We start from the raw sequence: 72,089 nt of genomic DNA on the forward strand, positions 1-72,089 counted from the left end.
CAATCCTTTGTTGCAGCTGGAGAGCCTGCGCTCTGAGAGGAAACGGCTCTGGTTCCCTTAGGGCAAAGGACTGGTGGCCAAGATCTGTTCTTGGTCTTTGCTTTTTAGCACAGTTTGACTCTCATATGTCAGGGTTTCTCAGGTGGCATCAGCAGTAAAGAATCTGCCTGCAGGAGACGCAAGGGATTTGGGTTCAATCCCTGGGTCAGGAAGATCCCCTGGAGTAGGAAATGGCAACCTGCTCCAGTATTCTTGCCTGGAAAACTCCATGGACAGAGGAGCCTGGTGGGCTACAGTCCATGAGGCCACAAGAGTTGGATATGACTGTCCAACAGTCACACCCCAGCTGTTTTCTTTGTGTTTATTCTGCTCGGAGTCCACTAAGGTTCTTGACTCTGTGGGTTGGTATCACTAATCAACTGAAGAGATTTCTCAACCATTATTTCTTCAAATTTTTCCTGTGCTCCACTCTCTTCTCCTTGGATTTTAATTACATGTACAGTGTTTGGCTACTGTTGCTATTGTCTTGCAGAACTCAGATTCCATGGCTTTTAAACCTCCTTCCCTCCCTCTACTTAATTTTGAATTATTTCAATGGGCTTGTCTACAAACTTCACTAACATGTTTTTTTCTCTGCTGTGTCCAGACAGCTAAGTTCATTGAATGATTCTCATATCTGTCATGTATTTTTTAACATTTCTAAAACCTCCGGTTCTCTGTGGATTTTGCCCATCTACTTGTGCAATGTCCATTTTCTACCCACTAGAGCCCTTAACATTTATTACTTATTATAGTTATGTAAAGTTCCTGTCTGATAAGCCCAACATCTAGGCCATCTCTGGGTTTGCTTTTATTGACCATTTCTTTTTTCAGCCCTAGCTCATATTTTCTTACTTCTTTGAATGTGTCTTAACTTTTGATATTAGACAAGACATTGTACGTAAGAGATAAATGGAGAGGAAAGGTAATAATATTTGTTTCCAGAAAAGCGTGTTTCAATTATTCAACATGGCTCTAAGGGCCTGAATTCCTCTAAGCTGTGTGTGAGTTAGTCACTCAGTTGTGTCTGACTTTTTGTGACCCCATGGACTATAAGCTGCCAGGCTCTTCTATCCATGGACTTTTCCAGGCAAGAATACTTGAGTGAGTTGCCATTCCCTTCTCCAGGAGATCTTCCCGACTCAGGGATCGAACCCGGGTCTCTTGCGTTGCAGGTAGATTCTTTACCGTTTGTGCTACTGTCTAATCTGGAGTTGAGCTGAGTGTGGACTTTGTTTCAGGTTTGCTAGATTCAGGTTACTAGCTTCAAACGTTTAGAGAGAAGAGCTAGCACTTTCCCTTCAGCAGGGCATGGGACCCTACAGTTTTCTTGTTCTGTAGCTAAGTTACCCAGCTTGATAAATCATGGGAGATCTCTCTCTGCTCTATAGGCTAGCTGCTAGCTTTGGGGGCCCATGGGAAGTTCTCTCTGCTTTTCATCTATGATTCTCAATCAGGAACTCAGGAGGTCTCTCTGCAGCCTACCCTCAGGCTTTGGAAGCCTATGCAGTACTCTCAGTAAGGGACTGGTGTCAGCGGTCTGACATGCCTTAGCCGTAGGAAGCTGCCAGCCAGTGCCTTGCACTGAATGAAACCTCCAGAAGTTTCTCTCAGCTCTCCTTGCCTGCTCCCAGGCCTTGGCTCAGCACCAGTGTGTATTCAGTGAAAGCCCATGGGATAGAGTTGACAGGACTGTGAAGACTTGATCTGTGGATAAGGCTCCTTGCGATTCCAAGCTGTCATGACAACCCACGTGGTGCATTAATATAATGGGATGCAACTAAAGACGCATCAAGGAAATACTGCACAGACTTTTCAGATAATAGGAGATAATAGGAGTAAGAAGAGGGAAGACTTACTTTATGAGAGTAGCTTAACTTTGATACTAAAGTCTGACACGGGCAACACAGGAAAGGAAACTCACGTGCAAATCAAAGTGAGTAACATGTAAAAAGAATCATCCATCATCGCCAAGAAGGGTTTATATAAAAGATGAAGATATTTTTTAGAATTATTTATGTATTTATTTTTGACTATCCTGGGTCTTCATTGCTGCATGCAGGCTTTCGCTAGTTGTGGCAAGCAGGGCTTACTCTTCTTGCAGTGCACGGGCTTCTCATCGCTGTGGCTTCTCTTGTTGCAGAGCGTGCGCTCTAGGATGCCGGGGCTTCACTAGCTGTGGCTCGTGGGCTTAGGAGTTGTGGTTCCCGGGCTCTAGAGCACAGGCTCAATAGTTGTGGCACATGGGCTCAGTTGCTCTGCAGCATGTGGAATCTTCCCAGACTAGGGATCAAACCCATGCCTTCTGCATTGGCAAGTGGATTCCTTCCCACTGAACCACCAAGGAAGCCCAAAAATGCAGATTTAACATTAGAAAACCAATAAATGGAATTAATTTACAAGTGAAATGAATTCTATAATCAACTCAACATATCCAGAAAAATGTACCTGATAAAATTCATTTCCATTTATGATTAAAAATTCCCAGCAATTGTGAATAGAAGGAAAATTATTTGCAGACAACCCAAGAACCTTCCATAAACCTCAGATATAATGATGAGTTATTGGAAGTTGCCCTTTGAGTTCAAGAAAAGAAAAGGATGTTCATTACTACTTTTTCAATTCAGCATTTTAGTAGTGTTCCTAGGCAGAGGGTTACAGCAAGAGAAAGGCACAAATGTTTGATGACTGGAAAGGAAGAAATAAAACTGGCCTAATTCACATATTATGGTTGTGTTTGCACATGAAACAATGTAAATCAGAAATACAATATTAGAGTCAGTAAGAGAGTTTAGCAAGGTAGTTCTACATAAAATCAGTACACAAATTTCAATTGTATTTCTGTAAAGTAGCAAATTCTTAAAATTATGATTTATGATAGCATCAAACAAAGTCAATTATCCATAAATAAATCAGACTAGGGATATACAAAATCTTTAGAGGAAAAGAAAATAAAAAATTTCAGAGACATTTATTGATTTAAATGGGCTTCCTAGGTTGCACAGTGTAAAGAATCTGCCTGCCAATACAGGGAATGCAGGAGACTTGGGTTCAATCCCTTGGTTGGGAAGATCCCCTGGAGTAGGAAATGGTAATCCACTCCAGTATTCTTGCCTGAAGAATTCCATGGACAGAGGAGCCTGGTGGGCTACAGCCCATAGGGTTGCAGAAGAGTTGGACATGACTGAGGCGATTTAGCATGTAGCATGCTGTTTAAAGTGAGTTAGTTCAAAAGCATTTGACACGGATATAGTCTTACAGGACTGTTCTAACCAATAGTTTCTATTTCTCTGTAAATCTAGAGTTAATGAAAGTGAGGTATAACATGTGTTGTTGAGAAATCATTGCACAACAAAGGAGATCTTAACTCATTCAAATTAGTGGGTTATTTTTACAGTTTATTTTATACTTAGAGTTAATAAATGTGTGAAAGCAGCCAGGAGATCAGAATGATGAAACTGGTGCTGCCACTTGTGTGACCTTGTGTGTGACACTCAGACACTAGGCCTCATCTCTGTTTGAAAAGTGAGGTTGGAGTAGAAATCTCTCAGACCTATCTAGTGTTAAATGTGTAATATTCTTTGAAACGATGGCTAACTGTGGTGAAGTAAAGAAGCAGCAAGGTGTTTCAGAACTGGAAGGGATTATGCTGCTGCTGCTGCTAAGTCGCTTCAGTCGTGTCCGACTCTGTGCGACCCCACAGACGGCAGCCCACCAGGCTCCCCCGTCCCTGGGATTCTCCAGGCAAGAACACTGGAGTGGGTTGCCATTTCCTTCTCCAATGTGTGAAAGTGAAAGTGAAGTCACTCAGTCGTGTCCCACTCTTCGTGACTCCATGGACTGCAACCTACCAGGCTCCTCCATCCACAGGATTTTCCAGGCAAGAGTACTGGAGTGGGTTGCCTTTGCCTCCTCCGGGAAGGGATTATACAGACCTGCTATTATTTAATGTGCTGTCCTTCCTGTGCCTCTTAACATCCCTGTCCTTTTTGACCAGTGCCATTTGTAAACTGAGAAATGCACCTTAGTTATAATTGCATGATTAATTATACATTTGGTCTCTTCCAAGTGAAATGGCAGGAGTTACTCCTTCCATCTACAGCTCAGTATTTTGCTCCTTAAACATTGAAAACAAAGGCTTAACCATACATCCTTTAGAACAGTATTGCTTAATCATTTTTGGGTTGTGAATTCCTTTAAAAATCTAATAGAGAAGTTTAGACTCCCTACCTAGAAAAATGCACACGTAGAATTTAGAATACATTTTCATCTGACAGTTACCCATGGCTAAAATCTGCTGCCTTATCCTCAGTACCTATATTAAAATTTGTTGTTTTACATTCTTGCCTTTCCTGACAAAATACCATTAATGACAAGTGATGTTTTAAGGATTAGTAATTATGTAAGAAAACCCCCTGGCTCAGTATCTGGCTTGTTGTCAAAGTTCAATAAATAAGAGCCCATACTGTTGCTACCATTTATGTTATTATTATGGTATCATTACTACTCCTGCTTACTAAGGGTCTATATTTTTGTAATATTTTCTTTGGTGACTCGAGTATAAATATACAACTTTTCTATTCTTTTTTTTTCCATTTATTTTTATTAGTTGGAGGCTAATTACTTTACAATATTGTAGTGGTTTTTGTCATACATTGCCATGAATCAGCCATGGATTTACATGTATTCCCCATACCGATCCCCCCTCCCACCTCCCTCCCCATCCCATCCCTCTGGGTCTTCCCAGTGCACCAGGCCCGAGCACTTGTCTCATGCATCCAACCTGGGCTGGTGATCTGTTTCACCCTAGATAATATACATGTTTCGATGCTGTTCTCTCGAAACATCCCACCCTCGCCTTCTCCCACAGAATCCAAAAGTCTGTTCTGTACATCTGTGTCTCTTTTTCTGTTTTGCATATAGGGTTATCATTACCATCTTTCTACAACTTTTCTATTCTTAAATTAAGAGTAATTGAAATTTTGGGGCTTCCCTAATTTGAAGCTTAATGTTGGGAGAGAAGAAAATTTTTATGAGTAGTCTTTTAAGAGTCTTATTAGTGCTGTCACCTAATTCATGTTGCAGTTAAATAAAATTAGTTTTTGTTCAATGTTAAGTAGAAAAATCTCCAAAAAAAAAAAAAAAAGAAAAATCTCCAATTTGATTCTTTTGTTTTACTTTGCTTTTGTCATGCTGGCTTTATGATCACCAGAAAGCAAAACCGGGAAAGGGAGAGTTAGTCCTTCAAATAAAATTAATGACACTGGATTTGGAAAGTACCAAGAGGCCATTATGTTTTGCAGTATGCCCTGTGGACAAAAATATCTTTAGCAACAATAATTACAGTCTATAGAAATAGTCATACATTTTTTGTCCCCTGCAATTCAGACATGAGATAGTTATTGTCTTGATTTTATTAATGCAAATAAGTCAATAGAATGGCCTCATCCTACTTAGGAGATAATGTGAGGGGAGATTTATTAATTTCATAAATCTAAAGAGCTTTAATGAAAACTTTTTGAAGAGCTTCTAATAACTGACATTTATGCCTTATATTAAATAAAATAATTCTGGAAGACAAAATCTTGAAATACTTTGTGATTATCTTTTCCTTTCATTTCATGCCTTCCTTCCCTTCTTTACCATTTCCTAGGTGTAGTCCTTCACTATCCCTTATTATGGTCTTGGCAGTTGTCTTCTGTTGATTTTCTTAGATTTTTTTTTCTGGCATTGACTTTTCAATATATAGAGCAGTTCCTGCCATTCCTTTCTTTGGCAGCCTTTGGTAGCTGCATATTGCCAACTAGATTTCATGCACCTTACTCAGCATTGCCAGAGGATACCTACTCTGGCCAGCATGTGTCCTTCAGCCTTCACTTTTTATTGTATCTCTTCTTTGCACTTCAGTAATAGTCAGATTACTTGTTTCAAAATGCTCAACTTCACAACTTCAACTTCACTTTCTGTTTTGACCTGAATTCAGTGTGGATAACACATTAGATTTCTTAAAAAATTAATTTGTTGCATTCCAAGAGACTTCCTTTCCCCCTTTTGTCCATGTCAGTTAAAGCATTACATGTTTGCTAATATCATTTTCTCAGAAGGGCATACCAGTACAGTTATATTAAAAAAAAAAAAAAAAAAACACACACACCAAAAAAACCCACTTTTCACACTTGGGAAATGGATCATGGGAAATATATTTGGTAGTAAACTACTTTGCTTCCGGGATTCTTTAATTGCTTTTCCAATAACTTCATTCCTCTGAATACACCTGCAATGAGGCCGTATATCTAGAAGCTGACTACATTAGCTCTTCTTGAATTGTGTCTAACTTGTGACAAAATACAACGATCAGGAAGATTTATCAAATGTTTAGAAAGAAAAGTCAAAATTACTAACCTGCCTTTTTGACATCTCTTTTAGCCTACTCTTGAGCTTCACAGATGATACTTTTGATCCAGAACTTGTAGCAACAATAGGTAAGCCCATGTTTAAACATTTAGTAGAAATGTCAAATATTTTCTTGCCTTCAGGATGTTTTATCTAAGTCCTCCTACCCATCCTCTCACTACCCCACTGCTTCTGTGTCTGTCAAAATCTTACTTGTCTTTCAAGTGTTACCTTTGGTAGTCATTCAGCTTCCAAAGTGTTTGTATGCTGCCAAATAAAAGACATCCCACAGCACAGGAATGTGTATACAGATAACCATAACATCTTCAGTGTTAACACAGGACCATGAGACAACAGCAAAGGAAGTTGTATCTTTGCTTGGTGAGATCTACAAAGTCTTTGGAAACTGAATGACTACCAAAGGTAACACTTGAAAGACAAATAAGATTTTGACAGACGTGGAAGCAGTGTGGCACTGTCCTAAGAGATGGGTATGGTGATCAATAACACAGGCTTGGTGTCTGTCATAAGGGACCCAGCAGTGTCACCCACAGGAGAGTGTGTTGATTTTGTAGTTTTAGCATTTCATATAGTATCTGACATGTATTCTGGCAACATATTTATTGATATTAGTTATTAAAGACTGTGCACATTGAGGGGGGATCGGGATGGGGAATACGTGTAACTCTATGGCTGATTCATATCAATGTATGACAAAACCCACTGAAATGTTGTGAAGTAATTAGACTCCAACTAATTAAAAAAAAAAAAGACTGTGCACATAAATGCCTTTTAAAAATTGAAGTTTAGATTGCCTGAAAGTGGTTTGCCACACCAGTTTATTAGAGTATATGAGAAGATAGAGCTAGATAATTTGGTATCATATGTTTAGGGAGTAGATGACAATGTAAAGGTGCAACAGAGAAATTGCAGTAGTAGAAAGAGCTGAGTCAGAGCAGTATGAGTGTCTCAGCTCTGCCTTGAATGTTGTCACCTTGAGCAAGTCATTAACTTCCTTGTCCTCATCTGTAAGTTGGGAGTAATTTGCGTGAGAATATATTTTTCTTCCAGCTCTAAAATTTCATGATCTGATGAGTAGAATGTAGTAAAGATCTGATCTTGTATTACTATTAGGTAAAGTGTCTTAATCAGATTCCCAAAATGTTCACATTTATCACATTATGCTTTAGCATTCTCTCCACATACACATACACAGTATTCCTGCTTTTTTTGAATTGTTCGAGAGAAAATTACATTCAGTATCTTCAGTGTCTTAAAGTACTTTAATGTATATTTCCTTGATAAGCATGGATACAGTTCTCCCAGATAGATTTTATCAGTTGTCCCACTAATATCTTATATACCAAATAAAAGAATTGTTTCTGGTTCAGAGTCCAGTCCAGGATCCTACATTGAATTTTGCTGTCATTTTTCCTTAGTCTCTTTTAATTTGTACAGTTCTTCATTCATTTTTCTGTCTCTTTGTGGCCTTGGCATTTTTGAAGAGCACGTGCAGGCCAGTTGTTCTGTAGAATATCCTTCCATTGCAGCTGTCCATGTGTCCTCGTGGTTAGATTCAGGTTGTGTGTTTGGGGCAGGAATTCCTCAACAGTGCTTCTCAGAGTGTGGTGCGTATTGGTGCCGTTGGTGGTGATTGGACGCGGTTACTCAGATGAAGTGCACCGTGTCTCTTTCTGTCCGCTGTCATCCCAAAACTCTAGTGGTTGTTGAACTGTGGTTTTTCAAATTCCATCTTTCCATTTACATTTCTTACTTAGAATTCTGCAAGGAAGAGCTTTGGACATGAGTCTGAGCAAACTCCGAGAGACAGTGGAGGACAGAGAAGCCTGACGGGCTAGAGTCCATGAGTCACAAAGAGTCGGACAGGACTTAGTGACTAAACAACAACAGAGGAAAGGCTCTTCTTCGTTTCTCTCAATATGATCTCATGGTGCCTCTAAACTTAATAACTTATATCAGGCCTTACTTCGCTTTTGTATGACATATTCGCATTGACAGATTTACTGTTATGTATGAAAACGGAATCATTTCAAATACTACTAGGTCAAAATCTGTTCAATTTGGTTTTGGTATATTATTTGCTTCTTTAAAAAATGAGCTATTAGTAAAACTTGATTTTACTCAGAACATCCCTGGTATTGGATAAGCAAAGAGTAGAGAATAGTAAGTGTCAGGTAAATAAACTTGCCTAGAGTTAAATTTTCACTAAGGCAATGGTCCTGCATATAATATAAACTTGTTGCTTAGTCTCTAAGTCATGTCTGACTCTTTGAGACCCCATGGATGTAGCCCGTCATGCTCCTCTATGCATGGGATTCCCCAGGCAAGAATATCGGTATGTTGCCATTCCTTCTCCAGGGGCTCTTCCTGACCCAGGGATCAAACCCTTGTCTCCTGCATTGGCAGGCGGATTCTTTACCGCTGAGCCAACAGGGAAGCTCATAATATAAACTGTCTTCATTTCAAACCCAAATGTCATGGGTCTTGCAGATTGTCAGATGATTTGTTGTCTTTATTACCAAAAAGGTTCTGCTTTAAAAACAAATGCTAAGATTGTAGTATACTGAGAGAACACTCATAATTTGTTCCCCCAGTCAACCCTGGGTCTTGAAAGGAATCTTTTACATTTTGGCATCAGATAATTTTCTGCCATAGGTTATAACCAATACACACAAGAGATTTTGAAATAAAAATAATTATCTCAATTGTTAATGGCCGTATGAAAATTAGTATTTTATGGAAAATTAGGGTTTTGCCTCACTGTGTAATAGTAAGTAAAGCACGCCTTTGTCTTCCAGGAGTACAATGAGAAATTCAAGTTTCAATCATATATAAAATACTGTATTAAGGTTAATTATTTGATTTTGGGTTTGAAGGTGGTACTATTAAGTTGGCATTTTCTTCTGCATTCTGGCAATTGGCTAATAACAACAAAGACAGAGAAAAACTAAAATACAAACCCCATTGTCTAAGCCACAAAACAGGGGAATGGCTGCCTGAAGCAGCAGAGACCAGGCAGGCTGCCTGTGGGAGAAAGTGGACGATGCCATGGCTGCAGAGCTTGGAGCCAGCAGGAGATGCTTCATGAAGTTGAGAGGCCCACCTTGAGGTGAAAAACCTGTTAGTCTTTGTAAAAGCAGGATGGCTTCTCAAGCTAATGGCAGGAGTTTCCCTGCCTCTGGTTTGATTTTGAGAAGGTGGGAAGTGAAACCAAACAGGGAGTCACAGAGACAAGGGGAGGAGAGGCCTTTGGCAAGTGTCAAAACCCTCTATCTCCTCTGGATGCTGAGAAGTAAATAGCTAACTGATTCTCACGTAAAACCCTGAATCAAAATAGAATTTTGCTGGTGCAGAACTGATCCACTATGGCCTTCTGCATTAGCTTCCTGCAGACAGCTTGTCCAGGAAAACATCACCACTTTCAGTGATGACTTGGCAAAAAGAATCCAGCTCAAGGCTGCTACTGCCATTCAAGAATCGAAAAAGGAGAAAGGAATGGAAAAACAAAGGGCAGGTGAAGAATACTCGTCAAAAAACAATATTGCTATAAAGAAGATGAAAAAAATGACCAAACATTTTGCCATGAATTTAAGACCCTTAATGGAAATATGTATTGGTGAGAGCACAAAGAGTGGTATGAAGTGAGGGACGAGACAGTGTGACTACATGAGAAAGTGCAGTGTGAGCTAAGTGAAAGAAAAATAAGATAAGAAAATAAAACTATTGCTGAAGTGAAGATGAAACTGGAAGGCTCACAAGGGACAGTAGAGACTGTGGAAAACACAGTAAAGAAAAATGAGCTAGAAATGGATGAGTGGCTAGAATTTACCAAAATGAGTAAGAATGTTAAAACAAATTAGAGTGAGAAAACATGGGAATCACAAAAGAAGTTTGTTATATAGCCTGTTTTCATCTTGAAGAAGAAATATAATGAAACAGTCAATACTTAATGATATAATCCAAGGTAATATTTCTGACATAAAAATAAACACACACACAGAGAAAACTGTAAGAATATTTTGACCATGTTTTTGTTTGTAACATGGGAGTGATTTGGGGGGAAAAATTAGATTTTTCTTTTTTCTGTGGTCAGGCCATAAGATGATGCTTAATCACATCTTTACCTGAAGTATTTAATCAGCTGCATTAGATACAGTTGGTTGAATTTGAGCATGGATATTAGATCTAATCTGAGTAAACAGCCAAAATTTTCTTCATGTATTCTGTTTGTGTTTTTTTAAATTCACCCTTTCTAAAGAAACCTTTGAATGCAAAAAGAGTGCTTTAAGTAAAACTTTTCAAATAAAGAGAAAATTTAGAACTGGTTCTCTACTTAAGACAGGTTCACAAGCTATTTCTTAATTTATAAGAATTATAACTGTTACAAATGCAGAAAATATTTTGGGGGAGTTGATGCATTTTAGCTTAAGTTAGACAAATTTTGGTTGTTGTTGGTGGACTTAGGTCAGTGATTCTTATCACTCCTTTAGTAAGTTTTTAAGATACCCATTTTGGTTTCTAAGGGCGGATAGAAGATCTCCTCCATCCAACGTTACTTTATCATTTGGGCTTACCTAACAGAAAGATAACTTAATGAAAATAGAAAGTAGCTAATACATCCTGTTTAATGCCATAACATAACCTTGTTAAAATACTTGGAAATGTGAGATAACCTAAAGAAAAACAGAACTATTCTATTTCACATAATTTCATTCAGGTAAACGTTTTAAATGGAGGAAAGCTATAAATATGGCTCTGGCATTTATTTATTTAGAATGATGACAAATGGTGTTCATCATATGTAAATTGTTTCTTTTTTCCTGTCTACTTACAGGCTTTATTAGAAAAGGTTGTGATTTTTTTTCATGTGCTTTTCAGCGCTGACTGATGGTTGATAGACCTTTTTATACTGAAATGTCCTTGCTTTCCTAGGTAAGCCTTTACTCATTTGTTTGATGTATTTCTGGATTTGGTATATTGCTTTGGGTGGTGTAGTCATTTTCACAACATTGATTCTTCCAGTCCACGAACATGGTATGTCTCTGCACTTGTGTCACCTTTGCTTTCTTTCATCCAGTATATTTTTCTGCATTCAGGTCTTTCAGAACTGATTCATGCCATCAGTACCTTATTTTGATTTTATTTTTTTAACTTGTTGCTCAGACTAACCATATATCTCTTTGGGTGAACTACCATACTACATATGTTTCCTGGTTTCATTTTTGGACAGTTAGAATTTTCTTCTTGACTTTTTTCTTTTGGTTTGAGTCATGAGGAATCCCTTCCTTAACCCCTTATTTCTGGTTGCTGTGGATAAGTTTGTGATTGAATCAACTAATGCTTTTTTTTTTTTTTTTCTTAACAAGTTTGGGATTTTGTGTCACAGTAGACAGACTTTTTTCTTTCTGAGATTAAAATTATCTACTTTTTTACACTTAAATATTGAGCCATCTGGAAACTTATTTTAAAGTAATGTAAAAAGGTTGTGAATCAATGATACTGAATGCTTGCTTCAAACAAAAATGGTGCACCCTTTTCATAATATGGAATTTAATTGAAATATGGCTGCCCAATCAAGGACCTTATTTTCTAAGTCCTTTAGCTTACATGTGTGGCCATGTGACCAGTAGTCACTAGAAGATGTAGATGAGAGTGATGTATGCCACCTGTAGGCCAAGACTTTTAAGAAGTTCTCTGTCCCATTTGCCATCTAAACACAGGCAACAGAAGAGGCAGTTGGATTCTGACACCAGATGTTTGGCAGGAACCCAGGTCCCTGAATTACCAGGGTCAAGATAGCCACTCACTGACCCCGAATATCAACAGTGACTGTTACACAAGCGAGAATTAGACTCTCATTGTGGTAAGCCACTACAAAGTTGGGGTTTACTTATTGAAGTGGCCAGTATGGCTTCACCAATACAGAACCCAAAGAGAAGCTAACATCCCCTGAGCACCTGTGTCTGAGCACACTTCATTGTATTCAGTGAGCACTCTGCCCACTGTCAAGGAACAGGAGATGTTAGTTACGTAATATTTGTAAAGGATCAGGAAGGGGGGGTGATTTATCAGTGGGTGACTTTCACAATTAACTACATGTTAAAGTGAAAATTCTATTCAGTGCACCTGCGTCATCCACTTCACTAAACTAGACCATGAAAAAATCTGAACGTAAAAAGCAAAGGTATATCGAACCAATCCAGCCTTATTTTCATTTATCTCTTAATATAATACTTCATTTAAAACAAGGCATCCAGTACAAACTTAAAATAGGTGGTATACCAGGATGATGGTAGGAAACAATTTTGGCTTCTGGAGACAATTCACAGTTGCGCAGGAAATTTATCAGTGACCTCTGTTAAGCAAAATAGGCTTCATCTGTAAATATGAATGGCTAACCCAAGATTACATCTGGAGGAATACATGAAAGGAGGACATGAGCTAATAAAATACCTAAAGTTATTGAACAACAAATATCTGGCAATTAAGTTGAGGTTGAATTAAAAATATTCAAGGATTATAGCACACAGTTGTTCCTCTTAGCTGCCCAGTAACAGGCAGAGTTTACAAATACTTGATGCTTTGTGGAACTACTTTGAAAATCAAGCTGCTGCCCTGCAAAGTTATTGAGCTAATTTGTAAAACTGTCACCAGTTTCTAAATAGAGTCCTCTAGTCTTTTTTGTTGCAATTTGTTGAAAATCAGTTGTGATTCTTTAATCAAAATGTTCAATGAAGGGAACACCATAGAAACATAAAGTTTTGAGGACTTTAGCAAAATAGAATCCTTGAAAACATGGTACATAAACAGGAAGTAATTGAATTTGTCAATTCAAAAGTGAGGGACAAAATGACAAAATCAATTAAGAAGAGTTCAGTGTACCTGATTGAACTTATATAACTGTGGTTTGACTCTTTTTTATTTCTTCTAGGTCTTTATTAAACAATTCTTGCATCTTTTCAATCTTTGTCTCCAGGCTATTTATCTGTAACTCCATTTTGCTTTCAAGATTTTGGATCATTTTTATTATCATTATTCTAAATTCTTTTTCAGGTAGATTCCCTAGCTCCTCCTCTTTTGTTTGGCTTGGTGGGCTTTTTTCATGTTCCTTTACCTGTTGGGTATTTCTCTGCCTTTTCATCTTGTTTAGATTGCTGTGTCTGGAGTGGGCTTTCTGTATTCTGAACGTCTGTGGTTCCTTTTTATTGTGGAGGTTTTACCCAGTGGGTGGGGTTGGACGGTTGGTTTGTCAAGGTTTCCTGGTTAGGGAAGCTTGTGTCGGTGTTCTGGTGCGTGGATCTTGATTTCTTCTCTCTGGAGAGCAATGGAGTGCCCAGTAATGAGTTTTGAGATGGGTCTATGTGTTAGGTGTGACCTTGGGCAGTCTGTATGTTGATGTTCAGGGCTATGTTCCTACGTTGCTGGAGAATTTGCATGGTATGTCTTGCTCTAAAACTTATTGGCTCTTGGGTAGTGGTTGGTTTCAGTGTAGGTATGGAGGCTTTTGTACGGTCACTTATTACTTAAAGATCCATGTAGTCAGGAGTTTTCTGGTGTTCTCAGGTTTTGGGCTTAAGCCTCCTGCCTCTGGATTTCATTTTATTCTTCCTGTATTCTCAGGACTTCTCCAACCATACAGCACTGATAATAAAACTTCTAGGTTAATGGTGAAAAGTTTCTCCCCTGTTAGGGACACCCAGAGAGGTTCACAGAGTTACATGAAGAAGAGAAGAGGGAGGAGGGAGATAGAGTTGAGCAGGAGGAGAAAAGGGGGGACTCAAGAGGAGAGAGACAGATCTACAAAGTTGTTTGATCCCAGAGTGTTCTCCGTAGCCCAGACACCCACAAAGATTCACAGAATTGGATTGGGAAGAGAAGGGGAAAGGAGGAAATAGAGGTGTTCTGAGGTAGAAAACAGAGAGTCAAGATTGGGAGAGAATAATCAACACACTCCTGAATAAAAATGGGAGCTGAATATTGGATTCTTAAATGTTCACAATTTATATCATATACTGAAAAACAAAAATTAAAAATCTAGAGTAGAGGTTAGACTCTTAAAAATACTATATTAAAAACAAAAACCAAAACATACAAAAAAAATTTTAGAAATATATATGAAGTTTGGTTTAAAAATAGGGCTTCTCTTTTTTTTTTCCCCTGTAAGGTTATAGTGTATTGAAAATGAAAATTAAGGAGTAGTAAGAGGAGTACTAGAGGACTTTAAAAGAAATAAGAGAAAAAGAAAAATAGAAAATAGAAGAGAAGAAGAAAAAAGAAAAGAAAAAAAAAGAGAAAAAAAAGAGAAAAAAAATTGTTTTACCTAATTAAAAAAATCGTAAAAATCTATGAAAACGAAAGTTAAGGAGTAATGGGGGAGTAATAGGGAATTTTAAAGGAAAATAAAAGAGAAAAAAGAAAAAAGGAAAAACAAATTTGTTTTTCTTACTTAAAAAAAAAAAGAAAAAGAAAAAAGAAAAAATATATCTAGGAATTTCTCTGGAGCTGTTGCGGTCAGTGTGGGTTCGGCTCAGTTTCAGATATCTCCTCGTTCCAGCTTACACTTTTCCATATCTACAGGCCCTTCCGGTGAAGTCGGTGTTTTCTTCAGGGATTTTAATCTGTTGCACCGGTCCCTTCTGAAGCGGTTCCCTTTGTTTATTTGGCTTCTGTTGCCGGTTTCTTCCGCGCCTAATTTCCGCCCTGAGACAGGCGGGCGGAGGTGGATTCTTATTCAGGTAGCTAGTTCCGTCGCGCTGCGGGGAGGGGCCGGCAATGCGGGGAGGGGCTAGCACTGGGGGAGGGGCTGGCGCTATTTTCTCCGTCTGGGCTGCTTTGTATGCAGCGCGCCCCACGCTGCGCGCGGTTCCAGCCCTCGGGTGATTCACAAAAGCGCGGAACACAAAGCTGCACCTGCGTTTTGTCCCTACGCCGCCCGAGTGGCTCAGGCAGCCAGGGGCTTGACGGGCGCTCTCTCCCCGGGTGTGGCGCGTCTTCTGCCCTGCGCGATCCCAGTCTCAGTTTCCGCCCCCGCCAGTCGGGTGCGTGCGCTTTCTGCCCTCCGAGTCCCCAGCCCCAATCCCCGTCCGCACCGGCCGGGCACGTGTACCGTGTCTAGCCACGACCCTCCCGGCGGATGTCGACCATCCAGAATCTCGGGAGGTCTTTTATTAGAAGGTGAAGGCCTGTTTGCAGTGTGGTAGGGGATGTGGTCCTTGGGGCCAAGCCTGCCCCCTTCCCCTCCCCCCTGCCTCCTGCCTCCGGCGGGGCTGGGCCGGTCCGCAGCCTGCGAGCTCTTCTCAGGACTTTCTCGGTCCCTTTGTTCTGCGAACGGCCGGCAGTGTGTTCGGGCCGGTTAATTTTCTCTCTCTTTTGCTCTCCCACAGTTCAAGCTGGGAACCCGCAAAAGCTCCCTCCGATTGTCCTCAGGGCACTCAGGCCCTGGACCCTACCCCAAGCAATGCCGCCCACTGCTCTCCGTTCCGCCCCCACTTGCTGGTGGCGGATGCGGGCGTCTGGGGTACTTTTCTGCTGGGAGTTGCTTTTAGGCTCGTAATCTGTGGGTTTTATTTATTCTATCCCTCCCAGCCAGATTCAAACTCCGAGATTCAAACACTTCCCCCAGGCCCGCCAGTGCGAGGGTTTCCCGGTGTCTGGAAACGTCCTCTATTAAGACCCTTCCCGGGATGGATGTCCGTCCTTAGCTCTTTTGACTCACTTTTTATCTTTTATATTTTGTCCTACCTCCTTTCAGAGACAATGGGCTGCTTTTCTGGGCGCCTGATGCTCTCAGCTAGCGATCAGAAGTTGTTTTGTGAAGTTTGCTCTGCGTTCAGTTATTCTTTTGATGAATTTCTAGAAGAAAAAGTGGTCTCCCCGTCCTACTCCTCCACCATCTTATAACTGTGGTTTGTAATTTCACATATTGTGAGAAGAATTTTTGAATGAGCTTCCATTTGTAGGGTAAGTTACATTCTATAATGAATAGAATGAAATTGAAAAGCCCTGTTTTTGTGACATCCCTATTTTGTTTGGCGAAGTATTCAAGATAATTAGAAACAGAGACAACACTGTTGAGAAGTTTTGTGTTATAAAATATTTGTCTAAGAATGAGTTTTAATGAAATGAAAATGATAATATGATGAAAATATTGGGACTAAAATATTTAAACATTTCCACACATAAAAGCATAATCATGTACACTCACTGTGAATTTTCCTGAGCTTACCAGGAATCTCAACATATGTAGAAAGAGTTAATTTTTTCAAAAAAAATATGGGCTACAGAGAAGAGCTTTTTGGAAGTGTCAATAAATTTCAATTTATTAATGATAAAATGCAATCTTGGGGACTATTACAACTGAATTACAACTATGACAACTGAAAATAATGATAGCATATTTGTAATTAAGGTCACTGAATGAAAGGGGAGAGACAATGTGGCAGAAAAAAACATTTGAAGAAATAAAGGTTAAAATATTTCCAAATATGATGGAAAATATCAAGCAACAGGTCCTAAGCGCTTAAAGATATTTAAGAAGATTGAATAGAAAAAAACACCACATATAATCTCATCATAGTCAAATTGCTGAAAGCCAGTAGTAAAAAGAATATGAAATGAATATAGAGGGAAAAAAGGCATATACCATAGAAAAGATCAATATGAAAGAGAAAACTGAGTTCTAATCAGCATTGCATCAAGAAGACAATGCAATGACATTTTTAAAGTGTTGAAGGAAAAAATTCTTCTCAACCTAGAGCTCTATATCTGTTTAAACTATTCTTCAAAAATGAAGGGAAAATAAAGGTATTGTTTAATTCATGGTCAAAGAAGAAATCACAAGGGAAATAGGAGCTTATTTTGGAATGAATGATAACGAACATCCCTCATAAAAATTTTTTGTGGATACAGTTAAAACAGTAGCTAGAAGGAAATTGATAGCACTAAAAGTTTTCTTAGAAGGGAATAAATGTGACTTATCCTACCACCTTAAAAAACTAGAAAATGTAGAGAAAGTTAAACTCAAAGAAAACTGGAAAGAATAAAGAGTAGAAATCAATCAATTAGCAAATAGAGAAACAAGAGAGAAAATAGAGCCAAAAGCTGGTTCTTGAAGGAATTTAATAAAATTGATAATACCTTAAGTAATAAAAGGTATCTAATACAAATTCCCAATATAAAAAATTGCACTGGGAGCTTCCTTAGAGACATTTAAATGATAAAACACTTAAATGATAAGACATTTAAGTCACCAGGACTTCCCTGGTGACGCATCAGTAAAGAATTGGCCTGCCGAAGAAGTGACTCAGATTCAATCCCAGGGTCAGAAAGATACTCTGGAGAAGGAAACAGCAACCCACTCCAGAATTCTTGCCTGGGAAATCCCATGGACAGAGGAGTCTGGTGGGCTACAGTCCATGGGGTCACAAAGAGTCTGACATGACTAAACAACAAGAAAATAATCAATTAGCCAATTAGCAGAATGGGTAAATTCCATATAAAACTAACATACCAAAATTGACCCAAGAAGAAAAAGAACATCTTAACGGTCTTCTCTTTGTTAAAGAAAGGGAATCTGAAATAAAAATTCTTCTTAGAAAAACTCCATGCCCAAAGACTTCACTAGTGAACTCCACCAAACATTTGACAAGAAATGAAAAATGATGCCAACCATACATCATCTATTTCAGAAAACTGAAGAAGAGAAATATTTACTGGCTTGTTTCCTGAGGGCAGTATAACTCTGATATCAAGACCCGAGAAAGGCATTACAAAAAAGGGAATTGTAACTAACATGCCTCATGAACATAGGAACAAATATCACTGACAAAATATTAACAAAAACAGCAATATGTGAAAATAACAATGTGCTATGACCAAATGTGAATTATTCTAGGAATGCAAGGTTAGTATAAAGTGGTTCCATGTAAGCTGATTTGACTTAAAAAATCATTCAGTATAAGTTGTCACATTCCATAGACTAAAATAGAAAAATAGACATGATAATCTCAGTTGACAGACAGAAATTTGACAAAATTTAATACTCATTCATGTTAAAACATCCCAGAAAACTAGAAGTAGAAAGGAGCTTCCACAATCTGACAGAAGATGGCTATGAAAAACTTCCAGGTAGTCATTCTATTTGATGAAATATTGATTCCATTCCTTACAAAGTTGACAACAAGGCAACGGTGTGTCTATGTTTTCCTACATTTTCCTGGACGTTTTAAACCAGTGCTTAAGTAAGAGATAAAGTTTATGTAGGAAGAAATAAAATGGTCTTTATGCGACCTTTACATAATTACATAGATAAAAACTACTAAAAAAACCACAAAAATCTACATGAATTAATAAATGAACCTAAAAAGATTACATGGTATAAGGTAGGTATACAAAAACCAACTGTATTTTTATATACTAGTGAAAAAAAATGAAAAAGGAGTTTAAAATATTTACTATGCTAAAAAATTAATACACTTAGGAAGTAAATCCATGTATATCTATATGATACTTCTGAGCGACATTAAATAAGATAATAAGTAAGAGATAAACCATGTTCACAGATTGGAAGATTCCATATTGCTAATACATCTATTTTCCCCAAATTGATCTGTAGACTCACCATAACCCAATTCTGATCCCAGAAGCATTTTTTTTTTTTGGTAAATGGACAAGTGATTCTAAAATTAGTATCTAAATGCAAAGAACCTATAATAGCCAAAATAACTTGGAAAAGAGGGGAAATGCTGGATAACTTACCTAATCTAATTTCCATAATTAATATAAAGCTTCAAGAATCAGCTCAGTATGGTATGCACTCTATTACAGAAAAACAGATCAATGCACAAAAATAGAGCCACACATAAACTGTCACTTTGTTCTCTGACAGAGGTGCCAAGTTAGTCCATTTGGTGAAAGGACAGTCTTTTCACTAAAAATGCTGGGACAACTGGATAACTATAATGGGAAGAAAATGAACCTCTATCCATACTTCCCAACAAACATAGATCTATGAATCATAGATATAAATGTAACAACAAAACTATTAGCTTTGAGAAGAAAATATAGATGATTTTTTGGAATCTTGGATTAGGCAAAGATTTCTCAGGAAACACTAACCATAAAAAAAAAAAAGATAAATTTGATTCCAAAACTTTAAAAACTTTTGTTCGTCAAAATACACCATTAAGAAAATGCATAGAAAAACCCCAGACTAGGAGAATAAACAATAGTCAGCTGCACTTTTACATAATAATGCATATGAGAAATACAATGAAAATAATATTCTATTTTAGAGTACAATACATAAAAATTTGAATTCCAGGCCTAAACTACTAATTATGAAATAGAAGGACAAATAATTGGAAAACTATGCTTGATTGTATAGACTATAATAAAGATGACAACACTTCCTAATTTAGTAGATATTTTAATGTAAGACAAATTAATTTTTCTTTTTTCTTCCAAGGAGCAAGCATCTTTTTTTTTTTTTTTTTTTTTTTAATTATTTTATTAGTTGGAGGCCAATCACTTTACAACATTTCAGTGGGTTTTGTCATACATTGACATGAATCAGCCATATAGTTACACGTATTCCCCATCCCGATCCCCCCTCCCACCTCCCTCCCCACCCGGCTCCTCAGGGTCCTCCCAGCCCACCAGGCCCGAGCACCTGACTCATGTATCCCACCTGGGCTGGTGGTCCGTTTCACCATAGATAATATACATGCTGTTCTTTCAAAACATCCCACCCTCCCCTTCTCCCACAGAGTTCAAAAGTCTGTTCTGTACTTCTGTGTCTCTTTTTCTGTTTTGCATATAGGGTTATCGCCACCATCTATCTAAATTCCGTATATATGTGTTAGTATACTGTAATGTTCTTTATCTTTCTGGCTTACTTCACTCTGTATAATGGGCTCCAGTTTCATCCATCTTATTAGAACTGATTCAAATGAATTCTTTTTAACGGCTGAGTAATATTCCATGGTGTATATGTACCACAGCTTCCTTATCCATTCATCTGCTGATGGGCATCTGGGTTGCTTCCATGTCCTGGCTATTATAAACAGTGCTGCGATGAACATTGGGGTGCACGTGTCTCTTTCAGATTTGGATTCTTCAGTGTGTATGCCCAGAAGTGGTATTGCTGGGTCATATGGCAGTTCTATTTCCAGTTTTTTAAGAAATCTCCACACTGTTTTCCATAGTGGCTGTACTAGTTTGCATTCCCACCAACAGTGTAAGAGGGTTCCCTTTTCTCCACACCCTCTCCAGCATTTATTGCTTGTAGACTTTTGGATAGCAGCCATCCTGACTGGCGTGTAATGGTACCTCATTGTGGTTTTGATTTGCATTTCTCTGATGATGAGTGATGTTGAGCATCTTTTCATGTGTTTGTTAGCCATCTGTATGTCTTCTTTGGAGAAATGTCTGTTTAGTTCTTTGGCCCATTTTTTGATTGGGTCGTTTATTTTTCTGGAATTGAGCTTCAGGAGTTGCTTGTATATTTTTGAGATTAATCCTTTGTCTGTTTCCTCATTTGTTATTATTTTCTCCCAATCTGAGGGCTGTCTTTTCACCTTACTTATAGTTTCCTTTGTTGTGCAAAAGCTTTTAATTTTCATTAGGTCCCATTTGTTTATTTTTGCTTTTATTTCCAATATTCTGGGAGGTGGGTCATAGAAGATCTTGCTGTGATTTATGTCGGAGAGTGTTTTGCCTATGTTCTCCTCTAGGAGTTTTATAGTTTCTGGTCTTACATTTAGATCTTTAATCCATTTTGAGTTTATTTTTGTGTATGGTGTTAGGAAGTGTTCTAGTTTCATTCTTTTACAAGTGGTTGACCAGTTTTCCCAGCACCACTTGTTAAAGAGATTGTCTTTTTTCCATTGTATATCCTTGCCTCCTTTGTCAAAGATGAGGTGTCCATAGGTTCGTGGATTTATCTCTGGGCTTTCTATCCTGTTCCATTGATCTATATTTCTGTCTTTGTGCCAGTACCATACTGTCTTGATGACTGTGGCTTTGTAGTAGAGTCTGAAGTCAGGCAGGTTGATTCCTCCAGTTCCATTCTTCTTTCTCAAGATTACTTTGGCTATTCGAGGTTTTTTGTATTTCCATACAAATTGTGAAATTATTTGTTCTAGTTCTGTGAAAAATACCGTTGGTAGCTTGATAGGGATTGCATTGAATCTATAGATTGCTTTGGGTAGAATAGCCATTTTGACAATATTGATTCTTCCAATCCATGAACACGGTATGTTTCTCCAACTGTTTGTGTCCTCTTTGATTTCTTTCATCAGTGTTTTATAGTTTTCTATGTATAGGTCTTTTGTTTCCTTAGGTAGATATACTCCTAAGTATTTTATTCTTTTTGTTGCAATGGTGAATGGTATTGTTTCCTTAATTTCTCTTTCTGTTTTTTCATTGTTAGTGTATAGGAATGCAAGGGATTTCTGTGTGTTAATTTTATATCCTGCAACTTTACTATATTCATTAATTAGCTCTAGTAATTTTCTGGTAGAGTCTTTAGGGTTTTCTACGTAGAGGATCATGTCATCTGCAAACAGCGAGAGTTTCACTTCTTCTTTTCCTATCTGGATTCCTTTTACGTCTTTTTCTGCTCTGATTGCTGTGGCCAAAACTTCCAACACTATGTTGAATAGTAGTGGTGAGAGTGGGCATCCTTGTCTTGTTCCTGATTTCAGAGGAAATGCTTTCAATTTTTCACCATTGAGGGTGATGGAGCAAGCATCTTTTAATTTCATGGCTGCAGTCACCATCTGCAGTGATTTTGGAGTAAAAAAAAATAAAGTTTCTCACTATTTCCACTGTTTCCCCATCTATTTGCCTTGAAATAATGGGACCAGATGCCATGATCTTAGTTTTCTGAATGTTGAGTTTTAAAGCCAACTTTTTCACTCTCCTCTTTCATTTTCATCAAGAGGCTATTTAGTTCTTCTTCACTTTCTACCATAAACGTGGTGTCATCTGCATATCTGAGGTTATTGATATTTCTCCCGGCAATCTTGATTCCAGCTTGTGTTTTATCCAGCCCAGCATTTCTCTTGATGTGCTCTGCATATAAGTTAAATAAGCAGGGTGTTAAATAACATTTTTAAACAGTATTTATAAGCCAAGGAAGTATGCCTTGGCTTTTAGTTTATTGACTATTCTTAATTGCGCATTTTCATCATATTGGATTGGGCCAATAAGGAATTCTATAATTGGTTTGTTAGTGGCTATTCAAACTCACTTTCAAAAAAAAGGTTAAGAATACTCGATAAAAATTAGACCATGAGCAGCTCCAAATAACATCACAAGAAACATAGTCTTAGAAAATATCCTGAAGACCTATGCTTCATATCCCTTTGTCACACAGGGTAGCCTAGCAGATACAATGCTTCAGTGGCTTTTCAGTTTACTGAGGGCTCTGAACTGGAAACAGATGCATAGGAAATGTGACCAGAAAAATCAAAAGAAAACACTATACAAATGACAAGATTAATCATGGCTATGCAATTTAGATTGACATTCCAGAAGGCCATAAAACCCATGAGGCCCACAATCACCGAAGCAATAGCAAAAGTTACCCACAAAAACACAGGGGATGAGGAATTAACAATAAGGAAACAATGAACATAGCTGTTGATGCAACAGTCTCATTTTGAACAGTGTTTTCTAATATTGCAGAATACTGACCAAAATATATGAATGCCCGGTTGTATACCATTAGGGGAACTTCACACTTTTCCGTCATGTCTCAGAACTGGAGTAACATCAGCTTCTTATTGGTTGAAAAAGACATACCCATGGTTTGAATGAAGTCCTCGGAGCAAATGACTTCCTGTGATGATGTAATATTAATATCATACACAAAAAGTGGAAATTCCATTTAAAAGTGGGAATATTGCTTAGAAAAGCTGTCTTATTTAAATCTTGACAGAGTTTTTCTATACATATTATATATTCTCGTAACCAAAACTCTGTAAGACTTTCATCTACATTCTCACCATTTTCAAAATCTGCCAGACATTTTTCCAGTTTTTGCCTAGTATCTTTATCCCAGTAGTCAAGAGTCTGTACAAAGTGCAGAGTTATTATAGAACAAGGAGTGATGAATTGTCTTATGGACTCAGAGGCAACCAGAGAAGGCGTCAGAGAAAGCAGTATCCAAACACTGACTCCGCAAGATCAATGAGACCTTGAGAGACGGGCAAGGTCCGTCTCTGGGATAACCATAACCCTGGGACTATAACTTGGAAACTGTTCTTCTACATTAAAATATGGTGTGATGTAAGAGTCATCACTTGCCAAATTTCAGAGATCTAAAGCTTCCTGCACTCAGAAACACCCATATATACTACTTACGATGTACAAAATGTATAGGAGCGCTACAAAAGTCTTGCACTGGGTGCTTGTGAGAAAAGGACCAAAGTAGTCTCTAAAGAATAGATTCACTGGATGGATATCAGCTTTATGTTCATGTTGGAGAGAATCACGTGGGAGGCAGCAGGACTATTTAATGAGGAAGACTTTTGGGCGGTTGTTTCCAGCTTCTTCAACCAGGTTAGATAGACTACTTCTCTTTTCCCATCCAGGGCCATAAACGCTCCAAAACAGGTGATGTTATAAAAATAACAAGAGCAGGGTTGCTCCTGTATAGATGCAAAAGTATTATATAGACCTGAAAGAGCTCACAGTTCCTGCATAGAAGGCCAGGACATCGGTGATGGTGGTGATTGTCATGGATACTGCCACTTTTGCATAGACATCAGACATCCGCTTGCTTATGCTATCCATGAGGCTAGTCTTCTGCCAGGCAGAAATCATGGTAAGCATGCCATCAACCCCAACACCTGTTAGAGAAAGAAACAAAGTATTCACACCTTTTTAGCATCTGTTAAAAATTAACCAGATCAACTCAAACCATTTTCTTTGCCCATCTCTCAAGGTCTCATTGATCTTGCGGAGTCTGTGTTTGAATACAGCTTTCTCTGACACCTTCTCTGGTTGCCTCTGAGTCCACAAGGCAACTCATCATTCCTTGCTCTGTAATAACTCTGCGCTTTGTACACACTCCTATTTGTACACATAGCGCAGTACACTCTACTCCTAGTCATCATTCAGGGTGTTCAATGAAGAGTCAGGAAACCTGGCTGACTGGGTATTAGGTGAAGCAGGATTAGCAATATATCTCTGATTCCATCAGAACATTTGAGAGACCATTTTCTCTTATAAACCATTTTACTCTAAGGCACTAATATTGAGGTAACATTTTGTTGTTTAAAATATGAGTTGGATTTATCTGTTCTCCAGTTAGCATCTAGCTATCAATGTGGAATGATTTTAAAGGCACCCCATAGTTTATACACACACAGATATATACATACATGTAGTTTTCCTGTTAGTCTTTTTCTGATACCGAGAATGCTATTATTATTCAAACTTTACTTGCCCAGGTTAAAGCATTATATCAGTACAATGTAGGTACTCTTGAGATCAGAAATATGTACCAAAGTAAACCTTAAGGTTCTTTACATATTAAGTGAATACTAAAGCAACCAGTCTCTTCCACAGTGATGTTTCCTGATTGATTTGTAATAAAGAGGACTGGAGAACATTTGAAGACTCTGAAATTGTCACGGAAGGTTAGGAGAGGAGGACTACAGAGAAGAAAGGGGATTGCAAAGGAGAGCCTAAGCATGTTGCAGATAAATTTCTCTTCCCTCAAGCTTCCTACCTCTTTCACTCCTGTACACCTCCGTTTCTGTGTGCATTGATACAAAATCAATACTTGGTACTGAAAAGTGAAAAGAAAGTGAAGTCACTCAGTCGTGTCTGACTCTTTGTGACCCCATGGACTATAGCCTGCACCAGGCTTTTCCGTCCATGGGATTTTCCAGTACCGAAGTGGGTGGCTATTTCTTTCTCCAGGAGATCTTCCTGACCCAGGGATCGAACCTAGGTCTCCCGCATTGCAGGCAGACACTTTACCCTCTGAGCTACCAGGGAAGCTTGGAACTGAAATGCTGATTGATTTTAATATCAACCTTGGGAGATCTTCTCCATGGATTACATGGGGAGGTACTGGGAATTGCACTTTGCCTCTAATTCCGATGTTCTGTGTGTATGATCTGGGAGAAGTGACACAGGCTTATGTAGTCTGAAACAAACTGCATCCTGACACGCCCCCTGCTGCCAGCTTTGTGGATTTCACTTGCATTCAGCTGGACGAAGGGCAAGAATCCAAACTACTAAGGAGCACAAATAAACTGATTGATACGGAACAGGTATTTAAAAACCGGTTTTATTATTTATGGAACTTGGTTCAGAAATTGTCCTCACACATTTCTTGAGCTACTGAAATCACAGCCCCCCCCCCCCACACACATGCACCCCTACACTCACATGTCTATGTATATACAGAAAATATGAAGATGGTTGATATGAAGTCAGTTGTCTACACTTGAGTTGTTGATGGCTGTGGGAACATTAAATAAGCGTGAGTGTGTACTAGGAAGGTATACATCCTGTGTACAGTTCCTTCCCTATATCCCCTAGGCAACCAATTATTAATTCTTTAGATCTGTTTACTTTCCAAAATATAAACATATTTACCTTTTTACACTTATTGTAAAATAAACCCTGAAAATACAGGAAAATACAAAGAAAAATTTTAAACAACTGCAATTCCACCTGTCAGGGATAATCCTTGCTAATATTTTAAGTGTTATCTGTCCAGAATTTGCTATACAGATATACATGCATATTTGTATATTGCTCAATTTTAAACATCTTGTTTCATAACCAGCATTTTTCATTTAACACTTTATAGCTACCTTTTTTAAAAGACTGAATAGGATTCCAAAACTTTAATGTGCTCTGGGCTGACCAATCCCATGTTGAAATAGGATTAGCTTGTTTTTGAACACCAAGAACCACCAAACTATTTTTCACAACTATTATACACCATTTTATATCCCACTGGCAATGTATAAGTTTTTATGTTTATAGATGTTATATCTTTTTGATTAATTGGCCCTTTTACAAATATATAATGTCATTCTCTCTTTTTTAACAGTTTTTTAAATAGTCTGTGTTGTCTGTTATCAGTACAGGCACTCCTAGTCTCTTTTGGTTGCTATTCATATGGAGTATGCTTTTCAGTCCTCTTAACTTTCAGTCTATTTATGTCTTTGTATCTAAAGTGAATCTCTTGTAAATAGCATATAGTTGAATCATACTGTTTTATCCATTCTAACAATATCTGCCTTCTGATTGGAAAGTTTAATCTGTTTAGATTTAAAATAATTGCTGACAAGGAAGGACTTAATTATTTTGGTATTTATATTCTGTATATATTATAGCCTGTTATCTTCATTTCATCCATTTATGCCTTTTTTGTGGCCAATCCCAGGCCCCAACAGTGAAAGCGCCAAGGAGTCCCAACTATTGGACCACCAGGGAACTCCTGATTTATGCTTTCTTTAACGTGTAGTTAGTGAGCTGTTTTAATTGGTCATTTTGCTGCCGGTGATGCCCAAGTCAGCCTGAGCTCTGGAATCACATGAAGACATTTTTGGACACGTGGATTCTGCAATTTCTCTACAAACTGTAGATCAGAGTCTGCAGAACTGTGTTTCAGGACTGCAGGAATCTAAAATTCTAAGACTGGCCTAGGTCATTTTGAAAAACTGCTTAACCAAAGTCCTTCTTGGGGACTAAAAAATCTCCAAGTGTATTCACTAGTGTTCTATATTCACATCTTTCCTTCCATTGCCTATTGAACATTAAAATAAAGGTCATTTAGAGAGAGTCAACACAGCCACTAGTCAAACTCAAATCACTCTACCCACAAACATACTTCACTGCCCCCATCCTCTGAAAAATTTATGCCACCAATCCAGAAACCTGAAAGAGGGAATAGGGCTAAACATGTCATATGTAGCTTTTATCCTATTAATCTTTCTGATTTCAAGGTTCACCTTGTTACTTTTATCTTCAGTTCAGTTCAGTCACTCAGTCGTGTTCAACTCTTTGTGACCCCATGGACTACAGCACGCCAGGCCTCCCTGTCCATCACCACTCCTGAAGTTTACTCAAACTCATGTTCATTGAGTTGGTGATGTCATCCAACTATCTCATCCCCTGTCATCCCCTTCTTCTCCCACCTTCAATCTTTCCCAGCATCAGGGTCTTTTCAAATCAGTCAGCTCTTTGAATCAGGTGGCCAAAGTATTACAATTTCAGCGTCAACGTCAGTCCTTTCAAGGAACACTTAGGACTGACCTCCTTTAGGATGTACTGGTTGGATCTCCTTGCAGTCCAAGGGACTCTCAAGAATCTTTTCCAACACCACAGTTCAAAAGCATCAGTTCTTCAGTGCTTAGCTTTCTTTATAGTCCAACTCTCACATCCGTACATGACTACTGGGAAAAATATACCCTTGACTAGATGGACCTTTGTTGGCAAAGTAATGGCTCTGCTTTTTAATATGCTGTCTAGGTTGGTCATCAGAGAAGGCAATGGCAACCCACTCCAGTACTCTTTTTTTTTTTTTTTTTTTTTTAAATATTATTTTATTAGTTGGAGGCCAATCACTTCACAACATTTCAGTGGGTTTTGTCATACATTGACATGAATCAGCCATATAGTTACACGTATTCCCCATCCCGATCCCCCCTCCCACCTCTCTCTCCATCCGACTCCTCAGGGTCCTCCCAGTGCACCAGGCCCGAGCACTTGACTCATGCATCCCACCTGGGCTGGTGGTCTGTTTCACCATAGATAATATACATGCTGTTCTTTCAAAACATCCCACCCTCACGTTCTCCCCCAGAGTTCAAAAGTCTGTTCTGTACTTCTGTGTCTCTTTTTCTGTTTTGCATATAGGGTTATCGCTACCATCTATCTAAATTCCGTATATATGTGTTAGTATACTGTAATGTTCTTTATCTTTCTGGCTTACTTCACTCTGTATAATGGGCTCCAGTTTCATCCATCTCATTAGAACTGATTCAAATGAATTCTTTTTAACGGCTGAGTAATATTCCATGGTGTATATGTACCACAGCTTCCTTATCCATTCATCTGCTGATGGGCATCTAGGTTGCTTCCATGTCCTGGCTATTATAAACAGTGCTGCGATGAACATTGAGGTGCACGTGTCTCTTTCAGATCTGGATTCCTCAGTGTGTATGCCCAGGAGTGGGATTGCTGGGTCATATGGCAGTTCTATTTCCAGTTTTTTAAGAAATCTCCACACTGTTTTCCATAGTGGCTGTACTAGTTTGCATTCCCACCAACAGTGTAAGAGGGTTCCCTTTTCTCCACACCCTCTCCAGCATTTATTGCTTGTAGACTTTTGGATAGCAGCCATCCTGACTGGCGTGTAATGGTACCTCATTGTGGTTTTGATTTGCATTTCTCTGATGATGAGTGATGTTGAGCATCTTTTCATGTGTGTGTTAGCCATCTGTATGTCTTCTTTGGAGAAATGTCTGTTTAGTTCTTTGGCCCATTTTTTGATTGGGTCGTTTATTTTTCTGGAATTGAGCTTCAGGAGTTGCTTGTATATTTTTGAGATTAATCCTTTGTCTGTTTCCTCATTTGTTATTCTTTTCTCCCAATCTGAGGGCTGTCTTTTCACCTTACTTATAGTTTCCTTTGTTGTGCAAAAGCTTTTAATTTTCATTAGGTTCCATTTGTTTATTTTTGCTTTTATTTCCAATATTCTGGGAGGTGGGTCATAGAAGATCTTGCTGTGATTTATGTCGGAGAGTGTTTTGCCTATGTTCTCCTCTAGGAGTTTTATAGTTTCTGGTCTTACATTTAGATCTTTAATCCATTTTGAGTTTATTTTTGTGTATGGTGTTAGGAAGTGTTCTAGTTTCATTCTTTTACAAGTGGTTGACCAGTTTTCCCAGCACCACTTGTTAAAGAGATTGTCTTTTTTCCATTGTATATCCTTGCCTCCTTTGTCAAAGATAAGCTGTCCATAGATTCATGGATTTATCTCTGGGCTTTCTATTCTGTTCCATTGATCTATATTTCTGTCTTTGTGCCAGTACCATACTGTCTTGATGACTGTGGCTTTGTAGTAGAGTCTGAAGTCAGGCAGGTTGATTCCTCCAGTTCCATTCTTCTTTCTCAAGATTACTTTGGCTATTCGAGGTTTTTTGTATTTCCATACAAATTGTGAAATTATTTGTTCTAGTTCTGTGAAAAATGCCGTTGGTAGCTTGATAGGGATTGCATTGAATCTATAGATTGCTTTGGGTAGAATAGCCATTTTGACAATATTGATTCTTCCAATCCATGAACACGGTATGTTTCCAGTACTCTTGCCTGGAAAATTCTATGGACAGAGGAACCTGCTGGGCTGCAGTTCATGGGGTCACGAAGAGTCGGACACGACTGAGAGACTTCACTTTCACTTTTCACGCATTGGAGAAGAAAATGGCAACCCACTCCAGTGTTCTTGCCTGGAGAATCCCAGGGATGGCAGAGCCTAGTGGGCTGCCATCTATGGGGTTGCACAGAGTCGGACACGACTGACGTGACTTAGCAGCAGCAGCAGCAGCAGCAGCAGCAGCTTGGTTATAACTTTCCTGTCGAGGAGTAAGTGTCTTTTATCTTAAACTCCTGTAAATCAATATTGTTACTTAAAGAAAGTATTGGTTGTAATCAAATTTTGTTGTAATAAAGAAATTTACTTTTATTTTGGCGCATATGTGTGTGTGTGTATGTATGTTGATTTGGGGCCCTGAGTTTAACTGATAGAACCAGCAGTTTGAGAAAAGGTGAAATACAGACACACATAGTTGTTTTAATAAAAAGAAAGTTTAATTATTTTAATGTGGCCTTGCATAAATAAGGTGTTTAGTTATATTCTTGGTCTTTGGGAATCAGTAACTCCATTTCCATAGCTGAATTTCTTAGTCTTCAAATGAAACTTAGTTTCTCTCTCCTACTAAAAGTTTCTAGAGGCAGTTATCAGTCATTTGTTTTGAAGCAGTTAGCAATGAAGTAAAACAGAAACCTAGAGATTGTCATCAATATTTTAAGATGTAAAGTTGTGGTTGTTGGGGAGTTAAAGTATTAAATCATTTTTTTTTATTTTTTTAAATGCTGTATATATATTCCCATTTTTGTTGGTCCAACCTAGAAACAGGCATAAACTGTGTTACTCAAAATGGGGCACATATTACTTTTTTTTGCAATTAGTAGCCACTTTTCTTGGGCTTCCTCCATGGCTCAGTGGTAAAGAATCTGCCTGCAATGCAGGTTTGATCCCTGGGTTAGGAAGATCCCCTAGAGGGAGGGCACGGCCACCTACTCCTCTATTCTTGCCTGGAGAATCCCATGGAGAGGAGCATAGTGGGCTACAGTCCAAAGGATCACAAACAGACACGACTGAATCGACTGAGCACACACATGCAGCCTCTTTTCTAGAGCACACTTCTCCAGCAGAGGAGAACAATGAACATCTTTTAAAAGGAGGCTGTCATTCTTTTTGTTAGCCACAATATATATATTAAACCAGCTTTGACATACGGGAGGTATTTAGCATTGCATTTATGGCTAATTGGAGTCGTAAGTGGGTGAGAAGATACCTGGACATGGATACTTTCATATTGCTTGCTTCCATTCACACTCCTTTGAAGATCAGAGGGGAATTAGCTATTTGCAATGTTTTAGTATATCTTTGTGGTTCTGAAAGGCCAGTCAGTGGATTCATGCTTGGCTCGTTACATAAGAATCAACCGGAATAGTTACATTTCATGCAAAGATGAGCACAATATAGGACAGAAATGGGATGGAACTAACAGAGGCAGAAGATATTAAGAAGAGGTGGCAAGATATTAAGAAAATATTAATTAAGAGATGGCAAGAATACACAGAAGAACTGTACAAAAAGATCTGCATGATCCAGATAAGCACGATGATCTGATCACTCACCTAGAGCCAGACATTCTGGAATGCGAAGTCAAGTGGGCCTTAGGAAGCATTACTATGAACAAAGCTAGTGGAGGTGATGGAATTCCAGTTGAGCTATTTCACATCCTGAAAGATGATGCTGTGAAAGTGCTGCACTCAATATGCCAGCAAATCTGGAAAACTCAGCAGTGGCCACAGCACTGGAAAAAGTCAGTTTTCATTCCAATCCCAACAAAAGGCAATGCTAAAGAATGTTCAAACTACCACACTATTGTACTCATCTCACACACTAGCAACGTAATGCTCAAAATTCTCCAAGCCAGGCTGCAATAGTATGTGAACCATGAACTTCCAGATGTTCAAGCTGAATTTAGAAAAGGCAGAGGAACCAGAGATCAAATTGCCAACATCTGCTGGATCATCAAAACAGCAAGAGAGTTCCAGAAAAACATCTATTTCTTCTTTATTGACTACTTCAAAGCCGTTGACTGTGTGGATCACAACAAACTGTTGAAGATTCTTCCAGAGCACCTGATCTGCCTCCTGAGAAATCTGTATGCAGGTCAAGAAGTAACAGTTAGAACTGGATACAAAACAGCAGACTGGTTCCAAATCGGGAAAGGAGTACATCAAGGCTATATAATGTCACCCTATTTATTTAAGTTATACGTAGAGTATGTCATGCGAAATACTGGGCTGGATGAAGCACAAGCTGGAATCAAGATTGCTGGGAGAAATATCAGTAACCTCAGATGCGCAGATGACACCACACTTATGGTAGAAAGTGAAAAACTAAAGAGCTTCTTGATGAAAGTGAAAGAGGAGAGTGAAAAAGTTGGCTTAAAACTCAGCTTTCAGAAAACTAAGATCATGGCATCTGGTCCCATCACTTCATGGCAAATAGATGTGAAAACAATGGAAATAGTGACAAACTTTATTTTTCTGAACTCCAAAATCACTGCAGATGGTGACTGCAGCCATCTGCAATTAAAAGACACTTGCTCCTTGGAAGAAAAGCTATGACCAACATAGACAGCATATTAAAAAACAGAGACATTACTTTGCCAACATCAGTCCATCTAATCAAAGCTATGGTTTTTCCTGTAGTCATGTATGGATGTGAGAGTTGAACTATAAAGAAAGCTGAGCACCAAAGAAATGATGGTTTTGAACTGTGGTGTTGGAGAAGACTCTTGAGAGTCCCTTGGACTGCCAAGGTGATACAACCAGTCCATCCTAAAGGAAATCAGTTCTGAATATTCATTGAAAGGACTGATGCTGTAGCTGAAACTCCAATACTTTGGTCACTTGATGTGAAGAACCGACTCATTGGAAAAGTCCCTGATGCTGGGAAAAGTTGAAGGTGGGCTGAGAAGAGGACAACAGAGGATGAGATGGTTGGATGGCATCAGTGACGAGATGGACTTGAGTTTGAGTGGGCTCCAGGAGTTGGTGATGGACAGGGAAGCCTTGGGTGCTGAAGTCCATGGGGTCGCAAGGAGTCGGACATGACTGAGCAACTGAACTGAACAGATTCGCAGCTTTCCACCCACCCCCACCCCACCACACTTTGTTTTTGTTCAGTTGGTCTGGGTTAATGCCTGGAAATTAACATTCTCCCACAGACAAGTATGGGAATGATTGACCATGAGGACTCTGAAGAGGTGTCTGAATCAAGAATGTTATGAATTGCTGGAATTTCTGTATGGAAGCTGCCACCACAAGTTCCATGACTTTTCCCTCCAAATTTACAGGTGTGACTGTATATGAAACAAAATATGGGTCACAATCTTTGGAGTCATTTCTGCTGCCTTGGCAGTGGTGAGCAAATTTGGCCTGATGTTGTACATTGGGGTGTCATTTGTGATCATAGTTGCAAAATCACCATTTCTTATTCTAGGTGAGTAAAACAAAGCATGAGGCTGCACACTGTGTGTGTTGGGAGGTGGGTGTGGGGTGGGTAAAGGAAGGGAATTGTGTTAGATTAAGCAAAATAATTATATATAGGTGACTCTACAGATCCAAAATGAGGAATCAGAAGAAAAAGAAAATCAAATAGAATTATGTGCCTTTAAGAGTTGGAAAAATCTAGCACCCCAAATGGAAAAACACATACCAGGGACATGAACAGACATTTCACACACACACACACTCACACACACACACAGAATCCAAAATGCTAATCATTGAAAATATAAGAAAGTAATATTTGTCTTTTTGATTATCAAAGGATGCAAGTTCAACCAAAAGTGAGACATCTTGTCTTCTTATTAGATTAATGAATATTATAGCAAGACTGAAGGTTTGGGGAAGGTTGTATGCAAATAAACACGTATTCTGCTGAGAGAAATTTATAAATCAATACACTTTTTTTTTTTTTTTGCAACAAATCAAAAGACTTAAAAATTTAAAACAGAATACCTTTGACCAGCCAACTTCACTTCTGCAAATTTGTCCTAATTATTGGACAGGTGCTTATGAAATAGAATAAGTATGTTAATTTCAGTATGATTTAGAAGAGGAAAAAGCAAAAACAAGCTAATCCTATATCAACACGCTTGCTCTACTGAATGAACAATTCTGAATATGGTCAGTGTCAGGAACTTCTCTTACATGCAGCCAGCAGCCCCCCAAAATGAGCAAACTCAGTGGGAAGCTGGTGGAGCAAATGGAAGCATCTCCGAGTAATTATGAGCTGACCCCCCAGGCCAGCTGCTCCACCCTTCCCAGGTAAAATGCCCTGTTGTTCATTTGCCCAATTGAGTCCAACTGTTTGCAACCCCATGGACTGCAGCATGCCAGGCTTCCCTGTCCTTCACCATCTCCTGAAGTTTGCTCCAACTCGTCCATTGAGTTGGTGATGCCTTCCAACCATCTCATCCTCTGTCGTCCCCTTATCCTCCTTCCTTCAATCTTTCCCAGCATCAGGGTCTTTTCCAATGAATTGGCTCTTTGTATCAGGTGGCCAGAGTATTGGAGCTTCAGTTTCAGCATCAGTCTTTCCAATAAATACTTGAGATTGATTTCCTTTAGGATCGACTGGTTTGATCTCCTCTCAGTCCAAGGGATTCTCAAGACCTCAGAGTCTGAAGGGAAGGGCTTGGAGCCTCTTGAGCCACAGCACGCTTGCCCGGTTGGCTCCTGCAGGCCAAGCAGGTTGCTCCTAGCCCTGGGTGAGCTTCTGGAAGCTTCCATTCCCTTATTTGAGTTACTCCTCTCGTCCTTCCCCCCACTGCCTTTTTTCTTGTGATAGCTTATGGTGAACAGTGTTGGATTCATATCTCCAAAGAAGAACATTTAGCTTTGGGACCAGGGACCAGGCTTAATCATCAAGAGCTTTTGTGTAGCAGAGTTTTATTAGAGTATGAAAAGGGACAGAGAAGTCTTCTGACATAGACATCAGAAGGGGGATGGAGAGTGCCCCTCTGCTAGTTTTAGCAAGCTGTTTTATGTTTGTTAGAAAGGTATTAAACAGATAAGAGACGCACCTCAAGGCTTACGGAGTTTCACCAGGCCCCTCACCCACAGTTTGCACTTTTGAGATAGGATGGCGTGAGGTGTGTCATCCCCCAGCCATAAAATGATTGATATGAAGACTGGCTTACTGAGCTATTATCAGCCAAAAGTTAGTCTTAGGTGAAACCATTTTGAAGAAAGGCCAATTCCAAAGCAAATACATAGATTCATTAACATTGCTTAAGAAAAACATTTCCATAGAGAGCTTGTTTCCTCCTGCTGCTTAAGGGAGAGAGAAGAAAAAAATGTCTGACACTTACAGCCTATCTCCTCCATTTGGAGACCCCTGGCCTTCCTGCCTGTTACCCACTCACTTGCTTCTTCACCTCTGTCTGGAGGAGAGCTTCCAAGAGCAGGTACAGGTGACACGTCCTGTTCTTTAGCAGGTGGAAGCCTGGCAACTCCTGTGGACTGTCCTGCAGCGCCCCACTCAGCCCGGGCCATCCGCAAGGTCCTCACTCCTTCTCCAGCCCAGTCCCAGGGCAGAAAGCATGGCCTCAGGTATGGCTGCAGGCCTTCTTGTTGCCTGGAGGGGGGTGTTCTAAAGACTCAATCCAGACACACCTAAGAAGGGCTCGCCGACAGGCCTGGGTCAGCCAATCCTCGCCCATCAGGGGCTCATAGTTGCAGAAAATGGGTCTTGCTGCACTGGCCAGTTCCAAGGAACAGGTTTGGGTCCTCAGGGTCAGGATGAACATGTGGCTGCAGCTCTGGTTTTGTTTTCTAAGCATTTTAACTGGTCCATGAGTAGGAAGCAACTTCCCAAAGTCCTTCTCTGCGTGAGAGGAACCCAGGAGTCGGGGAGGGGAGGGGTGGTGGGTGCAGACAGGTGCCCAGTCCCCCAGGGGCCGTGGCAGCGTTTTGAAGATCTGCTGGAAGGAGGCCACACAGAGGGAAGCCCAGGGTCACAGACCTGTCCAGGAGCTGCTGTTTGTTAGTTCAGGTCCTGCTCTGAGCGGCTCAGGGTCCACTCTGACCAAGAAATGCACTGGGGATGCTCTGCAACAAGGGCTATGTGCACGGATCCTGTGTGCCGAGCCTTGCCTTGGTGCCCGTCCAGATGGGCCTCATGCCCTAGAAGGGGCCTGGCCGTGTGAACCCAGTAAGCTGCCAGATGCCTGCCCACAAGAGCTCTGTGCCCAGTGCAACAAAGCCCATGTGCCACAACTAGAGAGAAGCCTTCACACTGCAAGGAATGAGCCTGAGATTCCATGTGCTGTAACCAAGACACCATGCATCCCAAAATAACCAAATAAATAGATATTAAAAAAACAGACAACCTGGAAGAAATAGAGAGATTCCTAGAAACAGTCTCTCAAGACTGAATCATGAAGAAATAGGAAATTGGAACACACCAATAATGAGCAGGAGGCTGAAACAGTCATTAAAAAAAAAATACTTCCCAACAAAAAAAGGTCAGGATCAGATGATTTCACTAAACCATGTTTCATTTCTACCAAACACTTAAAGAAGAATGAATGCTAGTCCTTCTCATGCATTTCAGGTCCAAATTCTTACACTCAGTCGTGTCTGACTCTTTGCAATCCCATGGACTATACAGACCATGAAATTCTCCAGGCCACAGTACTGGAGTGGGTAGCCTTTCCCTTCTCTAGGGGATTTCCAAAACATCAAACCCAGGTCTCCCACATTTCAGGGGGATTCTTTACCAGCTGGGCCACAAGGGAAGCCCAAGAATACTGGAGTGGGTAACCTATCCCTTCTCCAGCAGATCTTCCTGACCCAGGGATTGAACCCAGGTCTGCTGCATTGCAGGTGGATCGTTTACCAGATGAGCCACAAGGGAAGGCAGTCCTTCTCACATGCTTCCAAAAATTGAAGAGGAGGAATAGTCTAAAGGAGAATTTCGCAAAGAAAATATCTGTAGAAATACAAGAAGTGTGGGCCACTTTCTCTACTCTCCTCCCTTACCCTCGTCCCTGTTGTCAGCCTGCCGGCCTCATCATTGTTTCTCTGCAGACATCTGTTCTCTCAGGTTTATGACTAATGGTGAAAATGTCAGAGCTTCAGAATTTACACATCCTATAATTAAATCTACAGCAGGGAATCATGACATCTTCGCTTTTCAGGTCCAAATGCTTACAAGAGGAACTGTCTCATTGGTTCAGTTGGGCTTTACTGGTCAACCTGAACCCAAACATCAGTGGCTATGCAGGTGGTGGCGGCGGCTATGGCTTTGCAGGCTATAGACAGAGCACACGCTGAGAACTGAAAAATACACCAAAGGGCACGCACTGCATCTTTGTATATTACATGTGCGTGTGTGCTTAGTGGCTGAGTGTGTCCAACTCTGTGACCCTGTGGACTGCAGCCCACCATGCTCCTCTGCCCATAGAACTTTCCAGGCAAGAATACTGGAGTGGGTTGCCATTTCCCACTCCAGGGGATCTTGCTGGCGCAGGGATTGAACCCTAATCTCTTACATATCCTGCATCGGCAGGCAGATTCTTTACCGCTAGAGCCACCTGGGCAGCCTGTATATTTCTTAGTCGTCTACATGGACAATACTGATGGCCCAAGTCAATCCGGGCAAATTTCAGTGTGCTTGCTTACAATTTGCCTAGCGTATGGGTGATTTGTGGATTATAAAGTGATGGAGAAAGGCTTGTGATTTGTGTTCACAGCAAAGAAACTGTGTTTAAATATTTAAGCTGTGTCAGTATGAGGCAGAGCAAGGCATGATTTAAACGGTGCTGCGTAGATAATTTTAGCCTCTGTTGTTGTGCTGACATAAAAAAAGAATAACTTTTGTTGCTTTTAGAGGATAAGGAAGAGATAAGTAGTTTTCCAAAACTGATTTTTTTAAACTCTAAGGATTAAGGTTTGTTTTCATTGTTCTTATTTCAGGGTCAAGAAGATGGAAAAATTTCTAGGTGTGAGAGAAAGTCAGTGACAGGAAAGCCAGTTTTGAGGAAATATGACTATTGAAGACAGTCTTAAAAACAAAAGAAGAAATCAGTTTATTATGTATGCTGTGAGTGGTGAATTCTAAGTGTAAGGGAAGGAAAGAAAGATTGCTGAAAGATAAGAAGAAATAAATGAAGAGTGTGAGAAGCCTGTTTGGCCAATTTAAAAGGAAAAATAAAGGGAAGGCAAAATCAATACAGATTTATTCCTCAAGTTCATCTGGAAGAAAAATAAAGTATCTATATTTGGTGAAAATAGCAAGTTTTTTTAAAGAGAAAGTACAAGGAGAATAACGGGTTTCTCCTAATGTAAAATATAATGTAAATATTATATATTTAACATAAAAATAAACCTGATGGCTACAAGAATTAAAGGGGTGGGGCACTGGTCAAACACCTAATAAACAAAGCAATAAAAGAAAATAATGAGGCCTGAAAGAGACTCTAAAACTAAAAAAAAGAAAGGAAGAAAGAAAAGAAAACTTTGAAAATAAGATACAGGAAATATCACAAAGCAATGATGAAACAGGATGGGAGGAAAGATAGATCTTTGATTTAAAATATATGCTCAAATAAAATCCAAGAAGAGGGAACTAATGGAAACAAAACAAAGGAAAGAAATAATACTTTTCAGGTAAACTAGTAGTTGGACTTTAGTTGAACTTGGTTGGGAAATGACTTCCTTAATGTAAAAGCAGGGGAAAACGTCACAGTTGCTCAGCCTTGCTGTGTCCCTCCACCCAGAGGAGAGCCAACTGATCCCAGAGTGAGAGCTGACTTCCTTTCACGTGTGGGAATTGTCTCCTGAAACAGGCAGATCTGGGTTCTCAGGATCAGGGCCTGATGGCTCAAGACTGTGCTTCTCTCACTGTGGTCAGTAGACCAACTGCATCCGAATCTCCCGAGATAAACTCTGAATGAAGGAATCAAGGAAGGAAGGAGGAAGAAGGAGAGAAGGAAGGACAGGAGGGAGGAAGGGAGGGAAGAAAAAAAGGAGGAAAGAAGATCCAATTAAAAAAAAAGATTAAAAAGAAATTTTGATTCTATCTTGAATTAAAGCCTCTGGCAGTACAGCTCAAGATCTATTTTAACCCACATTTCAAACACAGTTATCAAGTTTTGAGAATTGCTAGCTTAAAAAGAAACATTGCTAAGTGGACTACAAGGAGGGCTTTTGAACAGAGATGTTAGAACACTGCATGGTCCCTATTGTGACATCCCAGGGTCACCCACAGAAAGACGTGGGTTTCTGGCTAAGGACAAGGCAGGTTCTCTGACTCTGACCCCACTCCCTACCCTTCACACCCCCTGCCATTCTGTCTGGTTTCACGGCATCAGTTGGCCCATTTACTCACAATCAATGGGTAAAAGTGCAAGAGAGAAATCTGTACAGTGTCTGGGTGAATTTTCTGTTGCTTGCAGAGAAAGTAAGCTACCTGCCATTTGTCATCACCGGACAGATTCCTGTTGACTAGTTCCAAACCAGAACTGGCTCATTCAATTTTCATTTCACCTTCCTTCTAAGTTTGAGAAGTTAGAAAGCCGAACGCTCTATTCCCAGGCTTCTTTTGCTGTTGGAGGTAACAGATGAAAATTCGATTCTGCGAATTGGATTGACTCACATGATACTTGGATCATAGGAGCTCAGTGAAGATCGTCTTCCTGGGCTCTCTGCTGCTAAGCCAGGGGACTCTGAAGCATCCTCCTGTTATACGTCCCCAGTTTCTTGGTGTATAGACACCAGAGGCTTGTTGATGTGGGGACATCTCCAGGGGTGGTCTCCAAGGAGGCAGTTCTGCTGGTGGTCAGTTCTACAGTGTTCTGCCAACAAAGATCCTGGAATCCCAGCCTAGAACTTGTGTTGGACTCCTCAGTAACTGTGTGATCACCTAAAACTATATTAAACCCTTTCTTGCTGAAAATATGCAGAGTGGATTCTGTTCTTACACCAAGCCCTCATGAACAAAATAACAATAAACAGTGTCAGGGATTCAGCTTTAAATGTCTTGAACAGGTTTTAAAATGTCAGTTTCACTGAAGAATGACCTTGAAGAAGCAGTAACAATTATTAATTTTACTATTTACTCTTAAAATACATGTCTTTAAAATTTTCTGCATGATGAAATGGGAGGTAAGCATAAAGCCCTCTGCTTCACGCCAGGTTGAGTTTGTCTAAAGCAAAAACACTTGGAAGGTTGTTGAGTTGTGAAACGAACTATTTACTTTTTCACAAAACATCATTTTTACTCTAAATAACAAATGACAGGCAAAGCAAGTTTATTGAGATTTGGGCATTGGCAGATATTTTCTCAAAAATGCACAAAATAAACCTGTCATGCAAGGAAAGTCACTTTAGCAGTTGTTGTCAATGACACAATTTGAACCTTCAAAGCAAAAAGTAAAATTTTAGGTAATTTATGTCCACCATAGTGGACTTGACATTTTCTCAACTTAAACACTTTTCTGATGACATTGGTGGTGAAAATACTAAGTACATTTTTTCCTGTTGTAGAATGTAGTGGAATATGTTAAAACTCATAACTCAGCAGCCAGTGACTTTCCAGAAGGTCACAGGTCAGTTTTACAAAATCAGATGTGGATAAAGACAGATTCAAAGTGCAATAGAGACAACATATTTTAATGTGACAGAAAAGAACTTCACTGACGAGCTTTAAGGTTTCACAGAGCAGCTAAACCTTGAGGAACTACCACTTGTCAGATTTCAGTGTAGATCAGAGAAGAACATATCCAATTATTTGAAAAGGCTATATCCACCTGTGAGGGTGGATTTTCTTCATGTTCTTCAACCAAAGCACCGCCTTGAAATTGACTGAATAAAGAATTGGACATGAGAATCTAGGTGTCTTTTATTAAGTTCTATACTAGATATGCAGCAATTTAAAACAAGGCAATTATTCTCACCAATTTTTTGTTTTGGGAAATGATCTTTTTCATAAACATATTATTTATATTAACATGTAATGACTTTATTATTGCTATTTTAATGCTTTAAGAAATGTTAACAATTTTTTTTGCAATTTATAATACTATAAATATCGATTCTCAATATTGATCCTCAATAATTTGGGGGTGTACAGGGTGTCTGTGAACAAAAACCTTGAGAACTGTTTTGGTGTGTGGTTCAATACCACATGTCACCAGGAGGTGGCGTCATGAGCACACGGTGCACGTTCCCCGGCTGTGGCTTAAATTGAATGCTTCAGTTTCCGCAGCCCACACAACCTTGCACCAACAACCTAAGGAGTCTAATACTCTACATGAGTTGATGGTGAAGAAGGAGACGATAAAGAGAGGAAGATCGACTCTAAATCTTATTAAACCCCTAAAAGAACCTGTGATGTTCTTTAGGAAGGCAAGGAAGAAACCAAACAGATGGTCGGAAATCTGCAGGGGTGAAGTAAGTGCGTTTTACTGGCAGCGCCTACATTAGTGATGCTGGCTCATCTGCACCTTGAACTTGGAAAGCATCTCTGCATGCCCAGCTGTTAAATGAGACCAGACTTTTCCCCGAAGGAAAGCCTCCCACTCCTCTGGTTGCTCTTTACACCCAGAGAACGATTTCTTACTGTGAACATCAAGTTACCTTGAGACTTGGCCCTGACTTCATTCTTCACTGTCCACAAATTCAATTTCCCTCACCAAATTAACAGAAGCAGTTCTCTGCGTGGGAAGTCACAACCCTGTAGCTAGTGTATACCTAGAAATGCCAATTTCCTAGCATCATGAAAAATTATTTGATATAACATATATTCATGTGGTTCATTCCTTGGGAAATTTGTTCTGAAAAAGTCACATCATTTTGAAGATGTGGTGCCCACGCCCTGGAATGTAATTGTGGTTATTGTAAGGTTAGACTCTGCCAGTTCTTCATGGCTAATCACCCAGCCCCATGAGCAACGCTCCTAAAGGTTGATGTCCCCTCCGTGGACTGAGGTCACTGCTCTCAGAGGTCATCCACCCCTTCTAACTTACAGCTGCTCTGAACTCTGAAATGTGAGGCTGTTACTGTCCTGAGCTTCAGTTCTGGAGCAGCGTCACTTCCTTTGCCGACCTTCCTTCTCTGTTTCCTCTTCTGTGTCTGAATCCTCCTTGCTGGGCTGGCGCAGGCTCACTTCATTCCTCCTGATTTTCATTTCTCTATCCCTCAAGGAAATCCCCGTGCCTTGAGCTGATGTCACACCCCCTGGCTTTGCTCTCATCGCCCTCCACCCTCCACCAGACAAGAAAACGCAATAGCTGTGTCTTCACCGGCAGAAGGAGAACCCCATCTAGACCCGGCATGGATAGGAGATGCGGCATGATTTCTTAGGGTTTCTCACTACTGTCCCTTCTACCCTGTTTTCCAGAGAGCCAGATGGACTTGACCATCAGAGCCACCCCTCTGATTTGTGACCCCATGGACTGTAGCCCCCCAGGATCCTCTGTCCATGGGGATTCTCCAGGCAAGAATACTGGAGTGGGTTGCCGTGCCTTCCTCCAGGGGATCTTCCCAACCCAGGGATCGAACCCAGGTCTCCCGTGTTGCAGGTGGATTCTTAACCAACTGAGCCACCAGGGAAGCCCAGCTGGTGGATATCCAAGACCAAATCTGTAAGGCATCATCTCAGCCTCAGGCTCTGCTTCCATTCTTCACGGTCTCTCTTCTGTCTTATGACATAGGAACCTCAATACCTTCTTTGTGCAGAAGTCCACCCACTCACAGGTGCTGCTAGTGGTAAAGAACCCACATGCCAATGCAGGAAACATAAGAGATGCAGGTTTGATCCCTGACTTGGGAAGATCGCCTGCAGAAGGAAATGGCAACCCATTCCAGTATTCTTGCCTGGAAAAGTCTCACGAACAGAGAAGCCTGGTGAGCTACAGTCCATAGGGTGACAAAGAGCTGGACACGACTGAAGTGACTGAGCACAGCACATGCCCCCACTCACAGCGCTGGCGAGCCCTGTGCACTGGTGGGACCTCAGGGGGGTTCACAGGAGGACATCGATAGAAATCACACTGTCATGGGGCTGCAGGTTTTACCAGGATCCTCTGCCGGGTCTCCCTCCCCTGGTCCCAGTTGCATCCAACTTGCTTGTTCCTTTCTCCCCATCCTTCCTTTGCTTTCATCTCACCTTTGTCTTCCTGAATCACAAGTATCAATACTTTTCTTTGTTTAGGAAGGCTGCTTTTACCTTCTCTTCTGTGGCTGGGTCCCAGGAAGGACCCTGTCCTTTAAATTCTCACTGTTCATCCCAGGATATATCAAGTTATATTTAGAAAACCAAACCGAAACAAAACAAGAGAAGCTCTTTTGGTTAAATAACGGATGACAATTTTTCTAGCTCATTGTTATTTTAGCTTTCAGTTTCTATTAAATTGGGATCCCACAAGCAAACCCCAAGTCAAGAGTTTTCCAGAGAGTGCCTTACTTGGGAGGTGACCGTGAGGGGAGGAAAAGCAGGAAGAGCAGTGGAATGTTTACCATGACGGTGCTGTAACGTTCCTGTGTGAGTCTTGCTGGGACATGGGCTTCCATTCCTCCTGGGAAATGCCTGGCATCACATGATCGGGTCATGTGCCAGATGTACGTTTAATTTTTTCCAAAGTTGTCAAACTTTTCCAAAGTGGCTGTGACTTTTTACATTGGTGTCAGCTCTGTGTGTGAAGGATCCTGTTTTTCAAGATCTGTACGCCCAAAGTGATAACGCAGTGTGTGTGCGTGCGTGCCAAGTGCTTCAGTCCTGTCTAACCCTTCGCGACCCCAAGGACTGTAGCCCTCCAGGCTCCTCTGTCCATGGGATTCTCCAGGCAAGAATACTGGAGTGGGTTGCCATGCCCACCTCCAAAGGATCCTCCCTACCCAGGGATCAAACCCACATGTCCTGCATCTCCTGCATTGCATGTGGATTCTTTACCACTTAAGCCAGAAGAAATGCAAAAGACCTGGGACAGACAAAATAACTTTGAGAAAAGAACAGCAGAATTGAAGGGATAATTTCACCTGATTTCAAGAATTCTCATAAATCTGGGCAATGTTTAAAAGTTCTGAGGCCTGGCCCATGCTCAGCTGGGGTGGGGCCAAGCAGCAGGAAGTTTGAGTCTCCCTAATTCCTGTGTGCTAATTCCTCTGTGCAGACTACTCTGAAAATCTACTTTAAGATTCTTAAGTGAACATATTTCATGAGACTGTTAGGGGGCAGCCTAAGCTTAGCACTGCTGGGATATTGCATTTGCATTACAACAGAGGGTCAAACTGACACTGCCTAATTTTTTCAGATAATCAAATATTGTGGGGAAGAGGGGGAAGGGGAAAGAATAAAGAAAATAAGACGGATGCTTACTACCTCTGGTAGTACTTTAAAAAATGCACTAAATATTCACTGGGCATGGGGACTGAGCATGCTTTGATTGGTTTTTGATTCTGTGTTGATTGATGGCATCCTGATGTAAAAAGTGGTGCCTACTACCTATACATGTTGGTGGCTGATAGAATTTTAGACTTAGCCTGGTGCTTGAAACCTTATCAAACTTGGCTCTAGTTTAAACTTCCATGCTCTTTGAAGCTTCCCCAGACTCCTACATAAACCCTCTGCTTCAGTCACACTGGTCTAGTCTAATCACCTCTTTCCCAACTTGAGGACCACCTCGCTCTGATCTTTGAGGTCCCCAGCCAGAAAGCGCCCCAGTCCTCTTCCCCAGGATGTCCTCTGTTTCCCTCCAGCCCTCAGGGACCGCTCCTCCTCAGAGTCCACTAAGACCTCTTGTTTCTTGCTGGGAATTTATTACAAGCATGTACACATGCTCAGTCTTAGCCAACTCTTTGCAACCCCATGAAATGTAGCCCGCCAGCTCCTCTGGCCATGGAATTTTCCAGGCAAGAATACTGAGGTGGGTTGCCATTCCCTACTCCAGGGTATCTTCCCCACCCAGGGATCGAACCCACATCTCCTGCATCTCCTACATTGGCAAGAGGATTCTTTACCACTGAGCCACCTGAGAAGACCCACTTGTTACAGGACACCCCCCTGTAGTCCTGAATTGCTTCATACCTTGTCCGACTGACCACACTGGAAGGCTCTTTGAATCCTGGAGCCCCACTCCCTTTTAATTTAATAATTGTTGGTAGTGTTGCATGTAGATGATTGATGATATTTACATGATGAAAAATTTTGTTATGATTAGATGAGTTTAAAGTGAACTTCCCAAGAAAAGAGCTACATTTTATGATTCTTAACCCTTAGCATCCTGCCTGGAACAGTGCAGGTGCTTGGTATATGATCATTGCCTTGAGATAAATGTGTCCACGTTCAGTATTTCCTTGCTTTAAGCTGCATATTTTCCCTCCTCCTCTTTTTTCTCCTTCTCTCTTTTCAAGAGACAGCTTGGTGCAATCTGGCCCTGGGCTGCTGCTTTTCCTTCCCTCCTCCTACCACCCCTCTCTTCTCTTTTCCTCTCTCTGATACATGTGCATCTGTGATAGAATAAGAAACCCAGGTTTGGTCTCTGCCCCCAGTTTCTGGCACAGAGCTTGTAAAATCCTTCTAACTTTCTGAGTGGTGGGTGCTGGGAACATCTCTTGGTTTAGTATTTGTTTTTTGATTCCCAGTTCTTGACACAGAGCTCCTGAATTCATTGGAATTTCAGGGGTGATATGAACATGTTTTGTTCTAATGAGGTTACTCTGGATGAGCTCCTGGGTGGCTTCAGAGTGGAGGCTGGTCACCAGAAAGACAAAGATGTGATTTGAAGCTTAGGACTTTCAGCTCCATCCTCCATCCTCCAGGAAGGGAGGCAGGCTGGAGACTGAGTTAGTGAGAGGTCATGCCTACATGTCGAAGCCTCCATTTAAAAAATCCCTAAACTATGTAGTTTGGGGAGTTTCTGGGTCTGTGAACACATCCACGGGTGTGGGGTGATACACCCCAACTCCATAGGGACAGAAGTTCCTCAACATGGGACTCTTCCAGACATCACCCTACGCAACTCTTCATCTGGCTATTCATTTGTGTCTTTTGTCATAAACCAGTCAGTCCTAAAGGAAATCAATCCCAAGTATTCACTGGAAGGACTGATGCTGAAGTTAAAGCTCCAATACTTTGGCCACTTGATAGGAAGAGTTGACTCATTAGAAAAGACCCTGATGCTGGGAAAGATTGAGGGCAAGAGGAGAGGGGGACGACAGAGGATGAGATGGTTAGATGGCATCACCGATTCGATGGACATGAGTTGAGCAAACTCTGGGAGATGGTGAGGGACAGGGAAGCCTGGAGTGCTGCAGTCCACGGGGTTTCAAAGAGTTGGATAGAACTGAGCGACTGAAAGGTGACAATAAACCAATGTAAATGTAAGTGCTTCCCTGAGTTCTGTGAGACATTTTCACAAATAATGGAACCTGAAAGGGAGTCGTGGGAACAAACTCCAGTCTAGACCTAGTTAGTCAGAAGTACAGGTGATGTGACGACTTAGGAAGTGGGATCAGACTTGTGGGCCGATTCCCTAACATGTGGGTTCTGTGCTGACTCTGCATAGTTAGTGTCAGCATTGAATTAAGTTGTAGGACACCCCTTACCACTGAGGTCAAAAGAATGGTTGTCAGTGAGAAGAAAAACCCTATACATTAGTGTCAGAAGTTTTATGAGGGGAGAAATGGTTCTCCTTGAGCTTGATTAACACATTCAATAACAAGACTGAAGCAGAGACAGGCACAATAGCCAAGGTATTTACAACTCTCAAGCGTTCTGCACAGAGCCATGATGTTACTGGTGACAGAGTCACAAAAGCCACCAATGCCACTCTGGTTTATCAATCGACTTTTAGGGTTGAAAAAAGGTGTTAAATTGTGGCAGAATTTAGTGAACATGAAGATGTAATTTCTCCCCAGATATGCTCACAAATCCATTCTGTCTAGAAAGTTTTGGTGCCAGGAGGGGTCTGTGGTGTCTCCAAGTTAAAAACCTCTCTTGTAGCACGATTTGTGAAGTATGTATTTTTCTTTAATGGTTAAATGAATTCTCTTTCATTTAAAATTCTAATCTTCAGAAAAATTTCTAAGCTGCTACCTTTGAGTATTGGAGAAGGAAATGGCAACCCACTCCAGTATTCTTGCCTGGAGAATCCCAGGGACAGAGGAGCCTGGTGGGCTGCCGTCTATGGGGTTGCACAGAGTCAGATACGACTGAAGCGACTTAGCATGCATGCATGCATTGGAGAAGAAAATGGCAACCCACTCCAGTATTCTTGCCTGGAGAATCCCAGGGACAGAGGGGCCAGGTGGGCTACCGTCTATGGGGTTGCACAGAGTCAGACATGACTGAAGAGACTTAGCATGCATGCACACATGCATTGGAGAAGGAAATGGCAACCCACTCCGGTATTCTTGCCTGGAGAATCCCAGGGACAGAGGAGCCTGGTGGGCTGCCGTCCATGGGGTCGCACAGAGTCGGACACGACTGAAGCGACTTAGCAGCAGCAGCGGCAGCATCTTTGAGTATAAGGTCCCACGGATAACCTGAGACCAATATCAATGGCGCTTAGACACAAGCATAGGAATCAGAGGGCATGTTCAGCCCAGAGGCCAGGAATGGCTCACCCGAGGCAGGTAGGCACTGAGCATCTTCATTTCCAGCAAGCACCCAGGCGATGTTGCTGGCGTGGGATGCCCCTCAGAGAGTCACTCCCTTCTAAGAGTTTGGCCTTCTGACGCACTGGGAATTTGAATTGGCCGAGTGATCCCCTGGAAGGGAGGGAGGCCAGGGGAGGCAGGAAGAGCTGCTGCGTGTGCCTGTGACCTGAGGGGCTTTGAGGGCGGACAGCCTCGGGGAGGGGCTGTGTGTAGATGCTGGAGACGGAGCCGGGTGGCAGACGACTTGGACATCCCACCTCACTCTGTGGTCACCCTCCAGCTTGCTGACGTTGCCCAGGGCCAGGCCTGTCCCCCGCATCACCGGGGTCTGTGCCCCTGCACACTGGGAGAGGAGTGCCTGGGTTGGTAGAGTGTTCCCATCGAGGTCTTGGAACACATTCCCAGCCTCACTGTTCTTGCACCACCTGCTTCTATGTGGCTGAGAGCCTGTCCCTGAGGGACATGCAGACTGCATCCCACTTTACCTGCCCTCTCTGCCTTTCCTGTCTCACCCTCTTCTCTCTCCTCTCGCCTCCCAAAGAAAATGACTCCTTCCCCAGTGCTTGCAGCAGGGGCTGTTTGTGGGGGAAACTCAACTCACCCTAAGGCATGCTTTCAAATCCCAGCCTGCCCCTCACCCTCGGGGCGCCCCAGGAGTGGACCAGTCTCCCCAGCTCCATTTTTGCACCAGAACTAGGGGACCACCTACCTATTTCCCAGTTATCACCGAGATGGGCTCATATTCCAGAGGCACCCCAGGGCCAGAGCCTGCAGCGGGTTCCGGAGCTCAGCAGAGTGTAGTGCCTGGTCCTCCCTTGAGGCTGGCGGCATCCTGGGAGGAGGAAGGAAGAAGGCAGAAGAGACGATGAAAGTGTCAGATCCTCGGAGTGAGTGGGCGGACCGCGTCTCTACTCCCCAGAGATGCAGCTTTCCTTCTTAGAGAATCCAACTGACAGTAAAACCGTGGGTGGTGGCCTCGGATGCTTTGAGCCATCCTGCTTATCTCCTGGGATTTAAAAATCCTCTTCCCACAGCGCCTTCTATAACCGTATAACATATTCGGTTTCAGCGGCCGAGTTCTGAGTGGAGAAGATGGCCTCATTGATTATCTAACAACCTGGTCTTGCCTTCTCCTCCCTCCTCATCTCACCCAGAAAGTGGGTTTGCATTTTTATTAATCTGATCATTTATCTCAGAAGTATTAATGACATGCCTGGAATTCACTGGCTTGTTTGATGGTGGACCTTTTAATTTATTTATGGTTTGGATAAAATTCTATACAGTAGAGAAAGAAAAAAAATCTTTAAATTAATTTCAGAATTTCTTGCTCAGCAAGCATCTCCCCTTCCAACTGAAAACAAGATATTGAAACAATCGGACAAGTGGTGCGGATGGGGAGAGGCGATCAGTGGGACTGTCTCTTCCTTCTCTTCTACTCTGCGTGAATTTTCAAGCAAGCTCTGTCAGGGGAGATGTGCTTTTTTAAGAACATTTGCTACAGGCAGATGCGTCCAAAGGACAGAAAAGGAGAAAGACAGAGTTAGAGAAGATGAAGAAAGCATGAAATGCAAGAGAGTCCCAAACAGACATGTTTAGAGTGGCAAATCACTTTTTGTAATTTAAAAGAATTTTAAAAGACAGTTTTTATGAGTTCAGACTGAAAGGAGGGCATCTGTCTTCTGAGGAAATTTTACATGCAATTTGAAGTACGGAGCTGTGGATAGCAAAGTGCTCTTTATCTGCCATTTCATCCCTCAACTTAGTCTAAGCTCAAAAGAGCCTGTATGAGCCAGTGAGTCCATCTTTCTGACTCCTGGCTGAGCAATGGAACGTGGCAATGGGTCAGGAAGATCAGGGCAGATTTTAAATAGACAAATGGAATTTAAGATGCAGATGATTAAAAGCTAAGAAACTGAAGTGAATCGCTTGTTCTTTTGATAGATCACAGCAGTCTGTTTCTTCAACCACAGTAGACCAAGCTGCTTGGGTCCAGGATTCATACCTGATACATCCTGAGTTTTTGCACAGCACCCCTGGCCCTTGAAAAGATCTTGTGCAAATAGTTTTAGCCTTCAGATTTTATTGCATAACATCTTTGCTATATATAGTGTGTGTGTATAAGCAAGATGTCAGATATCAAGTGTATACCTGTGCATTCACACACTTGGAGTGAAGAGAGAGAAAGGGCAGAGACAGACAGATAGAGACAGAGAGAGAAACCTTTAAACACAGAGCCCAGAAATTTGCACTGAGTTCAGTTGGCCACAGGAGTCAGTCACTAAAAGTTTGTGCATGGAGTATTGATAAAACCAACATTTGCTTTCAAGAAATTTCTAGTGGTGATAGATGAATTAATTATCTAAGAATTGATAGTGCTGGGGTTGGTGGTTAGAAGTAGAAAGGATAATCTGGAAGCTCTTGAAGATTGTCTGGGTGAGAAATATGTCAAGCTTACCCAGTACCAGGGGCTTCCTGGGGGTTCAGATGGTGAAGAATCTGCTTGCAATGCAGGAGACCTGGGTTTGACCCCTGGGTTGGGAAGGTCCCCTGCTGAAGGGAATGGCAACCCACTCCAGTGTTCTTGCCTGGAGAATTCCATGGACAGAGGAGCCTGGTGGGCTACGGTCCATGGGGTCACACAGAGTCAGACATGACTGAGTAATTAACACTTTCACTTTCACCCAGTACTGGGAACAGAGGTGAATTAACATGCTGGGGAGATATTGAAGGAGTCGGGGTCAGTGACACAGCAGCTTTTCGTGTGAGGGGTGAAAGTAAGGAGCCACAGAGAGTTCCGAAATGCCGCATCCTGTCTGTCCATCTCTGAGTTAGGACCTCATTAAAAGAGCCCCACACCCAGTTATTTATAGTGCTGAAAAGTCCTCCCGAGAAATGCTGTGTGTCCGCCAGCCTCTGCTACCCTAATGCTTGCATGCTGTGCTGTCTGTTCCACAGGTGACAGCACTCCTTCCTTCCAGGTAATCGGTGTGAAGGCTTTGGTTTTATATAAAAGTAAGGGGGCAGCCTTTTAACATTGGATATATTCTTTTTTAGGGCTTCCCAGGTGGTTCAGTGGTAAAGAATCCACCTGCCAATGCAAGAGATGCAGGAGGCAAAGATTCCATCTTTGGGTTAGGAAGCTCCCTGGAGGAGGAAATGGCAACCCACTCCAGTATTCTTGTTACAGTCCATGGGGTTGCAAAGAGTTGGACGCGTCTGAGTGACTAAACAGCAACAGCATACTCTTTTTTGAGGTGGAATTTGGTTTGCCTTTATAAGATCAGCTAAATTATCCGAGAAGGAGAGAAGATGGCCTCCTCAGCTTTTGGATGGGAAGATGGTACTTTGGGGTACACAGACAACTGGGACTCCAGCCTCCCAGGGGATGGCAGGACCTGAAGAGTGCCAGCCTGGATGTTTCTGAAGTCTGGGCAGTAAGCACTGGACCTGGGGATGAGAGGAGAGGAACCCCAGGGATCCAGCCAGTGGTCAGTGGGGTGGACATTAAGAGGGACACTCCTGTGGTTTTCCTGAGCCAGACTTCTTTCTTGAAACCATATTAGAAAACCTCTGGTTTGCCTGTGGCCCAAGAGATGGAACGAGGGAGCCACGATAAGGGCTGACATCGTATGGGCATCTTACTGGTCCTAGTAAATGGAATCTGAAAGCCAGGCTTATCTTGATTTTTCTTTCACAGGTCTGTTCTCCACTTCATTCTGTTCCATTTGTTTGTTTTTGTGCCAATTTCATACTTGCTTAATTATTACAGCTCCACGTGTGTGCTAAGTCACTTCAGCCATGTCCAACTCTTGCAACCCAGTGGACCATGACCTGCCAGGCTTCTCTGTCCACGGGATTCTCCAGGCAAGAATACTGGAATGGGTTGCCATTTCCTTCTCCAGGGGATCTTCCTGATCCAAGGATTGAACCCAAGTCTCTTAGGTCTCCTGCATTCAGCAGATGGGTTTTATTTTTTTTAACCACTAGCGCCACCTGGTACCTACCACAGCTCCATAGTAAGCCTTAATATCTGTTAAGTCCTTCAGCTTTGATTGTTTTCTTCTAGATTATTCAGAATTTCCATGTAAATATTATAACTAGTTTATCAGTTTTCTATAGGAAAAACTTCTGGGGTTTGGACTGGAATTGCTTTGAATCTATAAATCAGTTGTACATCTTTGTAATGTCAAATTGTTCTTCCCATACATGAACATGGCATATTCCTCCATAGATGAATATGAGTCTCCCTTAGTCTCTCTAAATAATGTTTACCTTGTTTTGGACAATAAAGACATAGGGTGATTCATCTACTTAAATACTGTGGGCCACAAATACCTGCTGCAATGATTAAAATGCATGACTCTGCAGTTTTATTGGGTATGCTTTTTAGAGGTGTTTCTATGACTGATTTGATTGGGTTTCAGTTCAGTTCAGTTCAGTCACTCAGTTGTGTCCGACTCTTTGGACCCCATGGACTGCAGCACACCAGGCTTCCCTGTCCTTCACCAACTTCTGGAGCTTGCTCAAACTCATGTCCATGGAGTCAGTGATGACATTCAACCATCTCATCCTCTGTTATCCCCTTCTCCTCCCGTCTTCAATCTTTCCAGCATCAGGGTCTTTTCCAATGAGTCAACTCTTCTCCTGAGGTGGCCAAAGTATTGGAGTTTCAGCTTCAGCATCAGTCTTCCAATGAATATTCAGGACTTATTTCCTTTAGGATGGACTGGTTGGATCTCCTTGCAGTCCAAGAGACTCTCAAGGGTCTTCTCCAACACCACAGTTCAAAAGCATCAATTCTTTGGTGCTCAGCTTTCTTTAGTGTCCAACTCTAATTGCAAAACTCTCAGCTTCCTGGGATAGCTTGATGCTAGAGTGGAAATCTACAGTCAGTGTCATCAGGGGCCTGGGAAATAGAAGCTATGTTGTAGACATTTTTTTTTGAGCCTTGTTAATTGTGTATGTATCTCTAAGATAAGTTCTTTTTGAGCCTCATCAAGATAATTCCAAGTCCGTTATACCATTCTGGAGATTGACATTGGGCATCTCTGTTCATTCTCTAAGTTGTGCCAGTTTCTTTGTGACCCCATGGATTGCAGCACACCAAGCTAGTCTGTCCTCTGCTATCTCCTGGAGTTTGCGGAAGTTCATGTCCACTGAGTCAGTGATTCTATCTAGCCATCTCATCCTCTGTCTGCACCCTTCTTGTCTTGGATGGGTAGGATGATCATCTCTGCTGAAGAGGAAAGTTACTTTCAGATCAGAAATAGATAAATAGGAAATATTTTTTCTCTTCTTTTTTTACCGAAAAAAAAAAAAAAAAGTTTGACAACCTCTTTTCCCTTTAATTGTTTAACTAAGATGTAGTAAGATGTAACCTTATCCTGTGGAATGCTGGGTTAATTCTTTAAAAAATATACACACACATACCCATAAACCCACATGCAAACAAACAAATATCAAGTCATCTAAATGGTAACATTACTTGCTTAGGACCTTATATCAGGTTTTCTGAATAAAGCTCTTGAGATTCTGCACCAAGGCTTAGAATCTATTTTGTACAAGAAGGAGAAAATAACCCTGTACTGGTTTAGAGGATACCTTAGACTAATGAGTGGAAGTCATTTAGGGGGCTGGCTTCAATCCGATATGTGAACAAAGAGCTTTCTTACAATGACGACATGACTACATATTCATAATACACTCTGTTATCGGTTTTTAGAATCTCAGTTTTTAGAGCAGTCTTTTCTTTAATTAGTTAATTAATTTTCGACTGTGCTGAGGCTTGGCTGCTGCCCGTGGCCCTTCTCTGATTGCAGTGTGCGGGCTTCTCATTGCGGTGGCCTCTCTTGTTGCAGAACACAGGCTCTAGGGTGCACAGGATTCAGGAGTTGCCATGCACCAGGTTAGTTTCCCTGTGGCATGTGGAATCTTCCCGTGCCAGGGATCGGACCTGTGTCTCCTACATTGGCAGGCATGCCAATGTATTTTTAACAATGAATGAATTTTTAACCACTGGACCACCAAGGAAGTCCTAGGGCAGTCTTTATGGTACAATACTATTTTTATCAAAAGGAAAACATGCATATATGCCCAGTAAAAAAAGTTTGATAAGACTGAGTTTAAAATGATAGTAGTATTTTTCTTTCTTTTCGCCTATGTTTTCTAATATGTATCCACAAGTCTGCATTTCTTGTGTCATAAAAATAGTCATGGAGAACAAAAGGCTTATTGATAGAGCTGTTCGAAGATGGGGCAGGGTATAAGGCAATAAAGCATTCATCAGCAGAGGAAATGAGCAAAAGTGAGAAGGTTACTTGATAGAAATTCCATAGAAAGAGAGCCTTCCACTTAGCTGCCATTGGGCGAAGATAGCCTCTAATCCCCAGCTCAGCCCCAAGGTCTGTGATTCAGAATTCCTCTCATGTGGGCTCTGTTTTTCCAAGCCAATTACAAATTCCCTGGCAGTCATGGCTCCTGGTCACATGAAGTGAAGAGACCGCTAAGATATTTTTAGCCAGTGTTAAATCTCAAATATCCTCGGTATGTATTTTTTTCAGCAAAGTGAAAAGGGCACCATTTTGTATAGAGACTGGACTGGTTGCATAGTAACTGTCAGAAGCCCTCATGCAGACCTGCCTCCTTCTGGCAACCCCATTTCCTTATCCCCAAAGGAAGCCAAGTTAGCAGTCACTTAAGGGCAGATCACTAACTTCTTGATGAAGTAAATAAAATAATTGACAAATAAAGGATAACCCAGATTTTCCTGGCACAATGCAGTCTATCTTTTTTTTTTTTTAAGAAAGAAAGCTAGAAAACATTTTAACAGGCAGTCGTCCTCCGATCCAGACAGGCTTTAAAAAGAAAGGGAAGACCCCACAATAGGGCCTGTCCATGGGGGCCCTTGTTCAGTTTCTGTGGCTGGAGCAAACACTTTTCTATAGAAATGAGAAAAGCTATTTGTGGAGGATCAAAGCAACGCTTCCTCGTGGGGCAGACAGGAACGGAGGGATCTCGTCAGAAGACTTTATCCATTTCATGGGTCTCCTGCGTCTCACCATGTGAAATGAAAGGAACTCTGAATAGAAACCCCAACTCATGAAAGAAAAGACACAAAACATCGAGTACATTTTCTTCACTTTCCTCCTTTTTTTTTCTCTCTTAGGACAGTTTGTTAGGCTGGTAGGACCTGAATGCCGCCTGGCCCCATACCTACCATTCCTCTAGATGTTCACTGGTCTTCTGCTTGTCCCAAGTGACTTTTCAGAAATAATGAGGAGGTTAGCGATTGCTGCTGTGCAGAATTTAGCCAGCAGAGAGGGCGTCTCCTCCTAAGTAACCTCACGCTTCTTCTGGGATCATTTCTTAAGAAAAAAGATGAAGTGCAATTACTGAGAGAGATTTTTTGCATCAGAGTTTTCTTTGCCGTTTTTGTTATCGTTAGGTGAGAAGGGCAGTATGACAGGGCTTTTGCTAATTGCAGGATATTTGTTCCGCATCTTGTGTCTAGCTTTGACGCTGGGCTTTCCCACTGCACAGGGCTTCAAAGCCCCTGATTTTAGCTCTGTTCACCAATTGTCTTAAACCAGCTTTCTGAACTCAAGTAGCAGTCTTTTCATATCTAAATCTTCGTGAGGGACTTGTTTCCTGTTTTCCTCTTTCATATAAAATTATTACACAGACAATATTACGATGGGAAGGAAGGGACCTTTTATTTATTTGCTTTTTTGACCTACTACACAGCCTTCCTCAGTGATCAATGCAAAGAAATAGAGGAAAAACAATAGAATGGGAAAGACTAGAGATCTCTTCAAGAGAATTAGATATACCATGGGAACATTTCATGCAAAGATGGGCACAATAAAGGACAGAAATTGTATGGGCCTAACAGGAGCCGACAATATTGAGAAGAGGTGACAAGAATACACAGAAGAGCTATACAAAAAAGATCTTCATGACCCAGATAACCACAATGGTGTGATCACTTACCTAGAGCCAGACATCCTGAATGCAAAGTCAGGTGGGCCTTAGGAACATCACTGTGAACAAAGCTAGTGGAGGTGATGGAATTCCAGTTGAGCTATTTCGGATCCCTAAAGATGATGCTGTGAAAGTGCTGCACTCAATATGCCAGCAAATCTGGAAAACTCAGCAGTGGCCACAGGACTCAAAAAGGTCAGTTTTCATTCCAATCCCAAAGAAAAGCAATGCCAAAGACTGTTCAAACTATGGCACAGTTGCATTCATCTCACACACTAGCAAAGTAATGCTCAAAATTCTTCAAGCCAGGCTTGAACAGTATATGAACCATGAACTTCTAGATGTTCAAGCTGGATTTAGAAAAGGCAGAGGAACCAGAGATCAAATTGCCAATATCTGCTGGATCATCAAAAAAGCAAGAGTTCCAGAAAAACATCTACTTTTGCTTTATTGACTAGTCCAAAGCCATTGACTGTGTGGATCACAACAAACTGTGAAAAATTCTTCAAGAGATGGGAATACCAGACCGCCTTACCTGCCTCCTGAGAAATCTGTATATAAAGTCAAGAAGCAACAGTTAGAACTGGACATGGAACAACACGCTGGTTCCAAATCAGGAAAGGAGTATGTCAAGGCATTTTATTGTCACCCTGCTTATTTAACTTATATGCAAAGTACATCATACGAAATGCTGGGCTGGATGAAACACAAGCTGAAATCAAGATTGCCAGGAGAAATATCAATAACCTGAGATACCCAGATGACACCACGCTTATGGCAGAAAGCAAAGAACTAAGCGCCTCTTGATGAAAGTGAAAGAGGAGAGTGAAAAGGTTGACTTAAAACTCAACATTCAGAAAACTAAGATGTGGCATCCAGTCCTATCACTTCATAGCAAATAGATGGAGAAACAGTGGAGACAGTGACAGACTTTATTTTTTATTTTGGAAGTCTCCAAAATCACTGCAGATGGTAACTGCAGCCATGAAATTAAAAGATGCTTGCTCCTTGGAAGAAAAGCTATGAGCAACCTAGATAGCATATTAAAAAGCAGAGACATCACTTTTCCGACAAAGGTCCATCTAGTCAGAGCTATGATTTTCCCAATAATCATGTATGGATGTGAGAGTTTGACTATAAAGAAAGCTGAATGCCAGAGAATTGATGCTTTTGTATTGTGTTGATGGAGAAGACTCTTGAGAGTCCCTTGGGCTGCAAAGAGATCCAACCAGTCCATCCTAAATATCCATTGGAAGGACTGATGCTGAAGCTAAAACTCCAATACTTTGGCCACCTGATGCGAGCAACTGACTCATTAGAAAAGACCCCAATGCAGGAGGAGAAGGCGACAACGGAGGATGAGATGGTTGGATGGCATCACTGGCTTGATGGACATGAGTTTGAGTAGGTTCCAGGGGTTGGTGATAGAGAGGGAAGCCTGGCATTCGGCAGTCCATGGGGTTGCAAAGAGTCAGACGCAACTGTGTGACCAAACTGAACTGATCACACAGCATGTGGGATCTTATTTCCCTCACCAAGGATTGAACTCATGCCCTCAGCAGTGGAAGTGCAGAGTCTTAGCCACTGAACTGCCTGGGATGTCTCAGCAAAGTGCCCTTTTTAACTGAAGAAATATGATCTCATCATTTAAGGTATCAATTATTTTGTACTCTTGTGCTTTCTTCTGATCCTTATGTGTATTACATATGGTGAATATGTATTTTACAGAGTTATTTGTAGAATAATCCAACTGTCGTTGGCTTCATATTCTGTGGTTTTCAGTTAGCTTTGTGTTGTAAACACCTTTTCCCATTTCTCATGGTTGTTTGTAACTACTCTGTGACATAATATCGCAGGGTATGATGTACTGTAATTTTCCAGACCTTCTCTTATTGAACTTTTGGTCATTTTATTAATATATTCACACTACTGTAGATATGATATAAAGATAGGCTTTTTTTGCATTTCAGTAAAGACACAAGCTATCATTTGACTCCCTAATGGGCTACTAAAGATGTCACTAGCTGTGTAATTGTTTGTTAGTGTCTTTTATACACGATTATAATGCCATTAGCCTGTTGTGTTTAAGGCGTACACTTTCTACTGATTGGCTTTCTGGGAAACTAGAATTGAAACATGACACCATGAGGGCCATTCAAGCCTGAAAGTGAAGTTTATTTATAAAAAGAAATTTGAGAAAATCCCCAAAGACCTTGATTAAACAAGAAAAGTTGAGGAGAGAGAGTGTCGAAGTTTATCGAATTTCCTGATATTTGCTACTGCTGCTATTATTAGCATATATGTAGAGGTTAAAAATCTATTTTCATGATGATGTTGTTGTTGTTTTGTCACCAAGTCACGTATGAGTCTTCGCGACCCCATAGACTGCAGCATACCAGGCTTCCCTGTCCCTCACCATCTCCCAGAATTTGCCCAAGTGCATGTCCATTGAATCAGTGATGCCATCCAAACATCTCATCCTCTGTCGCCCTCTTTGTCTTCTGTTTTCGTGATATATACTATTTTAAATCATGTATCTTGGGTTTATAGAAAGAAAACACTTGTTCGTTCTTTATCTTGGTTCCCAATACTGTGTGTAAATCTATGTGTCTCTCCATGTCAGGGCAGTGCCACAAATAGTCCCTCACGTGGTGAATGTAATCTGCCCCCTTTGAGAGGGGACTGTATAGACCTGCCTGCTGTCATTCTGGACACCACGGAACATCGTCCCCGTCATTGCAGTAGAGGGGCCACAATATGACGAAATTTGAGGATTTGCTCCAGAACCCACTGCTCCCTTTTGCAGGCATGACCATTTCAACAAGATTCCAGATATGAGTATTTGGGTCTGTACATTTTACCTGTTCTTTCCCATTACAGTAAACTGCCACAAGAAATTCCAGATAATCAAGGATGCCATTGTTTAAGGTCTACAGAACTCCAGGACTTAAGAGATGGCAATGATCATCCAGGTGAGGAATTTAAAGCCTGAAGGAGTCATTAGTTTCCCTCAGAGATTAGGACTTGACTTGAAGCTCTGAAGCTTCATGACCCAGTGCTCTTTCATCACTTTCAGCTAATATTTAAAGTTTTATTGCATATACTCTTGGATCTTTTCTTATTGAAACAGAAGCGGTTGACAGAGCATCACTTAAAACATTCACTAATATTACCCTTGATTTTCTGTCAACTTGCTTTACAGGGCTGCATTAAGTCATAAAGCAAAGATACTTGATTTACTGTCTTTCTTCTATTAAATTTTTTATCATGTATCTACATTGTGTTAGGATACGAGCTAGGTGCTTAGAGTACAAGATGAAGACAGTTTGTGAGGCAATTTGGTGTGGTAGTCAAACATACTGGGGCTTGAATCCAAGTACTGACATTTATTAGCCAAGTAGTGCCCTTAGGAGGGATTCCCAAGTGGTGATAGTGGTAAAGAACTGACCTGCCAGTGTAGGAGACATAAGATCCCCTGGAGGAGGACATGGCAACCCACTCCAGTATTCTTGCCTGGAGAATCCCATGGACAGAGGAGCCTGGAGGGCTACAGTCCATGGGGTCACAAAGAGTCAGACGTAACTGTAACGATTTAGCATACACACACACACACACACACACACACACACACACACACACACACACACACCGCCCTAAGGGACAGTGGGTTATTGATAGATTCATGTATTCATTCACAAACATTCAAAGACTGCTTCAGTAGCACACATAAGGTGAAAGAATAGCTAATACAACAGTACACTGGTGAGATAATAAACAATAAACAATAACAATAAGCAAGAGACAATGAGCAAGAGTGTGACACATTGGGAAGAGGCCACAATTTGGAGTCCTGTGCAGTGACCTGCTTCCAGCGGGGCAAGAAAGGCATGGTTGTCTCTCAGCAGCACCTGGAAGAGAGAGGGCACGGTCTGTAGGGGATTTACAACCCACATCAGTGTGAAGACATGGTTTTCCAAGAGACTAGTGAACAAACAAGGTCCCTTGAATCCTGGTGTGCAGGCTTTCTTCAGGTTTTGAGAGACGTGATAGCAGCCTGAACATTAGAGTCAGAGAGGTCTGGTCCTGTCACAGATGTTAGCAAGGGTGCGTGTCAAACCTTGAAACTCAGGGCTGTCCTGTGGGATAAACAGAACCACTCCCTGTAGTTCCCAGGTGGGACTGAATCTTTGTAAAAGCATCTTAGTTTTATTGTCCTTGCTGTTGCTCCTCCTCCCTTTGTGTCAGATGTAGCAAGAGGAAAATGAGTTAGAAACCCTCTTGACTCTCAAGGGTGTGCTTTTGTCTACAAATGGAAAATTACCTACACTCTGCGAATGTGAAAAGAAAGAGAAATTGTAACTCTTTTGAGTGGATGGAGGAGTAAGGAGCCTTCTTCCTTGCACTCAGGCACACTGGGTGCTGACTAATAGAAAGTTTTATGATATTTGTATGTGAAGTTAAGTGAGTGATGACTCAGGAAGCCACGGTGAATGAGTGATTGTGAACCAGGCAAAATATTTCTGTGTACACCTTCCTAGTTTTTTATTAAATGAGTCACAGAAAGGAAATATGAAACTGACTCCATACAAGCCAATCTGTTAAGTAAAAAACCAACCCAAAGCTTAACAGCAGAAAAAAACGACCATAAATTACTCTCCCAAATGGGAACTTGATGACAGTGTGGGGCTAGTGTTCACTGCTTTCAAAATCAAGAAAAATTGAGCTACAACCTCTCCTTCTTCTCAGATAATAAAGAATGAAATTGGAGTTGGAAAGGAAAATTTTTGAAGCTGGTTTATTCTAAATGAATCCAATAGTACTGTGTGGTCCCATGTGCCAGAGACCAACATTCCACCAGATTCATGGTCTAGATGGTTCCAGTGATTTAATTCTATGTAAGAAACAATTTCAGTCTTCCCAGGTAGTGCTAGTGGTAAAGAACCTTTTCAGGAGATGGAAGAGATGTAGGTTTGATCCCTGGCTCAGGAAGATCTGCTGGAGGAGGGCATGGCAATCCACTCCAGTATTCTTGCCAGGAGAATCCCATGGACAGAAGAGCCTAGTGGGTTACCGTCCATGGCGTCTCAAAGAGTCAGACACAACTGAAATGAGTTAGCATGCATGCATGCGAGAAATAATCCCAGTCTTCATTGGCTTAAAACAATTAACTGTCCATCATATCTTATAATGCCTTAGATACTTCAAGATAGGCGCATATGGGTAGTTCTTCTGTGCCACGTGGCATTGCCTATAGTCACTTGCTGGTATCCATCTAGCAGAAGGACTAGTCTGGAGGGTCCAAGATGGCCTCACTCATGCACCTTGGCTGGGGCCACTGGAAGGTTGAGCTCCACTGGGACTCTGGAACAGAACACCTACACATGGCATAGCCCAAAAGGCAGTCTGAGGACAGTCAGATTTCTTCCATGGCAATTTAGAGCTTCTGGAGTGAGGATCAAATATCATGAGTGATAGCTGAAAGCATTCACACATGAAAGCTCAGCCCTCCGTCCCAGAACATCAGTTCTACCACATTCTATCATTGGTCAAGCAACTCACCAAGTGCAGTCCAGTCTGAAAGGGAAAAGAGTGAGAACTGACCTCTTCCTGAAAGGAGTATCTGAGAATTTGTGGCCATATTTATTTGACTATAGAGACTAACTCCTGGGTTATAAATGCTAGGGGACAATTCAGACTCAAGTTTCTTATTATATACTATCGTTTAGCTTCGGATAAGCATCTTTCTGTGTATTCTGAGGGCCTCATCCTGCAATCATTCATTAATCTCTGCCCAAGAGTTTTCTCTGGCCACAGGGTTTTTCTCAGCCAAGTTGAGGATCAAGCTGGAAGACCTGGTGCTTAATGCTTGCCAGTGAAGGATGGAGATGGAAAGTCAGTATTGTTGTGTTATAGAAAATCATCGTGTTAGACTCATTTATCACTGAGGCTGTTTAGAAACTCTGACACGTGGTGTTGAATACAAGCACTGTTAATGAACATGCCTGTTTAGCTCTGAGATGAGGAAACAAAACATGAACAGTCACCCCAGAAAACACCATGCTCCCTCATCCTAAGTACTACCCCCCTCCTGGGGGCTACCACTCCCCTGACTTCTAACCCCATAGGTTGGTTTTGCCTGCTTTTTTTTAAAATTAATTTTTATTGGAGTATAATTGCTTTACAATGTTAGGTTGGTTTCTACTCTACAACAAAATGGATCAGTCATGCATAGACACATCTCTCATCTGTGCTCAGTTGTGTCCAACTCATTGTGACCCTGTGGAGTGTAGCCCTCCAGGCTCCTCTGTCCATGGGATTCTCCAGGCAAGAATACTGGAGTGGGTTGCCATTTCCTCCTCCAGGGAATCTTTCCGACCCAGGGATTGAACCCACGTCTCCTGCAGCTCCTGCATTGGCAGGAGGATTCTTTATCACTAGTGCCACCTGGGAAGCCCCTATACAAATGTCCCCTCACTTTTGGACTTCCTTTTCATTCAGGTCACCACAGAGTGGAGTAAAATGGAATGAAACTGGGTCATTGGTTTTGCCTCCTTTTGAGCTCTGCCCACATGGAATTGTATAGCATATGCTTTATGGAGTCTGGCTTTTCTCACTCAACATTATGTTTAATCAGCTGTTAAAATCACTGGTACATGTGGCAGCTGTAGAGTGTCCCTTTGTCTAATATGCCACAGTTTACTTTTCAATTCCGTTTTTCAGATATTGACTGGCATTTGGGTGGATTTCTGGTTTGGGCTCTTATGAACATATCTTCTGATGGAAACAGAGAGCATTTCTTTGTTGGGCATGAACTGAGAAGTGGCGTCTCCCAAGTCTTCTTTGGAAATGCATTTTCCCTTCCTTTTCACACACTAGACCTCTGCTCATCTTTGCACCTTTACCTATGTCTCTCTTGAGCTACTGCAACACTTTCTGGTTTAAGTAGATCCATTCTCCAGTCTACCTGCTTACTCTTTCATCACAGCTACTCTTCTAAAACTGATATGGCTTGATGTCCCTCTTCTAACCCCAAAACATCTGGTGAATCTTCACTATCTTCAAAACAGAGAGCAGTGTGGGGGCGTCTTCCAATCTCATGCTCTGACCAATTCTGCCAGCTTCCACTGACCTCTGCGTCCTCTGGCACAGTCTGTTGATTGGTCATATTATCTTATTTACAGTTCCTGAGTCACAGGTGGCACTAGTGGTAAAGAACCTGCTGCCAATGCAGGAGACATAAGAGACATGGGTTCGATCCCTGGGTCAGGAAGATCCCTTGGAGAAGGGCTTGGCAACCCACTCCAGTATTCTTGCCTGGAAAATCCCATGGAGAGAAGATCCTGGAGGCCTACAGTCCATAGCGTTGCAGAGTCAGACATGACTGAAGCGACTTAGCATACATGAATGAGTCACACCAATACTATTCTTTGGGGATATCTGTTCAGTCTAAAATACTTGCTCCTCATTTTCCAGTTCTCAAAGTTTTAGACAAATGTTTGTAGCACAAAATAACAGTTGCTGTAGAATTACCAGTGGGTCCTTGGCGACAGAATGTGTGCATGCTCAGTCATGTCTGACTCTTTGTGACCCCATGGACTGTAGCCCCCCAAGTTCCTTTGTCCATGAAATTTCCCAGCCCAGAATACTGGAGTGAGTTGCCATTTTCCTCTCCAGGGGATCTTCCTCACCCAGGGATCGAACCTGCATCTCCTGCATGGTAGGCAGACTCTTTACTACTGAGCCACCAGGGAAGTCAGCTGTGAAATAAGTATTGGTACCTTTTGACGAACTCATCCTCTCTCCGCTTCTCCTCCACCCCAACTCAGTCAAATACACTTCGCACTGGCTCAGCTCAACTCAGAAGCCACCTTCATATCCTCCTGCCCTCCTCCTCTCCACATTCAACTCCTGAATGAGTTCCAACCACCTGCTTTCTCTGCAGAACTCATCCCAGCTCTGACTCTGGCTCCTTCCTGCTATCGGTCTTGTACCAACTTCAGCACCCCAAGCTTGGACCACCCTGACACCTCCCTGTCTTCCCAGCCAGTCCCTTGCTCCCTGCAGTCAGCTCTCCACAGCAGGCCATGTGATTATTAAAAATGAATCCATTCCACATCATCCCACAATTCTGAAAACCCTCAAGCGTTTCTGACTTCACCTGAAATAAAACCCAGCCTCCTTAGTGCCGCCTAGTAATCTGCACAATGGAATTTCTCTCATCAGTGTCTTCTTCCCAAATGTTACGTCCTCTGAGATGGTGCCCGGGCCCCTCCCGCTCACTTGTTACCCCCTTGCCCGGATTTAATCTCCAGACCACTGTTGCCATGGGGTGGCCTGGTGTGCTGCAGTCCAAGGGGTCACAGAGAGTTGGACACACCTGAGCGGCTGAGCAGCAGCAACTACTGTCAACGCTGAAATAATACTTGTCATTTGTTTGTGGTCTCCTCTCATTGACATGTCAGCTCTGAATGGCAGAGCTTCATATGGGTCATCTCTGCAGCCCCAAGGAACGTCATGGTGACTGCTCATAGTAGGCACTGAATAAATACTTGTTACATGAGTGAATATGTGAATGAATAAATAGATAAATAAATACCCAGCACCATACTTCCTCTACTCATATCAGGACTCCGGATAAAGGCTTTCACTCCCCTGCCATTGTCTACAACAAGATCGACTTGCTCCTTCCTCTAGAATAATTTATATCAACTTTTCACATACTACTTATTTCATTCAGTCTGATAAACATAATCAACTTACTTGTCAGCCTCCACTGTGGATGGCAGGCTCCTGAGTGCAAAGCCTCTCCAGGCAAGGCCATCTCTGTGTCCTGAACAGACAGACCCTGCACATGGGCTTCCACCCTTCCAAGGTTGTTGGTGCATCATGAAGAGCTGTAGTGTGCATTATGGGAAATGATTCTGCAATTCTTGGTTCTAACAGGAGGTGCCTGTGATGTCCCTGGTTCTCTTATGTGAATGTGAAGGATAGATACACAAAGAAAATGCCACTTACACAGAACCCATAAACATTTGTTTATTTATATATTTATTCATTCATTCATCTGACAGCATTTACTTTTTAATAACCAAAGGGAGTAATACAGATACAGGGACATCTTCTTTTCTCTTTTGAGAGTTTTCTGGTAGGACATCTCATGAGAACTAAAGATGCTTCATATGTAAAGAAAGAAATAGAACTAACATTTCAAGCCATATTTCAATTATTTTAACAATCAACTAGAGGATGAGATGGTTGGATGGCATCATCGACTTGATGGACATGGGTTTGGGTAGACTCTGGGAGTTGGTGATGGACAGGGAGGCGTGACGTGCTGCGGTTCATGTGTCGCAAAGAGTCGGACATGACTGAATGACTGAACTGAACTGAGGGTTTCTTTCTTTTTCCCTTTTATTATTCTGCCATCAAGTAAATAGGACAGATAATCAGGTCATCAGAATAACAAAAAGAAGTCTGAGGTAAAATCCTATGAAGTAGCAAATTCCTATTTTATTGCAAATGTAAAAAGTAGCAAAGCAGATATTTCATTGATATATGAATTTCTTTTAAGTCCTATGTTAATTTAGATATGATAGCCCTAGCTCTAAAATGATTGGAGGCATACAGGTATGTATAGAACTTTGGTCATATCTCAAATCATTTCATCATATCTCTAAAGCCTTCCCGGGCGGCATTAGTGGTAAAGAATCCCCCTGCCAATGCAGGAGACACAAGAAACAAGGGTTCAAGCCCTGGGTCAGGAAGATCCCCTGGAGGAGGAAATGGTGACCCACTCCAGTATTCTTGCCTGGAGAATCCTATGGACAGAGGAGCTTGGTAGGCTATAGTCTGTAGGGTTGCAAAGAGTTGGACATGACTGAAGGGATTTAGCATGCATGCATGCATGGTGAAGTCTACAAAGTGACAATAACTTGTTACAAGAGTGATATTCCAGTAATAAACATCTCTTTGGGGAACATCACCCTAACATTTAACCATTTATAGTTAAGGGGATATAGCTGTGACACATCTAGTGCTTAAAAGCAAATCCTTCCTTTGATGACAGACACCATCTTTCTCCAGTCTGGCCTCACCGTTTACCAGCAAAATAAACTTGGATGAATTATGAGGCTTTGATGAGGGTTCTTGGTTATAAGCAGCAACTAAGACTCTGGCTTACTTAGACAGGGAGGGAGTTAATTAAAAGGATAACATACAAGAAGGGTGGGAAACCAGGGAGGGGAAAACACAAAAGAACAGGGAAACGAGCTGGAACCACAGCCTGCATCCTGCCCCATAAGCATCTATTGAGGGGCTGCAGTCACTATGTCTAGACCCTAGCACCACCACCACACCAGACACCCCCATGGTCACCCTGGACTTGGGTGTCATAGCAGTGACAGTGATGAAGAGGCCCAGGTCGGTCCTTGGTCTTCTCATCACCATCTACACTCAATCTCTCATCTCACCTGGTCTCATGGCTCTAAACATTATCCCTATGATGCTAACTCCCCAGTTTGCATCTTCTCTTCTCCTCTTTCCTGAACCCTAGACCCTTACCCAGTTGCCTGCCCAACATCTCCACTGGGATGTCCGAGAGAGAAAGCTCAACACAGCATGTCCAAAACTGGACTTCTGTGCTGTCTTGTTTCAATGAAAACTCTTCTTTTTTCTCACATTCTACTCTCAACCCATTGGGAAATTCTCCTCGTTTCATATTTTAAATATATGCAGAATCTGACCTCTGCTGTTTGTTCCTGCTCCCACTCTGATCTGAGGCACCAGCATCTCTCATCTGGATTGTTGCACGAGTGCCTATTCTGTCCTGCCTCTGCCCTCGACCCACCACCACACCGCACCCTGCTCTCAGCACAGAAGCCAGAGTGATCATGTTAAATGTCAGTCCTTGCTGGTCTCATGCTTGTTTCTCACTGCTACAGCCTTTCTGCCGTCCTCAGGGCATTGGCGTAGACCGCTGCCTCTATGTGAATGATTTTCCTCTGCGTCCATAGATCTTCGAATGTGTACTTAGATGCCTGGGGCATCAAATCCAACTCACAGAGGTGCTGAGGGTTATTGTCCACAGCTTTATTGAGATATAATTGGCATACTTCACTGTATAAGCTTAAGGTGAACGGCAGAAAAGTCAGATTTACATGTATTGTAATATTTTTAAAAGTCAAGGGAAATACAGTGACGTCTGCTGGACACACCACAAAGTACTAACTTCAGGTTCTTAGCAGTTTCAGCATTAGTTTGTGTCACATTACTTTCTCGGACATCCCAGTTGTGAGGGGAAAAAAAATAATAATAATTTTGGAAGTTAACAAGGAAGCACTAAATGAAAATTAACACAAAACAAGAAATGAGATATTTTCCTTTCCTAATTCAATTCCAAGGATCCGAAAGTTGTTGCATGCCCAACTAGGCACCTGAAAGTAATCCCATTAGAAAGCTATCATGGTTATTTATGAATTCAATAATTTTTTTTTCTATTAAGGAAAGCTAAGTAAGCATGCCAGGGTCCTTGCATAGAAATGATCACCGCTTACTCAGTCTTTACTGATGGGTGGTGAGGTAGTCTCCCATCTGAATTCATACGACAGACTCCTAAACTTAGGGAGATAGCAGAGACACTGGATAACCAAAGTTTTAAAGAAGGTTCACACCATGATGTAAACTCTCCCTGCCTTAGTTTATTCACTGATTACGTGGGACTTTTAATAACATCTACCTTTCAAGGCATTTTGAGAATGAGAAGATCTGATGCCTAGAAAATAGTTAGCAAAGTGCCATGTTTTCAAGGGACTCCAGGTCATTTAAATGAGTGCTTTGTCATTTTTTTTGGCTGAGACCTGTGGGATCTTAGTTCCCCAACTAGGTATTGAACACATGTCCCCTGCTTTAAGGGTTTCCCTGGTGGCTCAGCTGGTAAAGAATCCAACTGCAATGCAGGAGACCTGGTTTCAATCCCTGGGTTGGGAAGATCCCCTGGAGAAATGAATGGCTACCCACTCCAGTAGTCTGGCCTGGAGAATTCCACGGACTGTATAGTCCTTGGAGTCACAAAGATCGGTCACAACCGATTGACATTCACTTCACCCCTGCATTGAAAGGGCAGAGTCTTAACCACTAGACCACCAGAAAAGTCCCAGTATTTTTTCTTTAGGACCAATACAGCCCATTTATGTATAGGAGTTGTAGTTTGATGAATTCATCAAGAGAACTTTAGAGAATATGAGGCCACTCATATCTCTTACCAACCTCAGCTATCTTCAGTGTCTCACTTCTCATTAAGTCTCCAGGAAATGGGTGGTATTTGGTTTTTGTTTTATAATTTTCAAGAAAAAAGTATAATGTAACATTTTTGAGTCTTCTGCAAGGTGAATGGACATGTCTATGGAGTAACCATTCGATTTAGATGAAACATAAGACTATCTCTTTTACTGAACACCTTCTAATCCCCTAAAGATGATAATTCACACAGGGAGTAGAATCTGATTGAGCACTCGTGCATGACCATAGAAGTATTAGAAACCAACAGGAGAAGTCAGCTTGGGTGGAACAGTGGATAAAAGGCTTTAGTGATAAGCTCATTCTTAAGATGGCTCTTGGATTCAATCATGTGGGCATTTGGGCTGTTGATTTTTAACTTTAAAAAATTAAATATTTAAATTATTTTTTAATTTTTAAAAATGGAAAATATTTTTTGAATTTTTAAAAATTAATTTTTTTTTTTAAGTTTTAGAGGCTGTGTCGGATTCTACCATACAGCAACTTGAATCAGCCATACTTAAACATATATTCTCTTCTTTTTGAGCCTTCCTCCCCTCCCCCCATCCCACTCCTGTATGTCATCACAGAGGGCCAGACTGGGTTCCCTGTTAAACAACAGCTTCCCACGAGCTGTCTATTTTACACATGATAGTGTTTTTATATACGTTGCTGCTGCTTTCTCCATTCATTCCACTCTCTCCCTCCCCCACTGTGTCCACAAGTCCATGCTCTACATCTGCGTCTCCATTCCTTCCCTGAAAATAGGTTCATCGATACCATTTTTCTAGATTCCATATATATGTGTTAATACGTAATATTTGTTTTTCTCGTTCTGACTTACTTCACTCTGTATTACGGGCTCTAGGTTTATCTACCCTGGGCTGCTGATTTTTAAAGAGGAAGGTGCTTATGATGTAGAGGTGTGTATATTTAGAAGGAGAGGCTGAGAATGTCAGCAGCTCACCTGTTTCTCTTCTAAATACATTCTGGTTAATTCTGCACTGAATTCCTCTTCTAAATGACACTACCACTTTCCTGGTGCACTGGGCACGAATGGTCAGGGCACCTTGGATTTGATAACTGTTGGGTTAGTATGCCTTCAGGATTATTATTTGTCTCAACTCTTCTTCCTTGCTCCAAAAGATTTTGTGTATGTGTGTGTGTGAAACACTTAAAATTGTGATAAAAAAATTTTCTCTTACTCTGTGTAATATTCTAGTCCCTTCTGTTTTTATCTTACGAAAGTAGGATGATGGAGAATCCATGGAATTCTCCAGGCAAGAATACCTGAGTGGGTGTCTGTGCCTTCCTCCAGGGGATCTTCCTGACCTGGGGATCGAACCAGCATCGTTTATGTCTCCTGCATTGGCAGGCAAGTTCTTTACCACTGGCGCCACCTAGGAAAACCCTTGTCCATCTCTAAAGCACAATAAGAACTCTATCATGTCCTCTCTTGGAAGCTGATTTTTCTCCTTTGTGCTGTTTCCAGAATTTGAACCTCCACTTACTTTGTTCTTTTATTCTATTGCTCCCTAATCCAGAGCCTTGCTAACAAGATTCCCAGCTGCTTTAAAAGATGCCTTGAGTAAATGCCAGAAGGTACAAGTGGCATTTACTCAGAAAATATTTTTAGAGCCTCTGATGGTGTTTACAGTTAGAGCGATACTTGAAGGCATCGTTTTCAATTCAGAAGCAAGTAAACAAAAGGGTCTTCCCAGCTTGAGATGTGTTGCCTTTATAAAACATCCATTTAGCTTGGAGAAGACAGTGACATAGACTTACTTTCACCCTCCACTCTCTGCTTGACACCAGCAGCCACATTCCTACTTAGAAGAAAGCCACATCATCAAACAGTTTGAGGTTAATTTGGTATTTTGTTTATTTGTTTAATTAAAAAACATTCTGGATAGCCAAAACATGACAAAATATAAAAAGCATAAAATGTTATACAGGGGAAAGTATAACTAGTTCCCAGTCCTGTCTAATTCGCTTTCGCAGAGGCAAACGCTGTTGGAGGTTTCTTATGTATTCTCACAGCTAAATTTTATATATTTTATAAATACTTAGCACCGATGGTAAAGGTTCTGCCTGCCAATGCAAGAGATACAAGAGATGCAGGTTTGATCCCTGGGTCAGGAAGATCTCCTGGAGTAGGAATAGACAATCCACTCCAGTATTCTTGCCTGGAAAATTCCATGGACAAGATGGAGCCTGGGGGGCTACAGAACATGTGGTCACAAAGAGTGGGATCCGACTGAGTGTGCACGCAGTTCTGTTCTAGTTCTAGACGTACTTTACATATATGAATATTTTCCAAATGGGACACACTGCCGTGCATCCTGATCGTGTCGACTGATGCTAGGTCTTAGAGGTGCTATTACACGGTGATACACAGACCTGGCTTATTCTTTGTAATGAAGGGGTGTAACTTTCCACCATGCAGCTCGACTGTCATTTGTTGAACCTGCCTCTGTTGATAATCACTCAGGTTGTTTCACTATTACAGGCAGTCCTACAATTAATATCCTTGCACACATCATTTCTCATATCTGTAAAATATCTAAAGATAAATTTTTAGTTGTGATTTTCTGAGTCAGTGGGCCTGTGCTGTTGACTTCTAGTAGAGACAGCAGGACCTCATTAGATGTTTTCATTTGCATGACCCCCAGCGGGCCAGCTCCTCCAAATCCTCCCTAAGCCTGTTATCAAACGTGATGACTTTTCCAATCTGATATTTGAGAAAATGAAATTTCATGGCAGGCGAATTTGTGCCTCTCCTATTGGAAATGATGTTGAACATCATTTCATGTGATTTAGGGACTTCAGGATTTCTTGTTTTTTGTTTCATGTCCCTTCTCTATCTTTTCTATGAGGTTTTTTTGGATTCATGTTCCTTCTCCATCTTTTCTATGAGGTCTTGCTCACTTACCTACTTGATTTTGGAGATTTATTTACATATTTAGGAAAATAGTTCTTCTTGTGATATGGGTGGCAGCTTTTATTTTTCAGAGAATGTCATTTGCACTTTGGCTTTTTAAAGAATGTTTTTGTGTTGCTGAACTTCCTCCATCCTTCCCTCCTCCTAACATTCCCCTCCTCTTTCCTTCTTTTCTTTCTTTATGCTTAAAGGGACTTTCTGCACTTCCAGGTTAGGAAAAACCTCCCATGGTTTAGCTTAGTGCTTTGGGGACCTTGTTTCTGCTTTTATTTATTTATTTTTTAAAATCTATCCAAAATTGATTTAGCACAGGCAGAGACACAAACACATATCTTAACCAGAAGCTGCTTGGATGTTTTGCACCATTCATAGATAATTCATTTCTTCCATCTCTGACATGTAGTATTATCTTTATCAGCAAAATTGGGGTTTACTTTGTAACATTTGTCTGTTTTACTGTGGTCTTGCATTTGAGGGCTGTCTTGTACCTATAAATAGTATGTTCTTATATTTTGTTGGGATAGTTCCCCTTCATTCACATTCTGGCTTTTTTTTTTTTTTTTTCATATAAACTTTAGAATCAGTTTTAAATAATTTAAAAATTATTTTTAAAAAAATAATTTAAAAAATCTTTAAAATCTTTAAATCTTTAAAATCTTTTAAAAAATCTTTCTGTATATTTTTTAATGAATTAAAATGCATTATTGATACTTTCTACCACAAAACAGGGCATGCATTTTTTTCATGTTCTCATGTGGCATTTTCTCCATATAAATCCTGTACATCTTTTGTTAAGTTTACTTCTACATACTGCATGTTTTTCCTATAATCTACATATATTAGTATTTTAATTTTTTTTCTCCTAAATTTTCTTTTCTTCCTCTTATTTTCCATTTGGTTGTTGTTTATATAGAACTGAGTATTGATTTCTGTATATTTATGCACCCAGGCAGCTTGCTGAATTCTGGTTCAAACAACTTTTCAGTTTGTTCTCTTGGGTTTCCCAAGGTATACAGTATATAATACATAATTCATATTAATTTCACCACCTCCTCTCCAACTTTTAAACACCTATTATTTCTTTCTCCCACTAAATGTAATGACTCCAGTACAATGTTAAATAATAGCAGTAATTGTGGACATCCTCGTCTAGTCACACTTTATTGATGCTGTTGTTCAGTCGCTAAGTTGTGTCTGACTCTGCGATCATATGGACTGTAGCACGCCAGGCTTCCCTGTCCTTCACTATCTCCCAGACTTTGTTCAAGCTCGTGTCCATTGTGTTGGTGATGCCATCCAGCCATAACATCCTCTGTCGACCACTCCTCATCCTGCTCTGTCCTCAATCTTTCCCAACATCAGGGTCTTTTCCAATGATTCAGTTCTTCGCATCAGGTGGCCAAAGAATTAGAGCTTCAGCATCAGTCCTTCCAAT

The 72,089-nt window shown here is 41.1% G+C and overlaps 1 pseudogene; it reads right to left on the reverse strand.

Annotated features, from left to right (window-relative positions):
• Positions 1 to 22,719: 22,719 nt before the first annotated feature.
• Positions 22,720 to 35,352, reverse strand: LOC136157129 (patched domain-containing protein 3-like; annotated as a pseudogene).
• Between the last annotated feature and the right edge of the window lie 36,737 nt (positions 35,353 to 72,089).

The sequence above is a fragment of the Muntiacus reevesi genome, chromosome 2, assembly GCF_963930625.1.
Source record: "Muntiacus reevesi chromosome 2, mMunRee1.1, whole genome shotgun sequence".
Classification (NCBI taxonomy): Eukaryota; Metazoa; Chordata; class Mammalia; order Artiodactyla; family Cervidae; genus Muntiacus; species Muntiacus reevesi.